Source organism: Microcebus murinus, chromosome 18 (assembly GCF_040939455.1).
Source record: "Microcebus murinus isolate Inina chromosome 18, M.murinus_Inina_mat1.0, whole genome shotgun sequence".
Lineage (NCBI taxonomy): Eukaryota > Metazoa > Chordata > Mammalia > Primates > Cheirogaleidae > Microcebus > Microcebus murinus.
The window spans coordinates 52,301,463-52,373,551 of NC_134121.1; the positions used below are offsets into that span (position 1 = coordinate 52,301,463).

General features: G+C 43.8%; 1 protein-coding gene across 2 annotated transcripts; it reads right to left on the minus strand.

The window, feature by feature from the left end:
• Window positions 1-30,300: 30,300 nt before the first annotated feature.
• On the minus strand, window positions 30,301-53,562 carry LOC105861735 (uncharacterized). Of its 2 annotated transcripts, XR_012912980.1 has the most exons (6): window positions 53,380-53,562; window positions 45,994-46,187; window positions 35,297-35,427; window positions 32,828-33,001; window positions 31,408-31,523; window positions 30,460-30,547 (listed from the first exon to the last, which is right to left on the minus strand). XR_012912980.1 is itself a non-coding variant. In XM_012747506.3 (5 exons), the coding sequence occupies exons 1-5, from the start codon at window positions 53,445-53,447 to the stop codon at window positions 30,317-30,319; spliced, it is 798 nt and encodes a 265-aa protein (XP_012602960.1). In that variant the 5' UTR covers window positions 53,448-53,562; the 3' UTR covers window positions 30,301-30,316. The 2 variants fall into 2 exon arrangements, 1 of the variants encoding a protein (XP_012602960.1); XM_012747506.3 differs by lacking the exon at window positions 31,408-31,523 and having other exon boundaries at window positions 30,301-30,547.
• Window positions 53,563-72,089: the final 18,527 nt, after the last annotated feature.

The window sequence follows — 72,089 nt, forward strand, 5'->3', positions numbered from 1 at the left end:
TGGGTACTAAAGGTCAGATTTTTGTATTCCATTGACTCTTATCCTAACTGAGAGGAGAGGATTTATTGGCAGTGGTTAGACTAAAACCATACCTGTTGTATATTTCTGAGTTTTCTCTCTCTCTCCCCTTCCTATTCTCCCCTTCCCCTGGTCAATCTCTTTGTAATCATGCACATAAACAAAGGGCTACACAAATTCACAAAAGATTAGTACTGGTCATAAACAATTTCCCCCCCACTGCTGTGAATGTCATGAGCCAACAAAACAAGCTTGTGGCTGCACAAAACAGCCTGCAGAAGAGACAGACGAATCACTTTCTAACCTAAGCCAACTGCTCAGTTGGATGCAACGAAGGACATGATGTGGCTTTTTCCTGAGCTTTTGAAGTAGAGGTGGCTTTTCGTAGCTGCTGACGCAGGCAGCAGAAGCTGCGTCATTTGTGCCACTTTATTCAACGTGAGCAACAATTTTGCAGAAGCCCTGTGTCACCCATGTGGGAGGACCCCACACAAGTATTTTAAAATAATGACTTTCACAGCCAAATTTATGCGCATGTCCTCCATACTGCTACTGGCCCCGAAGTAGAGGAGAAGCCAGTCTGGGGGTGGGAAGGTGGGATTCTCCCAAGAAAGATAGGGAAACTGGAAAGGGAGAAGAAAAAAAGAGAGAAGGAGAAATCATTCTTCCTGGTCTCCGGAAGGCTTTCCTCTTCCTGGTTCCTGTTGCTCTTAAGTTACGTGAGACACTCCAGCAGCCTTTTAATAAATCACCCTTTGTTTGGGGAAAGTTGGCTTGAAGTTCTGATACTTCTAACAAAAGAAGTCTAAATAATACTGAGAGATACTACTCTCCTTTTCAATGAGGAAACTGCGAGTCAATGAGGTTAAGTGACTTACCCAAGGTCAAATGGCTTTCCTCTCCAGGTTTATTTAACTCCCAAGCCCAAGATTTTTCTGCTTGAGCTGATGAAGACAGGTAGTGTCTACGCTGATGGCAGCCTGAATTATGAGGGTATACTGCCTTCTCTCTGTAAGAAGTCATCTAATAAGAATCTCTTTCATCATTTAATTGTTTTTCTATGCTCTCTTATGATTCATGTGTCTTCCCATTTTTCTGTTCGGGACTAGAACCCTGCCCCCAGCTGGAGCCCTGAAATCTCTGGCTCAGGTAGGTTGCCAAGAGAGGGATTTGGAAACAAGAGATTTTGGTACATCTTTCAGATCTGAGGCCAGACAGGGCACCTGCTGTTTACCTCCTGTGTTATTTGATTGTGTACTTAGAGATTAAAAAGCAAGTGGCTAATTTAAGTGCTGCCAGTCTGCTAAACATCAGTGCACTCTGTCTTCCCTCCCACTTTGTCTCGCACGCAGAGATTTCTGAGATGGAGAAAGTGGACCTGCCATCGAGCAGAATTTATGCATTTGAATTTTCTTTAGTTTTGTGAAAAATAGAAGAAAGAAAGTATATATCACTCATAGTCATATGACCTTAGCACTGTCAGTGTTAGGAATTTGGTATGTTTTCTCCATCCTTTGTCTTATGCATCTGTTTCATACAAAGTTGTTATCAAATGTTTATCTGATTTCGTAACATGCTTTTAAAAAACACTTAACGTGACAATACGAGCATTTTGCACATTGCTGCATGTTCTTTCCAACCATAAATCTAAGGACAGGCCAATTTTAAGACGGTAGCGTAATTGGGGTGGACGCTTGCAGGGGGCTCTTCACTACTCTGCATCCGGCCTTCCTCTCTCCGAAGGCCAACATGCTTCTTATTAGGAGCCGAGTCAAATACTCCCTCTGCCCACTCTGTGGGAGCGGGCACGTGGGAACAGGATGTGACTTCGGCCACACAAGGCTGCAAGCCTTATGAGAAAAATGCAAAGAAGCAGGAGGATGAGAAGCTATTCGCTGCTGCAGACGTGGCACTGAGGGTCCGGCAGTGGCCACTTGGGTGTGAAATGGTGGTGGCTTCAGAGTAGCGTCCTAACAGGCTATTCCCGGGACACGATCCTGCCTCTCTTTCCCTACTCAGTCTCCCTTGGTTCCTACCATTTCCAATCTGGCCTTTCCCTTCTCCCCATAGATTCACAGCTGTCTGATTCTTTATAATAATTCCCTTTCTGCCTACACAAGCCAGAGACAACGTCCATCCTTCACAACTGGGAGCTCTATCCTGGCACTAGCCCTTCTGCGTTTGGACACTCGAGCTCATTCGTGCTATTCAGTCAACGGCTATTTACTAAGCCTCTATCACGTGTCCTGCGCTGCTCTAGGGACTAGAAACACAGTAGTAAGAGTCAGGTTTTTTTTTTAAAAAAACCACCACTCACGTGGAGCTTACTTTCTAGTGGAATTCTAGCATATGTTCTAATGGCAGATAAGGTTGTGTGTGAGTTACACTTCTCAAGTTTGCACAAAATGTAGAATGATGTAAATGGTTGAGGAGAGGTGCTTGTAAGCTCCCAGATGGTTGAACCATACACAAACTCTGGTTCAGAATGGAGAGCCTGCATTGCCTCATATGTTTCAAGCTGTATAGACACGTGTCACTTAATGAATGGCACATGCTCCGCGTGAAATGTGCTGTTAGATGATTTCATCGTTGTGAGAGCATTGTAGAGTGTACTTACACATAGCTAGGTGATATAACTGACTACACACCTAGACTCTATGGTACAGCCTATTGCTCCAAGGCTACAAATCTATACAGCATGTTGCTGTACTGCATACTGTAGGCAATTGTATCACAGTGGTAAGTATTCGTGTATCAAAACATATCTAAACAAAGAAAAGGTATAGCAAAAATATGATATTATAATCTTATGGGACCACCATCATATATTTGGTCTGTCATTGACTGAAACATTGTTACGCAGTGCATGACTCTATCTATATACTTGTAATAATGTCAGCAGTGTGTAAGAATGCCCTTTATCCTGGATGTTATTGATATTTGTTAAATATTTTTTATAATAATTTTTGTCTCTTTAGAGCTTAAAAGAGGTTGAGCATAGTTTCATGCTTGTTCACGATTTGCATTTTTTTTTTCTATAGTCCAGTTGTATCCTTTCCTGATTTTGTTTGTTTGTTTTCTGTTGAGATATTCACACATTTCTCATTGATTTGCAGTAACTATATAGTCTGGGTATTATTTCTTTATCTATTATATTTTCTACAAATATTTTCTCTCAGGCTGTTATTGGTTTGTTTGTTTTGATCTTTGTTTATGGTATCTTTTGTAATATAGGGTTTTTTTAATTTTTAAATTTCAGAATATTATGGGGGTACCAACATTTTGGTTACATAAATTGCCTTTGCACCACCCAAGCCAGAGCTACAAGCGTGCCCATCCTCCAGACCATGTGCTCTGCACCCATTAGTTGTGGTGTACGTTTTTTATTTTTGTGTAGTGAAATCTGTCACATATTTTCATTTACATCTTCTCAGTTTTATTGTAAGAATATTTTCTAATGCTTCTGTAGTTTTGTGCATTATCTTTAGGTATTCAATCTGCCTGGAATTCATTTTTGTATAGGTAGGAGGGAGGGATCTAGCTCCTTTTTGGAAATGGAAAGCCCCAATACAATTTATTAAATACTGATACTCTATGTCCTCATAGTCATGCTTCTGTTTCTGGGCCGATAATAATTAACTCTAACATATAACTCATACCAAATCAATGTTTCTTGTGCAGATGTGCAGTTTCCCAATATCAAAACCAAACTGATTTTCTTGCAAGAAGCAGTTTCCGCCCAACTCTGATTATTCTTTTACTTTCATACCTTCATCCTTAGTGGGTGATTTTCTTTCTCACCTTGCATGTTACCCTGTGTTACGCCGGACACGCTTTACCATGTAAGTAGACTTGATTTTCCCAGTATATAGGGGCAGGACTGGTAGATTTTTCTCTTTGCACATTCCACACCTTATTGGTTTTTTTTTTTTTTTTAATCCATTGAAGCTGTATTCATAATAGCCCCAAACTGGAAACAACTCAAGCATCCATCCACAGTAGGATGGATAAATAATTGTAGTATCCTTATATAATGGAATATTAACAATAAAAAAGAATGAAGTATTGATATATGCAACAACATGAGTGAATCTCAAAAGCTTTAATTGTATGAAAGAAGCCAGACACAAGATACATACTAAATGATTCCATTTATATAAAGTTCAAGAATAGGCAAACCTAAACTATAGTAATGACCAAAATACCAACGAGTGGGGCATATTGGGTTTTATACAGAGCTCTGAGCTAGCCAATTTCATCAGACTTTGGATTATTCTTTATGCCTTGCTCTTGTTTGCTGCCAGGGGAAATCATAATCTCATGGACTCTTACCAGTGACAGGGAGACATAGCTTATTAGAATCCTATATAGGTTCCTAAGTCCCACTGCTAAAGTTTCTGATTTATTGGTGTGAGATTTAGCCCTAGAACTTGCACTTCTTAAAACCTAGGCCTTCGCTCTTCCTGCAGGCTAGTTTCCTATTTGTATAGAAGATGACAATTGGAGCCGGGCGCGGTGGCTCATGCCTGTAATCCTAGCTCTCTGGGAGGCTGAAGCGGGTGGATTGCTCAAGGTCAGGAGTTCGAAACCAGCCTGAGCAAGAGGGAGACCCCATCTCTACTAAAAATAGAAAGAAATTATTTGGCCAACTAAGATATATATAGAAAAAATTAGCCGGGCATGGTGGCGCATGCCTGTAGTCCCAGCTACTTGGGAGGCTGAGGCAGTAGGATTGCTTGAGCCCAGGAGTTTGAGGTTGCTGTGAGCTAGACTGACGTCATGGCACTCACTCTAGCCTGGGCAACAGAGTGAGACTCTGTCTCAAAAAAAAAAAAAAAAAAAAGAAGATGACAATTGGGCAACCAGAGTTGGGAGAACAAAACATCTGGTGTAGCGAATGTTTTCTAGCTTCATAACAAGGAATGCTACAAATAAACTCGTGAATCCTATCGTTTCCCGAGGCCACTTTGATATTTACTTCAATGGACCAAGCTGGGGGTATCTTCCTAACTAAACTAATCAGCAAAGCCAAAAATGGAAAGAAAGAAAAACCCAAAAGCACCAGTTGGGAAACATCACCATTGAGAGTCTCGCACCCTTCCAGAATGAATGGGGGTGACGCCATCACACCCACACACTTCTCTCTCTCTTTGCGAAAGACACACCAGTGGAAAGATTCTGATGCTAACATCAATCAGTGTCTGTGGCAGCTGACCCAGAACGAACCATTCCTTCTTTTTCCATCATCTTTCCTGCAAATTATTAAGACAGAGATGCCAGAGCCAAAATTTGAGAAAATGCCAGGAGTTTGTTTACTCTGATCTGGCTCCTTAGAGAAGCAAATGCACGAAAGGAATTCTGAACAGGATGAACGGAATCATAATATTTTAACCTGTCCTCTCTTCAGCGAGGCCTCCCTGCATCTTGCTGAACAAGGTAAGTGGGTGCTCTGCTTGTCAAGAGAAGAGGAGAAGGACTTCTAGAACTTTTATTGCTGATAACTCCAGGTCCAGCAAATTAGTTCCTTTGTAAAGGATTCCATTTCTTTTCTCGGTGCCAAGGTATACGCACATGAGCACCTCTGTCTCTGTACAAATGTACAGACAAATGCATGCACGTGAGTTAGGTGGCTTTTGTCTTCGTGGTTGCTAGATGGCTGCTGTACCTAAAATTGCATTCCTGTTTTAGGCAGCAAGGAAGTAGACGGCCAAAAGGGTAAAAAGTCAAGCCAGTTGAGTCTGTTGTTAAAAAGAGCTTTTCTAGAAGTCTGTCTGGCGACTTCCCTTTTGCATCTCTGCGGTTGCCACTAGCAGCAAGGAGAACTAGGGATAAGGAGAGTTGCAGGAGGCAGTATTCTACCTCCAACAAAACTGGGATGCTGCCAGTGAGTAAAAGGGGGAGAACGAACACCAATAGTTAAGGAGCAGTGTCTCCTTGATTTACCCCAGATATTTCTCAATTATCTCAATGTCTCCTATTCAGCTTTCTCCTTCACGCTGGTGAAACCCCTGTGAAACCGCAACCCATTTGCCCCTGGACATCTCCTCACTCACCTCCCTGCACGGCAAAAGTGTGTTTATCTTTTTAAACTTGTGTCTATTTATGTTACTCTGCTAGCATGGCTTCTTATCCTAGTTAGGATAGAATTTGCACGTTTCTCTGTGGCCCAAGATGCCCGTGTGACTTGGTATCCCCTATTTGATTTTGCCCTTCTCTCCTCCTAGCGTGTAATAGTCCGGGCACATCAGCCTCCCTTGCAGGGCTCGAAGCAAACCATGCTCTTTCCAGCATTAGGGCCTATGCACGCGTTTTTCCTTCTGCTTGCCTTCCCTGCTTCTTCAAGTTTTTGTGCAAATGGCATTTTTTTTTTTTGGACATCTCATGTTAGAACATTGCGGTGGCCTTGTTGATGTGTCCATTTGGCTACCATCTTTAGTTCTTAAACAAAATAAACAAAACACACCCCCCGAAACTCCCCCACAAATCAAACACTGATCTAGGCTTTACTGTGAAACTACTTTGTAGATGTGATTAAATCCATAATAAGTTGATTTGAAGAAAGGAAGATTATCCTAGATAATTTTGGTGGGCCTGGTTTAATCAGTTGAAAGGCCTTAAAAGCAGGACTGAGGCTTTTAAGCCTCAATATCAATATCCTCAAGCACTTTTCTTTGCAGTCTTGTCAAATAGCTTTTGTGGGTATGACCCAGAGGTATAATTATGTGTAATCTGGGAGCAAGTGGGTGGGGCAAATTTTATTACTAGATTCTCATTCATTCCTTCTTTCAACAAATATTTGCTGAGCATGAACTATGGGCCACATATTATTCTAAAGAGATGCAGTGGTAAACATCTCTGCATGTTTTCAGGGAGGGGGAGAAATTCCACTGTGAACAGCAGCTTCCATCCATACCCAAAGTGCTGTCTGCTCTACGGATTTTGGCCTTGCCTGGTCACATCCCACAGTTGTATAAATCAATTCTTTGCAATAAATCTCTTAATAATATACCTACTGCTGCTTCTGCTTTTCTGTTTGGACCCTGATTGATAGAATCTCCCTTCCTCCCACCTACTAGTTTCTCTTTAACACTCTGCCCCATTTATATCCCCGGAAGCACTATTCCTCTCTAAAATTATCTTGCTTATTTATACATTCACTTGTCTGTTTTGTCTTCCCCTACTCCAATGTCTGCTCCATGAAGGAGGATCAGTGCCTGCAGTGTCTACCACTGCATCTCTTTAGAACAACATGTGGCCCATAGTTCATGCTCAGCAAATACTTGTTGAAAGAAGGAATGAGCTGGGCATGGTGGCTCATGCCTGTAATCCTAGCTCTCTGGGAGGCCAAGGCGGGCGGATCCTTTGAGCTCAGGAGTTCGAAACCAACCTGAGCAAGAACGAGACCCCGTCTCTACTATAAATAGAAAGAAATTAATTTGGCCAACTAATATATATATAGAAAAAATTAGCCGGGCATGGTGGCGCATGCCTGTAGTCCCAGCTACTCAGGAGGCTGAGACAGAAAGATTGCTTGAGCACAGGAGTTTGAGGTTGCTGTGAGCTAGGCTGATGCCACGGCACTCACTCTAGCCTGGGCAACAAAGTGAGACTCTGTCTCAAAACAAAAAAAAAAGAAGGAATGAATGAGAATCCAGTAATAAAATTTGCCCCACCCACTTACTCCCAGATCACACATAATTATACCTCTGGGTCATACCCGCAAAAATTATTTGACAAGACTGCAAAGAAAAGTGTTTGAGGATATTGATTATATTGGGAACTAATCTAAACATCCACTGATAGGGCATCTGTTAACTAAGTTGTGGTATATTCAGGCACTGAAATGCTACACAACTGCTGCAAGTGTAAAGGTAGCTCTCGTGCGTGTGGATAAGAAAATAATTCCAAGAAATGCTGCTATTCAAAGAAAAGAGGCTGTTGAAACTACACATGTCGTAATCTTCACAGGTGTTAAAATGATAACATTGGAGACACACATTTTCAAATGGATGCTTTATAAAATAAATCTGTGACTTAAAAAATCCCTAAAATCGTTTAAAGTATAGAAGATGGTGAAATCTGCTGGTTAAATCACGGAAAAAAATTATAAAATGTAGGGTTTAAAAAAGAAAATCCAGACAGATGGATTAACTGTTTCTTCCGCTTTTGCCTGGGTCTCTGCATTCGTTATCCAATGGCTTGGTGTGGTATATTGTGTAGACATCATACTTTCCTTCCAAAATATCCCAGGAATGTAATAATTATGAAAATGACGACTTCTCTGGATACACTGTCTTTCCTATTTGGACCGCTTTCATCTGGATCAATAACTTCCAGCACATTTCTTGTTTGCTTATTCATGCATTTATTCAACCAACGTGCTGAACTGAGTGCCCTAGGTAAGCACCAAGTATAGGAAAGAACAGGTTTATGAGATGGTTTTTCTCTTCAACAAGTGCTTTCATTTCCTCCTGAGCATCACTCACGTTGTGAGACCTGCATACGACTCCCAACAACTGTTAGAAGATGATAGGGCAGGTTTTATTCTACCCAGAAAATCCTGAGAGGCTCAGTGACTTGTCTTGGGGAACCCAGAACAGTCCTTTGACTGGTATCCAGGGCTCATGGAAAACCAACTCACAAGACCATTTCTTTGTCCCAGAAAATGATTCCAGGATTGTCCTTTGGTTCTTTTACAGAAGGGTGCCTGTTCCTGAGTTGAATTGTGTCTCCCCCCAAAATTCATCTGTGGAAATCCTAACCCTCATCACCTCAGAATGTGACCTTATTTGGAAACAGGGTCATGGGAGAGGTAATTAGTTAAGATGAGGTCATACTGGAGTAGGGTGGGTCTCTCATCCAATGTGGCTGGTATGCTAATGAAAAGGGGAAATTGGGCCACTGACACACACAGAGAACACTGTGGGAAGATAAAGGCAGATAGAGGGGTGGTGCAGCAGAAGCCAACGACACCAAAGATTGGCAGCAAACCACCAGAAGCAAAGGCAGAGACGTGAAACGGATTCTCCCTCACGGCCTCACAAGGCACTAACTCTGCTGACACTCCCATCTCAGACTTCTGGCTTCCAGAACTGTGAGACAATAGACTTCCGTTGTTCTGAGTCACCTGGCGTTTGGTACTTTTGTTATAGCAGCCCTAGGAAACTAATGCTGTGCCAAATCTTACTTCCTAGAAAACATTTGATTTTTTATTAATACTTATGGCTGACTGAACCAAAAGAATTAGTTCTGAGGCCAGCTCATTTGGAGTGATTAACATTGATTTAAAATTTGATTCAATAAAAAGCAAACTTTTTTTTTAGTTTTTGTTTTTTAAAAATTTATGATTGACATAATAATTGTACGTATTTGTGGGAACAATGTGATGTTTTGACATGTGTATACAAGGTGGAATGATCCAATCAGGGTAATTAAGATATCTGTCACCGTAAACATTTATCATTTCTTTGTGATGAGAACATTCGAAAACCTCTCTTCTAGCTATTTTGTAATATATAATACAGTGTTGTTAACTCTACTCATCCTACTGTGCAATAGACCACTAGAACTTACTCCTTCTGTCTAATGCTAGCTTTGTACCATTGACCAATCTCTCACCATCTCCTCTCCTCTCCCCTTTCCCCACTCCCTGATAACCAATATTCTACTTTCTACTTCTATGAGGACAACTTTTTAGACTCCACATTATGAGTGAGATCATGCAGTATTTGTCTTTCTGTGCCTGGTTTATTTTACTTAACATAATGTCTTCCAGGTTTATCTATGTTGCTGCAAATGACAGGATTTCATTCTTTTTTGTGGCTGAATATAGGATTCCATTGTGTATATATACTCCATTTCTTTATCCATTCATCTGTTGATGGAAATTTAAGTTGATTTCATATCTTGGCTACTGTGAACAGTGCTGCAATAAATATAGGGTGCAGATATCTCTCTTTGACATACTGATTCCATTTCCTTTGTATTTTTTGGATAAAACTCAAAGCTCGGGCAACAAAAGCAAATATAGACAAATGGGATTACATCAAACTAGAAAAGCTTCTGCACAGCAAGGAAAGCAATCAACAGAGCAAAAAAACAATCTACAGAATGGGAGAATGTATTTGCAAACTATATATCTGATAAAGGGTTAATATCCAAAATATATATGAAACTCAAATAACTCAGTCACAAAAAACAAATAGCCTGATTAAAAATGGGCAAAAGATCTGAATAAACATTTCTCAAAAGAAGATACGCAAATGGCCAACAGATATATGAAAAAATTATCAGCATGACTAATTATCAAGGATATGCAAATCAAAAGTATAATGAGGTATCACCTCATTCCAATCAGAATAGCTGCTATTAAAGAAACCAAAAGATAACAAGTGTTGTCAAGGATGTGGAGAAAAAAAGAACCTTTACACACTGTTGATGGGAATGTAAATTAGGGCAGCCATTATGGAAAACAGTATGGTGGTTCTTCAAATAATTAAAGCCAGAATTATCATGTGATGAAGCAATCCCATTACTGGGTATATATATATTAATAAAAGCAAACTTATTCAACACCTCCTTTGTCAAGTGCTGGGTGAGCAAGCGTGATAATGGTTAAGACATGGTCCCTGTCTGTAAGGAACATTTAGTCTAAGGAGAAATAGTAAAAGATAAGAAAAGCAGACAAATCCACATAAAATTATACTGTAATATAAGTCCAGATGTTACTGGATTTAAGCAACAAGCAAATTGAATTATGTTGGGAAGATCAGGATTTTTTTTTTAAGGATAAGTAGGATTTAATCTAGGCTTTAAACATTGGTAATATTCTGACAGGTTGAAATTGTAGGGAGAAGGAGGGAGAAAATTAGTAGGAGAAAATTTCAAAGTTGTTTCATTTTGTGTGAACCTGAATTATAGACATCTGGAAATATTATGGAATTATAGAAATTTGGAAATATGATGTATAGATATATTAATGAAGTCTCATTTACTATACAAAATTTGGAATTACTTTTGAGGGGAAAATTAAAACCACAATTCACTGTATAATTTCTAAGCTGAAGGCTGAGTGGATAATGAACTATGTTCAAATTATTGCTGAATGTTGACGGCTCTTTTTCTAATAAAGCAAAATACTCACTATTCCATATCGTTATTATTTAGTCCAAAAATCAATCTGTTTTTTATGGGTGTTGGAAATTCTATTTTTGTGGCAATTATTATTATGTTAATATTTTAACACATTTATTGTAATTTAAAATCCTTTATATGTTTTGTAATAATATTATCTAAGCTTTTATTATGTGCTAGTGCTAAGCCTGATACAGAAAGATGTATCAATAACTTTGGAATGAAGATAGATGTGGTAAAATACTATGAAGGAGACCAAGCAGTGGTTATGATACACAGTAATGGTAATTTAGAAGAACGCATTCTGCAAGGTATTAGAGCCAGTGTTGAGACAAAAATAAAACAGAGTGCAGCAGGTATACCTTAGAGTCACAAAAATTCTGTATTTGGACAAAATAATAGTGAAAATGGGGAGACTGATGGCTACAGATCTGTGAGAACAATTTTGCTTGTGGCTTTATGAGTTCTGCAAACATATATTCCGAACATTATATACGTTCCTACAGGATAATTGGCCCTAAGATATGTGAATCTAAGAAACAAATTCCTGGCATAAAATGTGATCATCTCTACCTGGGAAGTCGACCTAAAGTGGGAAGGGTACAGAGGAGAGGAAGTGAAGAATAAAAAAGGATGCTAGGAGCACTCGTGGAGGGTCTCCAATTCCCAGGTGAGGCACCGACATTTAGCTTGGTTTAGTAGGCAATGTGGGAAGTCCTGAAAGCTTTTTTTTTTTTGAAACAGAGTCTCATTCTGTTGCCCCGGCTAGAGAGGCATCAGCCTAGCTCACAGCAACCTCAAACTCCTGGGCTCAAGCAATCCTCCTGCCTCAGCCTCCCGAGTAGCTGGGACTACAGACATGCACCACCATGCCCGGCTAATTGTTTCTACATATTTTTAGTTGGCCAATTAATTTCTTTCTATTTTTAGTAGAGATGGGGGGGGGTCTCGCTCTTGCTCAGGCTGGTTTCGAACTCCTGACCTTGAGCGATCCACCCACCTCGGCGTCCCAGAGTGCTAGGATTACAGGCGTGAGCCACCGCGCCTGACCACCTGAAAGCTTTTGAGCAGGCCGGTGATACTATGCCTGAGATAGCATTAATAGATACTCGACAAAACTGAGTGTTCAGTGAATGACTGCTCAGAACCACCCCGCAGAAAGTGGTCAGGGCAGATAACATGCGAAATGTACCGAGGTGCTGAGATCCAATAGAGGCGTGCTTGCGAAATCCCTCTTCTGCCAAAACGAAGTGTCCCCCCCAGGCCTCCACTCCTTCCAGAGAAACAGCAGTGACTGGCATTTGTTCTGGATTCGCAGAATCTCAGAATTCTGGGAAAATCAGGCAAAGCTGCTCTGAAATAAATCTGGTCCTTATAAATAACAACTCTTTTTTTTCCCCTAATAAGGGTTTGTTGCTGGCAGAATCACACAGCTGTTTCCTAAATCAAAGATCAGTTTGTCAGATTATTTTTACTAGTGGAACAGGGGTAATTGTTTCTGGAAAACATCTGTTCTATAATTAGAAAACAAAGATTTCTTTGCCCCAACTGAATGTAATTACTTTTGAGTACCAGAGGGAACGTTTAAGGATCATCATTGAAATTCAATAAGGATCGTCTGTAACAGAATTTGTCTTTTTTTTTTTTTTTTTTGAATTTGTCTTTTTTTTAAAATTTCTTCTAAAGTAGCTTGAAGACTATAAGAGAATTTGTGTTTGTTAGCATGGTATAGGCTGTGACGGAATAAAGCAAAACTCCCAAGCCTGTATGGCATTGTTGATACAGATAACTCCGGTGAATTCAATCCAGTCGACTCACAGGGATTCCATTTTGAAAATAAGTGAGTGGACGTCACCGTGTGGGAGGCCCCTGATGGCAAGTCCACAAACAGGTGTAGTTCTGGGGAATGCTCAGCCTTCACTGGCAGTGACGATGACAGATGCCACAGGCTTGCTCTGGTTGGCTCTATGCAATGGCGTGCTGCGACGTGAGCTTGCTGTGACCCCCCACGTCCTGAGAGAGTGCTGCTGTGAGGTTTGGTTGTCAGCCCTGTCTCTGGCTTCCCACCCCCACACTGCCGCCCTTCACCACCCTAGCCCGGACTCCAGCCTCCAGTCTCTGCAGTTCTCCCACGTTACATCCGGGCCCTGATCTTACTCTCCCCATTCAGTCTCTCGAGCTGCCCTGTCTCCACCCCACCCTGACAACAGAGATGACCCTCAGAATAATTATGTTGAGTGAAAGAAGCAAGATGAATAAGAGTAGATACCATTTCATTGCATATATGCAAAACTCTACAACATGCAAGCTAATCTGTAATGACAAGAAAGATCAGTGGTTGCTTGCAGATGGGGGGTAGAGGAGGCCAAAAGGGAGGAATTACAAAACAGCCTGTGGGGAGACTTTTGACGGTGATGGATGTGTTCACCATCTTCATTGTGGTGATGGTTTCACGAGTGTCTGAATATGTCAAAGCTTATCACATTGTACACTTCAAGTCTGTCTTTTCTGCTACTTTGTAGACTTTAAATATGTCCAATTGATCGTATGGTGATTATGCCTCAATAAAGCTATTTTTGCTTTTTTTTTTTTCTTTTAAAATACTCTGCTGAAATTCTCACAAAAGTGGCAGAACCACAAACTTAAGCCCAGGACTATCTGATTCTAAAACCCATGCTGTTGACCACCCCGTAATTATTGCTTCCTCTGCAATGCAAATAGCCAGTCTTAATTGTAGGGTTGATATGGTTGCACTTCCCAATACTGGATGATTTGGGAACAGGGAACAGCCTTCTCTCATAGACTTCTGATGGGAGGGAAAATTGATCCAAAGTTTCTGCACGGCAATTTGGCAATGTCTTAAAAGCTCTATTATATATATATATTATATATGTGCAAAACATTTGCACATATGCTTTGGTTTATCAATTCCATCTCTAGGAATCCATCTTAAGGAAGTCATAATAGATTTTTGCAGGGGCTTATTTATAGGCATAATAAGCACAATTTTTTTTTTATAAAAATGAAAAATTGGAAAATTAATCTGTGCCATACAGCCACTTACACCATTTTATTAGATGGTATTTCCTGACACGGAAAAACATTCAGGCTATAGTATTATGTGACTAGAGCCACTTTAATAAAATATGTCATCTGTATGAATAAAACAGTCTGGAAGTAGGTTTTTTTGAGACAGAGTCTTGCTCTGTTGCCTGGGCTAGATCACAGCTCACAGCAACCTCAAACTCCTAGGCTTCAAGCGATCCTCCTAACTCAGCCTTCCGAGTAGCTGGGACTACAGATGCACACCACCATACCCAGCCAATTTTTAAAATTTTTGGTAGAGACTGGGGTCTCACTATTGCCTAGCCTGGTCTCAAACTCTAGGCTTCAAGCAATCCTCCAGCCTCAGCCTCCCAAAGTGCTGAGATTACAGGCGTGAGCCACTGCACCTGGCCTGGAAGCAGATTTTAAAATAACAATGTGGTGGTTATTTCTGGTAGAGAAGTACAGATATTTTAATTCTATTCTTTGTGCTTTTGTTTTTGTACTTTCCAACATTTTCACAAATGACTATGCAGTAATTTTGTATTAGATAAAGCAGTAAGTAGGTGACATTAAAAAAGAAGATGCGCCTATGTGTAAGTTTGCTTTCTCAGGTGCTCTTAAACTTTCTTGGATGTAGCCAGCCATTGGGACAGAGGGGGTAACATCCCAGGTGTGGGTGCATATTGACGGTGACACTGAGCGTACAGGTATAGTGCAGGATTAGAAAACCTAATCGTTCAAGGAAGCGGTGTTCCTAGTCGGGGCAGGTGGGAGCAAGCGCTGCAGTTGGGAGCAGCGGAGGCCAGCAGGGTAGTTGTGGCAGAGAGCTCGTTAGGCTAGAAAAGGGGAGAGCACGTTGAATCCTAACAGGGCTCCTGTGTCCAGATTAAGGACAGGGCCTGTGTATATGGGACTTTGGGATGAACTGTGCACCTATAGACTAGACCACCATTGAGTGTCCAGTAGCATGAAGTTGCCTTAACTCCTCACTCTGTTTGAGACCTTAAGACCAGGTGGTCACATTTGCACCTCATTTTACTGTCAGCCTTAGTCCCTGCTGTGTGGCTGCAGATGCCCTGCTGTTCCTTCCTCCTCATGCTGCTTTGTGTTTCCTCTCACTTGGCACTTCCTCTCTTTCTGTCCCACCCCAACCTCACCCTGCGCCCTCTGGAATCTCCATGCAGGACCCCCAAGTTCCCCTACATCCTCGATCTCTTTCTAGAATGCTTCTCTTTGGCATTTAAGCCCATATGTTACCCAATCATTAACTATTTCTCCCTCCACATGGCCACCTGTCCACGGGGCCCTAACCGTTTCTATATTCCATAGGGAACTTCAACACAACACATAGGAAATAAAACTCTTCATCTTTCCTCTCAAATATGTCCTTTCCCCCATATTATTTTACTTTTTTGACATATGAAGTATAATTTACATACATATTTTTCATCCAGCTAGTTAACCTAATCAGCCCCCATATCTCAGCATTACACTCTAGTATCAAGGAGATCACTTGAGTAGGATGAAAAGAGTGTGCAGAGAATAACACCAATGTTTCAGCCTCAAATCTTGAGCCTAGTGGCTTTTCCAAACCTCCATGTTTTCTTCTTTCTCGAATAATGTGTTCTCGTGCCTTTGCCTCGAGAACCTTACAAACTCACTGTGTATTTTTTCTTCATTCATCCTTACATACTCAATATAGGAAACATCCAACATTGCCCGTGAGATAAGAGTAAACCAGAATATTCAGGGGGACTTAAGGTTGACTTGATTAGGGTTGTGACTTAGAAGCTGAGTCATAGAAAGTTGTTACAATGTTTCCCCTTTAAATTATGCTTTAATTTTAGACTCAGTCGGTTCCCCCCAAATGAGAATTCACACTGTCAGGGTTGCAGGTGGGGGGAGGGAGTATGGACATCTATTAAGAGTAGCTATATCAGAGGTGCCACGCTACTGCCACTGCTACTATCAGTGCTTCTGTTGTCCAGATTTTGATCAACATCTGAGGCTTTGCTAGATAATATAGTGGTGTTAAAAATATATTTTTTTGGTGAAAATGATAGCTTGTTAATTAGACTGATGATTATTAGAAATCAGCTTTCATTGGAGAAATGACAGTATTCAGGTTTTGTGTGTTGGCTAAAATATTTTAGAGATGAACAGGGTATGAAAATCTTACAATGTTGTAGTACGGACCCTTAGAAAATGAGCATCTGAGGTTGGGTCACTGCATGGCCTTGGGTCCAGCCTGTGACTTTGGAGCATTTCTGACTGCCTGAGGCTCACTGAAAGTTGCTGAATCCTACTTCAGGAATGTTGCTCTGTGCCTTGACTGAACCTTTCCTATAAATGTGACGTTCATAGCTTCCAAAAGACAGAGAGCTGGGACTTCATTTGAGTCTGCAGAAATGATCGCATGAACTATTTTGTGCCTGCTTGCCAAAAATTTTCGTTGAATAAATGTCCACGTGACAGGACAAATTGAGTCTGAGACCTGGTTTTCTTAGAACCTGCAAGGAAGATTGTGAGAGAACAGATAAATTCTTCAACAGCTACCATTACCTACAACTAGAGCATCTGAGTTACCCATAACCCTTAGGCCAGTTTACAATATAAGTGTGTATAAAAATAATAGACTACTCTTTATTCCTCAATATATGAATGTAAAAATTAGACTTCAAATGGGCAAGTACAACGCCCTTTATCTGGACAATTTAGAGTTGTTGCTCCAAAGGAAAATTTCTTCTAAGGCCCAGGAACTATCTAGTGGAATGTGAAGAAAAGGATTTCAAAGATCAGCCAGTGGCCACATTAAAGGCCAAGAGGGCAGGGCCTGGACACCACTCTGGGAAGACAACCGTGGCAGAGAATGTGGAGATGGAGTCCTCTTGAATCCAGCGGCAATGAAGAAAAGACTTTGGCTAGGAAAAACACGTCCCATTGCAATTATCTTTGCCCATAAGAATTTGTGACTTATTTCCTTCTCTTAAATCGATACCAGACCAGACCCAAATGCCAACAAACACATAACAGCAGTAACCTACCAAGCGGTGGGACAGTGCAATTAAGGACAGACCGGTCCAGCCTGAAGAAACAGCAGTGAAGGTTCCGGTCTTGTCATTGTCTTCCCATTTTGCATTTCCTTTGGTTTGACACTTGAGGTCAGTATCTAGGGGACCAAAAGGCAAGTGGCAAACAACACACAAGAGGATATTTTGTTCTTGGGTGAACATCTTCTTGACTAACCAAATATTTAACTGTATATTTTAATTTCCAAGCAGGCTCGTGGTAAGAATGGGAGGTGGTTAAATAAAAGAAGGATCTGTCCTCTGCTCATTCTCTCCTACTTTCAATTTTAAATGTTACTGAAATGATCCCACCTTGATTTCCCTTCATTCCAAGCTAAACTGCTTTATTTCTTATCCGGTCATCCTAACATACTGGTTGTTTTAGATCACTCAGCGTATTATGACAAAGTGCCGTGGACTGGACAGCTTATGAAAGACAGAAATTTATCTCTCATGGTTCTGGAGGCTGGAAGTTCGAGATCAGGGTCCCGGCATGGATGGGTTCTGGTGAGGGCTCTCTTCCTGCCAGACTGCCAGCTGCTCATTGTATCTTCACATGGTGGCAAAAGGGTTAGAGAGCTCTCTAGGGTCCTTTTTATAAGGGTACTAATCCCATCCATGAGGGCTCCACCCTCATGACCAAATTACCTCCTAAAGTTCTCACCTCCAATTATCATTACATTGGGATTAGGGTTTCAACATATGGATTTAGGACACAAATATGCAGTTCATTGCATCAGTCTGTACCTCCCAGAGCCCACAGTTGTAGGCTCATCTTGCCATGAGTAAAGACGTCAACCTCCTGCAGAAGCTGCAGGCATAAATCCATGAGGATTTAAGTGACAGAGCCACATGCTATGCCAAAAATTGACTTTTTTTCCCCAGTGATTGAGTCCTTTTTAGTTGATCAATCTTATTTGCCAAACTGGCCTTTAGTGACACCTGCGTATGTGTGATGTCGCAGGGAAGCGCAGTTCAAGTTCAAGTCAAGATCCCTGCTACGTTGAAAACAATGGCAGCTTGCTTTTCTGAAACTTCTAGAAGAATTTTCAGGCTCTTTTGTATGTGGGAAAAGGCCAGCATGAAGATCCAGAATCTTCAACATGTGTAAAAACTTAGGGCAACCACATTCCGAAGCAACTTTATTCCCAACCGGATGACTTTACAATGATTTTTTTTTTTTGCCCGTGTGAATATGAGTAAGAATATTTCTCCAGTCTTCCGATCAGTGTCTGACTATGATGCTATCGTCATACGAAGAGCAGGCAGGTGGCTCTGAGCAGCAAGACACGGTCAGGTGCCTATGCCATGAGAAAAGGGACGAGAACCCAGAAGAGAACATCCTAGGGCTGCAAGGGAAGTTCAGGGCAAGCGGGGACAAAGCCCAGCTGGGCTGGTGAACACTTCACGGCAGACTGGTCAAATTATAGCTCTTGGAGTAAGACCTTCATTAGAAGCCCGCACCTCAGAGACATGTGAGCCTACCAAGCTGCATCATTACGGAAGACTGGGCATGATAATAGTAATTTAAATGAAGTTAAAAGAGCAGTCTCAATTAGAGCAGGTATTCACGTTTCAACTTCTCTCAAGAAGAGCCTCTGTGGGATACAGAAAACTCACCGAGCAAAAGAAGCGTTTGAAGGTAAAGTTCACCAGTCCTGATGTGCAAGATTTGGAAACATGCAGCACTTCCCATGGCTAGAGGGGTTCTATTGTTTTCTTCCACATCATTTCATTACAGAGCAATTTTCTGCAGCAACTCGATCTACCTTGTGACTCAGAAATGCTATGTCAGGATTTTTCATCAAATAGTTACCTTGTTCATACTAGCCTAGCCATTGCTATACAGCTACCTGTTTCCCTGTTAGAGAGAGTCTCAAAATGACTCTCTTGAGTAATCCTAGATGGAAGATGGAGCATTGTTCTTGTCTCAAGCTGTGTTGCATGGCAGTCTTCACACACACCATTGCCAGCAGGGGACTGGGAGAGAGGGAGGGGGAGGGGTCACTTCTTACTGTACTTTATAACCCCCAACAGAGGAAATGCACAGCCTAGGTGTGGGAGTTTGTCTGACTTACAGTAAAAAATAAACATGGTTTCCTGTTTGTCTCTTATTTCCCTTCCTTTCTTCATTCATTTCATTCTTATTTTCATTCAAGTGGTGAGAAGTGGCTGGTACTTCCCGCCAGGACTAACATTATATGCAGGCAAAGGTGGTATTATTTTGGGACCAAAAAAAATGGCAGTGCCTGCAACCTTCCAAAAATTCTCACCTCTCACTCATCAGTATCATTCTTTAAAATAATATTGAGTACTTTAATTTAGGCCAAATTGCCATGTTACTTGAAGCAATTCCAAGTCCAGAGAAAGTTCTCTTGCCCATCCATCTATTGACCCATCCATCCATCCCAACATCCCTCCCTCCATCCATCCATCTATCCACCTATTCATCTATCCATCCATCCATCCATCCATCCATCCATCCATCCATCCATCCATCCATGCATCCATCCATCCATCCATCCATCCATCCATCCATCCATCCATCCATCCAAAGAAGGAGGTGAGTGTTCTGTGTTGAGGGGACAGAAGGTGCACAGGTGATAACGAATGACAAGCTTGGTGTTTCTAAAGAAAAACAGGTAGGTCACTGAGCTGAAGCACAGTGGAGAGTAGGGAGAGGGGACAGAAAGAAGGAGAGAGGGGAATGTGGGCACCAGGTCATAGAGAGCCCTGCCGACCACTGGTGAAGACTTCTGATGCCTTTATTCTCAGTGCAAGAAGAACTCAATGAGGGGCTTTAATCGAAGGGGCGACATGATGTGATGTACATTTCAGAAGCATCACTCTGGCTGCTGTGTGGATAATGCACTTGAGGATGGCAAGAATAGAAGCAAGAGGTCTGAGAGGGGTGGCAGTGCTGATGGAGAGAAAGGGACAGATTCAGGACATGGGGCTGATAGGATTTGCTGGTGGACTAGACATAGAATGAGAGGGATAGAGAGTGACCAACAATGGCTTCTAGGTGTAGGGCTTGAGCAACTGGTTGGACATTGACATTGCAGGTGGGGGCAGCAAACACCGAGGGGTGGTCAGATTTGGCTAAGTAGGGGACAGTTCTGTCTTATATACCCCAGTTTGCAGTGCCTATGAATCCTCTGAGATAAGATGTCCAGGAAGCAGGAGCATGTATGAGACTGGAGCTCAGGAGAGAGGCCAGGCAGGACATAGACATTTAGAAGTCATCAGTAGACGATATCTAACGCTGTGTGACTAGAAGACATCACCTAGAAGAGAGAGTGTTGGTGGGGAGGGGACACTGAGGCCCTCCAGCATGTAGACATTGGTAAGAAGAGGAGGAGCCAGCAAAGTGGAGGTGTAGTCAGCTCACTTTGGGGCTCACGTGCATGCAGGATGGGAGATCACCATTTGTTCAACAGAGAGTTTTTCCTGACACTTGCAAAAGTCTGATTTCTCATACCAGAAATCAACGTCTTGCATGTATGTTTGCCATCTAGGCTGTTCTGCTGGGCGACTTACCCTGCATAATACACATATTGCATGAAGTAGCTTACAAATTTTGGGAAGTAGGAAAGGGATGAGATTTCTATGGTCCTCAGAAATGTTGCTTAGTGACCCAGGATCCTGGGAACATCCCATATCATGGAAGTCAAGATGCTCCGTGTCTACCCTCAGTTTGTCTAGTTAGGTCAGCACAGTGGTAGAAAAGGTTCTGAGCCTAGTTCCTGTCTCTTCCTCATCATCTACGAGCTGGGTGACTTTGAGCAAATTGCTTAACCCCTCCACGCTTCACTTCTTTAATGTGCCATATTGAATTGTTACTAGTACTCACATGATAATATGTGTGTGTGTGTGTGTGTGTGTGTGTATGTGTGAGGAATGATGGAGGTAGCCCATGAAAAGTGTCTAACACAGGTTTAGGGCTCTGTAAATTGTTATTCTTAGGGTGGTTCCCAACACATTTTTCTCTCCAAACTCTACTTTCTGCTCCACACCATGCTCATTTTTACTTTTCTCAAGGTTTCCCTCCAACTCACAAGGTCTTTTCTCCTACTTTCTGCCTTTACACTTCCTACCTGTCTCCTGTTTTGTCTTTTATTCAACATGTTACAAGCATTTTTAAACTTTGCTTGTGTGTTGGGCTCCGTGCCAGGCACTGGACACCATGAACTAACTCTTCCTTAACTAATTTACTTCACTATTCCTCTTCCATCCATCCATCCATCCATCCATCCATCCATCCATCCATCCATCCATCCACCCATCCATCTATCTACCCATCCATCCATCTGTCCATCCATACTCTAGGGGTCTCTTTATTTCCAAATGAGTTTATACAACCTAACGTTGATCTTATATGGTCTTGTAGCCTCTGATAATTCCAGGTGTATACATTAGCTTTCCCAGTGAGACTGTAAGTTCCTGTGTGGAAGGGAAAACATCTAACACTTAAAAACAAAATGAACCAGAGCATAGAGCAAAAGTCCAGATACCTAACAGGCACGTTAAAATAAAATGAGACCTGGGCAATGATTTGCCCGGCCTGGCTGGGAAAGTCCTCCAAACATAGCCGTCCTCTGGTGTCCCTGCCAGACTGCTGCAATGTGGCCGTTTCCAGACTGCGATTTACACGACGGGCAGAGCTGCCTCAATTACACAAATCACATGGTGCTGCCGAAGGAATATGCCTCCCCATTGCAGGGAGTCTGCGGGTGTTCACTTTTGCTTGCTGGAACTTTCAAACGTCCCTTTGCCTTCTGTCATAGGCACGTTCACCTCCGAGTCCCCTTGCGCTCTCTCTCGTGTCTTCTCTGATTCCCGGTTACAGCTGCTGCGTTTAGTACAACACCGCACCCAATTTTCCAAAGCCTGGGTGCCATATTTCTTTCTTTTTTTTTTTTCTTCATTCATCCACTTCTTTGCCAGACACTTAATGAGTAGCCATCAAGCACCAGGCTTTGGACTGGGCATGGGGAATACAGTGGTGAATAACACATAATTACCACTCTCTAGGAAATCAGAGTCCTGAAGGCAGACAACAGACAGCCACACTCATTGTGGTACACATTATAAAAGTGGTGCAAAATGGGCAGGCACTAATTCTGCCTGTGAGTTGGAAGGAAGCTACACAGAGGAGGTGAAGGAGACGTTCCCCGGGAGATAAGAAAAGAGGGACAGTCGAGGCAGGGTAAACACTGTGTGCAAAGGCACAAGGAGTGTAGGAGTGCAGGGTGTTTGGCGGGGTGGAGGGGCGTGGATGGGAGGGGTGGGATTCAAAGGAGGGGGGTGGGAAGGGCAGGAGATGAGGCTGGAACAGCTGAAGAAGGGCCCCGTGACACATGCTCAGGACTTTGGCTCTCATTGTTTACAGGCAACGGGGGAGCTGTTTAAAGAGTGGGGAGACATAAACCCACTTGTGTTTCAGAAACATCTCTTGGACAGGGAGAGTGGCGACCAGGGCTCTTGTCAGTGCTGAGAAGAGAGATGAGAATTTAAAACTAAGATACTCTGCCAGCAGGCCAGACCTCACGGCCGCGGGGCCTCCCCTGGCTGTGATGTGAGCCGGGAGGTTCCCTGCGCAGGATCGCAGCCTGGGCTGGGCTCACGGCCCCCCTTTGGGAGGAGGGTTGCCCTCTAGGACGCTGATCTGCCCCTGAAGGCACACACACCTCAGTAGGCTGTTCTCGGATATCCCTTCTGTGCCCCCCGCAATGTGAGACCTCGGTGCACGGATCTGGTCAGCAGGTCTGACCTCTGGGCCCTGGTTATAGCACCTGTTGTATTTTCCTGGATAGAGCTGGAACCCATTCTACTAAGTGAAATATCTCAAGAATGGAAAAGCAAGCACCACATGTACTCACCAGCAAATTGTTACTAACTGATCAACACCTAAGTGGACATATAGGAATAACATTTATCGGGTGGGAGGGGGGAGGAGGGGACGGGTAGATACAAACATAATGAGTGAGATGTGCAACGTTTGGGGGATGGTCACGCTTGAAGCTCTGACTCGAGGGGGGCATGGGCAATATACATAACCTTAACATCTGTACCCCCATAATATGCTGAAATAAAAAAAATGGAAAATAAATAAATAAAACTAAGATACTGGAAGACAGATGAAGATGGGGAACCTAATTAACTGACCTAATTAATTTGAAAGATGCTTAGAAGGTGGAGACACAAGACAGTGAGGGACATTAATGTCGACTCTAAGATTTCTAGTTCCAACGGTTTGGTCAGTGGTGGCAGCTTTATTAAATGAGATGGGGAAGATGGGAGGACAACAAGGCTTTGGAAGAAATATGATGTTTTACATTTGGGACGTGTTGAACCCAGAGACGCCCGGGCAAATCTAGAACTCCAGGGGAAAGAGATGAAGCTACAGATGATGTCGTTTTGGGACTTTGATGTCTCTGCCCTTTACTTTGCTCACAGATCAAGAAGTTTAGGTTAAAAAATTAGAATGCTTATCTTCTTGAGTTTCAGCATTAAGACAGGTTTAGGTTTATGTTTTGTCACTCTAGTTTACTAGTAGCCTGATTTTATACAGATTAACCCAACCGTTACCAGCCGGCTTTCACAACTGAAATCCACTGGTATCAGTCTATAAGGTTCTTGCCATAGTTCAAAGAGACATGGGAGACACTGTAAATAGCAATTAACACAGTGGAGAATTCTAGAAAGTCCATTCTAAGCACTCAAGGAGGCTCTGTGCAAATATAGCTATTCCCAAGTTTCTCAAAAAACAAAAAACAAAAAAACAAAACAACGAAAGATTATTTTAAGAAATGCATCCAGACCTGGAAATGCGCTTGGCTTACCACAGCTCTGTTTCCTCACCTCCAAAGGACAGTGGGCCTGAAGACTCAACTCACGTGTTCCTTTTCCTGGCATTCCAGAAAAAAATCTTTTGAAAAAAACCCAAAAACCTACCGTCCACACAGCAGCCCTCAGCGATTACTGCAATTGCTCAATTACATGGTTATTCACGAAGTGCAGATTATAGGGTTACTTAGCTGGAAGCTCTATGACTCGACCAGATAAAACTAAATTAAAAAAAAAACCCAAACATGCAAACGTTGGACATTTTCTGAGCATATGGCAGCACTTAGTTCTAGTCAGCAAGAAATAGGAACAAAACAAAACAAAGAAAAGCTGTGAGCAAGAGTTTTTCTTTCTTTCTTTTTTTTTTTCTGTTTTGTTTTGCTTCTTAAGGATGTAGATATCTGAGACGCAGGCTTGCTTATACAGAACAAGCCTTGCTTGAAAATACCTGGTATTAATAAAATGATAAAAGTATAGGCTATTTGCAATTTTTTTTTTTTTTTTTTGAGACAGAGTCTCACTTTGTTGCCTAGGCTAGAGTGAGTGCCGTGGCGTCAGCCTAGCTCACAGCAACCTCAAACTCCTGGGCTAAAGCAATCCTGCTGCCTCAGCCTCCCAAGTAGCTGGGACTACAGGCATGAGCCACCATGCCCGGCTAATTTTTTATATATATATATTAGTTGGCCAATTAATTTCTTTCTATTTATAGTAGAGACGGGGTCTCGCTCTTGTTCAGGCTGGTTTCGAACTCCTGACCTCGAGCAATCCGCCCGCCTCGGCCTCCCAGAGAGCTAGGATTACAGGCGTGAGCCACCACGCCCGGCTATTTGCAATTTTTATACGGGCTTTATTTGAAAAATTTATTGCTATATCTGTGTTTTGAAACTTGGAATTCAGTTTTGCATTGGAGAAAGTGGATATAGACGTCTAGGTCAGCTTCAGCAAATAATCCTGTCTCAGCCAACACCACGACCTGCCACCATGCTGCTCAAGCTAGAAACCTTGAAGGTATTTTGAAAACCCTCTGCTCTCACCTGTGCTGCCGCCCTCTCAAACATCAAGTTTGACCAGTCTAGCCCCAAACTGTGTCTCTGACCTATCTATCACCTTCTCTCTGTCTCTCCCGCCTGTACCTTGCTCCAAGCCATCAGTCAAATCTCCTGCCTGGACCATGGTGTCAGGGTCCCAACTGCATCTCTCATTCTGATGCGCTGACGCTCTCTGCATGGTGGGTAGGGTCATCTCTTTAATAAGCTTGCCCAGGCTTGAAACCCAGTGAGCCCATTGCAGGTCTCAGTGCAAAGCAGCTGGGCAAGCCTAATTAACATACAGTAAAAAGGTTACAATTTCTGGCATCTCAAGTGAAAGGCACCACGCAAGTTCCATAGAACTGGCGCTGACTCCATTTCTTTGGGCTTCCTCTTTGCAAACGACAGGGCTGTCCTCCACCCTTGCAGTGGCCCCTGTCTAGACACAGGGGGTCTCTGCCCATCCCCAGTGACCCGGGAAAGAGCAGCAGCGCTTCCCTGGCCTGGGCTGCGGAGAAGGGGGAGGAAAGGGAAGCATCAGAGAGAGGGCGGAGTTCCCAGGCTGGCGTGGGGAGCGGTCCCAGAATAAGGAGCTGCTGCACTGGAGTCACAGTCTCAGTCACGTGTCCCACCTCTCTCCCCGAATTCATCACACACCTACACATACACACTCATGTGCACGCACATACATAGGAACATACATGCACACACGTGTGCACAGAAGTCTGGATTTGACGCTCAGATTCAAGCCTGGGAAAAACATAAGGAAGAAAACAATGGCTGTTCACATCAGGGACTTGCTAGGTGCCAGACCCTTTCTGTGCCTTGCCTTGGTGTGGGAGAGAGGTTCCCCGCGATCTCCGCTTTTCACATGGCAAACGCTGAGGGTCGCGGCTGTCAGGAGCTCGGCTGGCTGGGGAGAGAGCTGAGCAGGCAGGCGTTGGAGTAGTTAGGAGTGGAAAAGGACTGGGTGCTGAGTCACAGCAGGGAAATGTGCCTTCAAGGTTTCCCTCGCTGTCCTGTTGCATAAAAAGGCCCCAGCAGAGGCTCCTGAGAGGTCTAGGCATGAAGGTGCCTGGGCTAGGAAGGGGAGCGCAGTATTAACATAAAGCACGTGACCAGCCAGAGGGGCCTGAGTGCTGGACTGCAGCCCTACTTGGAGACTGCAACAAGCACTGGTGTGCACCGAGTCTGGGCTGGGGAGGGCAGCTTCCCCTCTAATTGCCTAAGATCAGGCCTGAAAAAAAAAAAAATCACACATAGGCTTTTGACCAGGAGCCAGACTTCTCAACATCACCTAGGCGTCCTGCCCTGGGTCCCAGGGTCATAAGTGGCAGAGCTTCAGCTTGAACCCATCTTCCAGCATCTGACTGTTCCAGGCAAACTTCAACTCGCCCCCCTCCTTCCCTTCTAATCTCTCCCCCCTTTTGGAGCTCGCACAGCTTCCGAAGCTCTAGGTCTTTCTTGCAGGGCCCTTGCCATAGAACCTGCCTGCCCCGTTCAGCTGCCAGGAGGCTAATTTTCTCACTCTAGCCACTTAGCTCTGGAAGGCAGCAGTCAAAATTGGAAGAAAAATGAAATAGAAAAAAAAAAAATCAGCTTTTGTTCATGTATCAGCATGTATTAATTATTCCATAAATGCATGGAATTTGATTATGGGAAAAGGAAGAAACAGTGGCAGATGAATCATTAGCATTTGTTATATATGCATGGGCTATTTTATCAAGAGAGCTGAGAAAAGAGTGTAGATCAGACAAAGCGCAGGGCAGGATGGAAAATGCGTGCGGTGATTGTGCACAGGTGTGCGAGAAAAATTCCTGCTCACTGGGCGGAGAGAGGGAAGCAGGTATGTGCTATTAAAATCTCTTGAAACTTCATCCTTAATAATTATGGATTGTTACAGTGGAACAATAGTGTGGATTAAAAGAGGTGAATCCCCAAAAGCTTTTAACACAGTGCCTGGAACAAGGTAATTGCCCAGGATGTGTTGGCTGATGCAACCATTATTACTTCTCATTGAGTTCTGCCTTACAGAAGTCCTATGAGTAGAAGATAAGCTTTTCTTTCTTTCTTTTTTTCTAAAATGTAGATCTTGCTTTGTGTAATTAATGAATGACTTCCTGTGAAACTGTATATAACTCAGATGTATTGTTCATTGTGAACTGAATTGGCATTTCTTCTTTTTAATGCTAGGGCATGTGATCTGAGAGTTGAAAAATCTATGTATCTCCAGTTCTTGCTGTTTTCCATTATATTTGCCCAGAGCTTTAGCTCTGCTTGGGTTCTGGGTGGAAAGCTACACCTTGGTTTCAAAGAGAGCATGCAGGTTGGGGAGCACTGTATGTTAAGCCCTCATGGGTGTGGAGTCTGCCTACCTGCGTGGAACCTCCCGAACCCATAGAAGCAGAAGGGAGGGAGTGAATCACGGCTAGAATAATAGGAGAGACGGAAGCTCATGCACAAGCTGCCAGCTCATGCGAAAGGTATGCAGGATGGTTTCTTAATACGGATAGCACTTAGCCTGCAGGCAGGCAGAGTGGTGGTGGGAACCACACTAGGTAGATGTACGCTGTAGACCATTCTAGGAAGGTGTCTTAGTCCATTTCTGTTGCTTATCCCTGAAACTGGGTAATTTACAAAGAAAAGAAATTTATTTCTGGCAGTTATGGGAGGCTGAGAAGCCCAAGGTCGAGGGGCCATACCTAGTGAGGGCCTTCTTGCTGGTGGGGACCCTGCAGAGTCCTGGTGTGGCTCAGGGCATCACATGGCCAAGGGGGCCAAGCATGCTAGCTCTTCCCCTTTTCTATAAAGTCACCAGTCCTACTCCCATGATAACTTATTAACCCATTAATTCATTAATTTACGAGTGGATGAATCCATCCATGAGGGGAGAAACCTCATGACCCAGTCACCTTTTAAAGGCCCCCACCTCTCAATACTGCCTCCTTGGGGATTAAGTTTCAACACGAGTTTGGAAAGAACAAACAAGCCATAGTAGAAGGGAACTGGATGTGTTCTTGACTACCTTTGCTGGCAATTTAATCTCCAAGAATGTAGAGGAAACCACACAGAGGCCTTCTATTTGGGACTAAAACAAGTAAAGAAGCACTGGTTGGGAACACAAAGGAAAGGGATGTTTTGGGGGAGAGCAACTCTACTGGCCAGTTGGGTAGTACCATGGTAAGTGCATAGGTGCTGAGATCATATCCCCTGGGTCCAAATCCTGGTTCTACTTATTCCCTAAGTTCCTTTACCTTGCTGTGCCTCTGTTTCCTGCCCTATAAAATGGGGATAATGGTAGTGCCTACTTCATAGCATGGTTGCAAAAACGAAATGAATCAATACATTCAGTATGCAGTAAGTATTCAGCAAATACTAGCTGTTAGTTATTATGGTTACTTGAATGCATATTTGTGATGGAAAGTTTAGCTGGTCATAGTCATGGATGCTAGACTTTAGGGAAATAAAGAATAATTTTAAAATTAACTTAAGTTAATTTTTTAATTAAACAATTCAAAGACAAGCGAAGTGGACATCACAGAGGGGAATTTGGCTTATGACAGTTCAGCAAGCTTTTTCTGTAAGGAGCCAGAGAGTAAATATTTTCAGGCCCTGCGGGCCACAGAGTCTCTGTGGCAACAAGCCAACTTTGCTGTTGTAACATAAAAGCAGCCAGTGCAATGTGTAAGCAAAGGGGCATGTCTGTGTTCCAATAAAACTTTATTTACAAAGACAGATTTGTATGGTTTGCAGACCCTTGGCTTGAGAAGAATGGGAGACACTATGATATCAAATTCTGCCCGTGTAATTGTAAATGATGTCAGTCAATTGAAAAGCAAGAAGACAATTAAACGAACCAACCTAGCTGCAGAGGGAGGCGTTTATTTCAGAGTGAAAGAGGACATTTGCCAAAATGGAGGGGAGCAGTGGCATCTTACGCATGATGTAGGTCATAAATAACCATTATAGTGTTAAAAAGGAAGAAGATTATGCCCTCCATGAATCTGTGAAAAAGGTTAGGTGTATGTACTCACCTGGGTGCAGTCTTGTAATGCAGACGATGCCGTGGCCTCTGTAACCATAGCCACGTGGGTGGGGACATAGAAGTGGGGACCGCAGGACCCAGAAGTGGACCAGGTGACCCTCTGAGAGATGCTGGGCAATGATGCCAAGACACTACCCCGTGAAAACCATGGAAGAGAGATCTCAGCCCAAAGACAATCTCAGCACTTCGATAAGGGCAAGAGATTGAAAAGTGATCTAAAAATTTCCAGATACAAACACAAGTTATATCTAAATGGCGAGATTCTGGGTGATTATTTCCTTGTTTATGTCCTTGAGTAATTTGTATTATAAGCCCATGTTACTCTGAAATGTCAAAGGAAAATGAAATCTATTTAGGATGGAGCCATCTTCTTAAAGGAACAGCCTTAGGACTGATGCTTAGAACTTATAAGGCAGATTTTCACTCTGCATAAATAAAAATGTCTCACTGTAATCAGCTGACCTGCAAATTACTGAGTGTCCCCCCTGTGGCAGACATTAACTGCTTCCCCGTTAGCCATTTTCCTACTTTCTTTTCCTGCTGGTATAACTTGTCTTCTAATATATGCCAAATTCGTGCTTTCTCGGCTTCCTTTGTAGTTAGGGCATAGCTAAGATACCTCATTCTGGCTAAGGAGAATTGCTAAGAAATCTGCTGAGTGGCTCCTGGGAGAGGTTCTCCTTCTGTGTGTGTGTGTGTGTGTGTGTGTGTGTAACATGACACCCTTCTAGGGTTTGATGTACTCTGCGAGGATGTGATGTTTGGTGCAATGGCAGCCATCTGGTGACCGTGAGGCACTAAACCTAAGGTTACCGTCCAGCACTCTGGGAACGGTAGAGCAGAAAGATGGAAAAAGTGGGGTCCTTGATTCACTGGACTGTAACTATCTCCTCACCCCATCTTCAGACTTTTGAGAAAAATGTTCTTCTTGAGAATTCAGTCTGGCTGCATACTGAAGTTTCTAATTGTTTCACCCTTTCCAAAATGCTCACACGGAGACACGATGTTGATATTCTTCAAGTTATCTAAACATTGTCAGGTGTTAAAATGTCTCAGCACTCTTGGGTCCCTAATTGTTCTTAACACAAAACGTTGCAGCAAGTGGTCAGAATGCAGTTTCGTAATTTTTATTTCATGTCGTTAGATTTTGTCGCTTTAACTATTGGGGGGAATAAAGGTGTTTTCATGTGGCTTGCTGGTCTCTCTTTCTCGTGGCTGTCTTCATCCTTTCCCAAGCCCAGCTCTGCGGAAGGCAGCAGAAAATCCTGGAGGCTTACATCAGTGGAGAACGAAGAACTCATTCTCTGCACAGAGGGTCTCATGGGCAGGTCTCGGGGAAACACCAGCTTTCTCATTTCCTACAGGGTAGAGAATAATGGCAATGAAATAGCGTTGGGGGCCTGCTCCAGAGCACCAGATTCAAATCCTGGTCCTGGGCAAGTCACTTAAAATGTCTCCGATATTGTTCCTCGTGTGTAAAATGAGTACGATATTAGCTCGGTGGAGGGCAGGAGGATTAAGTATTTGTAAAGTCTTCAACACTATACCTGGCATACAGAAAGAGCTCAATATATGGGTGCTATAGCTCCCGATGCATGGGAGATCTGCTCTTCTCCAGTGTCACGGTGAGTGGAGAAGGTATCTTTGTCTAGCTGGAGACTTTGTTCTTCAGCAAGAACTTGGGGGGTTGGATTTGGCAAAGAGCAGCTCAAATGGGGATGACCCTCATCTTCTGGGTCTGTCCACTCATGGAGCTGTCCTTCCCATTAACATTTCATCACAGTTGTGTTTGTAGCATGATTTTGGCATGTGGCTCAGTTTCCCTAGAAGACCGGAAGCTCCTTGAGAATAGGGTTGGGGTTTCCATTCTTGCATCCTCCAGAGAGCTTAGCTCTGGGCTGTGCACATGCATGTGCTTAAGGAACGTTGCCCAGTGATGAGTGGATGCATGGGCAGCAGCTACCTGTGATATGAGGAATTGGGGCTAGGTTCTAGAAAGTTCGGGAAGCAGTAGTTCTCAAACCTGGCTACACATTGGAATCACCTCTGGATTGGGTGACCCACAATCTGGTTTCCCTAGTTTCCAAGGACCTGCAACTTTCAATTTTAAAACCAGGACTGAAGGATTTCCTGGGACTCATGACTCTTAGTGCTAAAAGTTGGAAAGTCCCGGGAAAAGTGTAAAAGTGTAAAATCCTGGGACACCGGGATGAGTCACCTTATCAGTAGAGCTTTGAAACATGTCACCGTGATGTCTGGGACCCAGCCCCAGAGCTTCTGATGTAAGCTGGGGTCTGGGTTGAGGCCTGGACGTGGCTAATTACTCAGCTGATCCTGATGTTAGGGAAAGATAGGAAGCACTGATGAGCAAAAGCTCCTGCCTGGGTTCCAGCACACACTCTTGAGCTGTGAATGGCTTACAAGTGGCCTGACATACCAGTCCCCTTCACCTTTGGGGTGCTGTTTGTCTAGCCCCATTAGCAACCTCCTAAATTCATCCCAGTAAGCTTTCCAGAGTGAACCATGTTCTGTGCGGGCCACGGCATGAACGAGGTTAGGACACACTGACTGAGTAATAAGGCATAAAAGGGGTGAACAGAGAATTGTGAAAAATAGGAAATTCCAAGGCTCCGCCCAAGACCATCCAAATCGGAATCACTACAAGCCCGGAAATCGACATTTGAATCAATCAGCCTTCCCAAGTGATTCACGTGTACGCGCTCAAATTTTAGAACCACCAGAAGGATATCTTGAAAGTATTACGAAAACATAACAGTAATATTTAAAGAGATGAACTTTGGAGTAGCCTCACCTGAATTACCTGGGGTCCAGAAAGTAGCAGGTGAGTTAGAGAAGTGGGAACAAGACCGTCTCCCTTTATTTCTCAAGAAGCTCTCTCTGCTCCAGACCCCTTCCTTCTTTCGAAAGGACTTTGTCTCTGAACACCACAGCTGCAACCATCCGCCCTCAGATCTTCCCCTAACTTTTGGGTCACTGACCTTTAGGTAGGCTAGACTTAGTCTCTCGTGGCAGATTATTGTTCTCAAGCCTTGAGTCCCTCTTTCCCTGGGAGCTTGCAGAGAACAAACGTGGAAGGAGTATCCTTCTCTGCAGACTACGAGTGAGCAGCATAGATGCTTGTGATCGTGAGCCACTAAGGTTCGGGGTCATTTGTTACTCAGCATTATTGTGGCCAGAACTGACTAATACACTCCTCAAAGGGAGCAAGATTTAGGGTTTGTCACTGGTCACACCAAAACGCTTTAAAATTTATTACAAAGAAGCCAGGCACGGTGGCTCACGTCTGTAATCCTAGCACTCTGGGAGGCCGAGGCGGGTGGATGGCTCCAGGTCAGGAGTTCAAAACCAGCCTGAGCAAGAGTGAGACCCCGTCTCTACTATAAATAGAAAGAAATTAATTGGCCAAACTAATATATAGAGAAAAAATTAGCCGGGCATGGTGGCGCATGCCTGTAGTCCCAGCTACTCGGGAGGCTGAGGCAGGAGGATCGCTTGAGCCCAGGAGTTTGAGGTTGCTGTGAGCTAGGCATGACGCCACGGCACTCTATCCTGGACAACAAAGTGAGACTCTGTCTCAAAAAAAGAAAAAAAAATCCATTACAAAGAGAAGAGCTCACCGTGGTGGCGAGGGCTTGGAAAGGGGAGAAGACCTGCCCGAACTGGTAGCACTTGTGCACGCTGACATTTCCAAAACGACTGCGGCGCTCCTTCCGGGCAGCCAGTCTCTTCTCCACCCTCGCGTCCGTGAAGTGCTGGAAAGAGACCGGCTGGGGCAGATGGGCTCCCTGGGCCTGGGGAGGAGCCAGAAAGCACGCGGTCACCAAGTGTCACAGGCTCCCTCTGAGACGAGGTGTACTGTCCTAAGCACTCTGCTCTCGTCCATGCTGCTGGTTCATTAGCTGCACTTCTGTTTACCTTTCTTAATTTTCTGTAGCCTGGGGAGGCAGACACAAGGCCCGCCCTCTCTCTGTGTGCCGCTGGGGGTCTGTCGCAGTGGATTGAGACTCCGGGCACCGAGTTCTAGTGGGGATCGTGCTGCTAACTATGGGACCGGGACCCGCCTGTCTCCCACCTCCAGAGTGGGTTATTGATTAAGGTCTTTTTATAGCCTTGCGGTGGCATGCTTTATATAAAAATGACACGTCAAGGAGGCCATGGGTTGAGAGCCATCCTTCCCAAAGGCAGGAGGCAAGAGAGTCCTGCCCTGTGATTCTTATCTCGCCTCTATTTCAAACTGAGGAGCAAAGAGCCTCGTTTGCATTCTGCAAGGAGAGACACGCACTTGGGGTGCCCGGTGGATTCCCCAAACCAGGGCGTCCCCCACTCTGCACAGGCACGGGTCTATGAGTTTTTCACTGTCCGCAGCTCAGGCAGCACCAGGTCCTGCGTTTCAATGGCCTTGACCCCAGGTCTCCACCAGTTTTCCCAGTTTCTGACCATGTCACCCTCCCGGGGGTGCTGGGCCCCACCCTGGTGCGGAGGAGGCTCTTTTTATCTGTGCTCCACAGAGGCAGGGGATGGCTGGCTGCTACTGGTGGTGGATGGACAACAGCTGCTGGTGGCCGCGACACCTGGGAGGGCGGGGTGTGCCGAGCAGTGGGCAGCTGGACACACCGCAGGAGCCTCATCTCAATTAGGGAGTTAGGCCATTTCCTGCCTCCCACGCAGCAGGAAGCAAAGATGTGTGTTGTTTTATTTCTTCCAGCATTAACTAGGAACATGCCAGATGGGCACCGAGACAGAGGCTCCGGAGGCAGGAAGGGGACAGGGGAGCTGACAAAAATCAGAGGTTTTTAGGGATCAGACGTCCCCCTCCCCAGCTAGGGAAACTGAGGCCCCTGGAGGTGAAAGCGAGCACTTTCCCAAGGGCTCTCTGTCACGTTCTGCTGCGTCAAGTGTAAATTCGTATATGCAGCTTCAGGGTGGCGACTCTGTTCCCAGGAAGGCAGTTTCCAGAGTCCACCCGGAAGAGCAGTGGTGTGACGCCAAGAACCCCAGACGGGGCCCACCTACCCGGTCACTCTGGATTGGGCCAGAGCTGACCCAGCGCAGAGCTGCGTCCCTGGCCTCCTCGGGCTCTGCTCTGTCTACTGAAATTGTCATGTGGCCTTTCTGCAGGAGAGTCATGATCGTCACCATCATTGTCACCATCGCCACCATTACATTTTCACTATAGGAGCCCGAGTTTGCAGGCGTCTCTCTTTCTGCCTGGATCACGGCCTCGCTGCCATTGCTCCCCTGCCTTCCCCGGCCTCACTCCTATTCCTCTTTTCAGGGCCTCGATTGTGGCTTCCAATGAAGTGTCACCTCCACTGGAGGCCTTTCTGGCCCCTAATCAGGATAAGCTCCTCCTCCTCTGGGCTTCCACACCCTTGACCCCTGGGTCTATGTCCCCTACTTAACTTACCGCTGGCATCCCCCCGCTCGATCGCGCCCTATCAGTCCCCGAGGTCCCTGAGAACAGTGCCTATCTTCCACCCACCTGCGGGAGTTGCACGGCGTGTGTTTACAGCAACTGCCCGACAGAAGTCAGTCACAAGAGCAAGCAATTAAGTTTTGGGGGAGGACATTTCTGGATTTCAAGATGGTCAGGAGGAAGAGTTAGACTAACACCAAACTTTCCAGAGACATCTCTTTCACACAAAGCAAAATGAACGCAGTATGGACAAGGCAAGAGATCGGGGGACAAGACGAGTGACATCTCACATAGAGGACGCATAGCAGAGACCCAGGGCATGGAGGAGGAACAGGGGTTCCCCGGGGTGGAAAAGACCACCAGGAACATCAGAAAACTGTCAGATTCTGAGGATTTCTTCTTCCTCTTTTTTTTTTTAGGATCTTGGTGAGGTTTGCGATGCATTAGGACGGACTCTGAGGGTTTCATTCCTCTCCCTGCACTGCTCTTGTCTGGCGGCAGGGAGGTGACGGGGTGGGGGTGGGGACGGCGGTGAAGGGGGAACTGCTCACTCCTGCTCTTTAGGGCGACATTGGCCAGGGCACTTGTTTGCTCAGCCCGCCCCATGCACAGGGCGCTTTTCTCAGTCTGCAAAGGACAAGGGAGAAAAAGGGACCCTCGGAAGACTTACGTCGTGTCCACAGAAGCTCTCTGCCACTGGAGGAGACAATTCCCAGCTTTGTCCCACAGCTTTGGGGGTGCTCAGGCTGGAGGAGAGTAACGGTGAGTAAACAGGTCCCAGGGAGATCGGCAGCTTCCAGTCTGTTCCAAGGAAGCAGGAGAGAAATGCAACGCTGTAGGATCCCCAAGACAGCGCCTGCCTCCTCCCCAGCTAGACCAGGGGCGACTTCTTTTCATCTGACCTTACGGGGTAGCAAGGAAGAGGCTCGTGCAACTGGGAAGGAAGCAGGCCCTCAGCTCAGAGCCAAGAATGAAAGCTCTGGCCAGGAGATAAACCAAATGTACGTGATATTCTGACAGGCTTTTCTGGAAGCTCCAAGAACGTGATACGCACAGTGTGCAATTCTCTTTGCCAGTTTTGCATTATTGGCAAGTTGATCTGCTGATGCAACATACATGTTTAATTAGGTTAATTACAGAATAAGTCACATTACCCTTTTATTTTTCTGCATGCATAGAGTATTATTATTATTATTTTTTACCTTAGTGCAGAAGTCAACAAACTTTCTCTTAAAGGGCCAGATAGCAAATATTTTAGGCTTTGTGGGCTATGCCATCTTTTCTGCAACTATACAACACAGCTGCTGCAGCGTAAAAGTCGCCATGGACAACATGTAAATGAGTAAGCATGGCTGTTTCAATAAAACTTTATTTACGAACGATGAAATTGGACTTACATATAATTTTCATGTGGCACGAAATATCATTTATTTGATATGTGGGAATGGAAAACCATTCTTCATTCACAAGCCATATAAAAACAAGTGGCAGGGGCTGGATGCGGTGGCTTACGCCTGTCATCCTAGCACTTTGGGAGGCTGAGATGGGAGGATTGCTTGGGTCTAGGAGTTTGAGACCAGCCTGGGCAACAGAGCGGACCCTATCTCTTTTTAAAAAAGTCAATCAGGCATGCCTGTAATCCCAGCTACATAGGAGGCTGAGGTTGGATTATTGAGCCCAAGAGGCTGCAATGAGCTATGATTGCACCACTGCACTGCAGCCTGGGTGACAGAGTAACACTCTGTTTCTAAAAATAAACAAAAACAAACAAACCAAAAAACAACCAAAAAAAACAACTCAAAATAAGCAGCAGGACAAATTCAGCCCTTGGGCAATAGTTTGCTGATCCCTACCTTGGTGGATGCCTCAGTGTATTTACCCCTTTGTTGCAAAGCGAAAAGGCCTAGTTTCTAAAATAGAAATGAGCATTCTGAAGTTTTCTCAGCAATTTCAAAATCCATGTTCAGGCTAGATACCTGGCCCATGACAAGTCTGAAAAAAGAACCAAGCCCGGGCTTGCCTGTCTAACTCAATTACAAAATCCGGGGCTCCAGGGGACCTTGAAGTTTTCCAGCTCATATTCTAGACTTTATGCATGACCACATCTAAACCAACTGAGGGATACAAGCCTCCCTTGTATTAAGAAAAAAATAAATAAAAGGTCCTAACTCATGGAGCAAACAATTTCATCATGGCGTCCCTTAATCACTCTTTCGGCCAACTTTCGGGCGTGCAGCACAATCCTGCTCCGTGTAATCTAACTTCCCTAATGTTGTTGGAGAGAGTTATTTATCCTCCCACACGTCTGCACCGAGGGGGGCAATCATGGCACGTCTCCGTCTCTAGGTTTTCTTTGACCTTTTCCTCTACGGGGCCGGCCATGGCCATGACCTTGGGCGTGGCTCACTTCCTCTTCCCTAGGCGCTTCCTCCAGAGGCGCCGGTGTCATGGGGGCCCCCGGTGGCGTTTGCCGAGGTGGTTCCTGAATGCCTCCAGCAGCCTGGGGTGAAGCACGGCTCTTCTGACAGTATTTAAAAATAGAGAGTAGAGTAAGCCTTTTCCCCAGGGTACCAGAGTAGGCATTAAAAACATAACTCAGAAGGATTCTTTCTGGAGTCTGCCAAGGCACTTAATTTTGAGGCCATGGCGGGATTCTGATATTTTGAAAATTTTTCGTGGGTAGGAGTAAGGTGGCAGTGGGCTGGTAGAGTGCAGAGTCGTGTCTTGCGTGTCGTAGACGCTCAACGAAGGTTTACCGTACACACGAGTGGGTAGGGGAGGGTTTTGAAGAGCATTTTGTCCAAACAGGAATTCTGCTTTCCTTCCGGTCTGCCCCTTGGGTTGCATCTCAGGTCTTCGTAGAAACACGTGATATTCTGGGCGCAGGGACGAGGGGGACAGGGGGAGGTCCCCTTCAGATCCCAGGCAAATCAAGTCCAGTCTTAATGTTACGACACCCAAGTATATATACATCGCTCCCTGCCTCAAACAGCCGCCACTGGCTTAGCGTTATTTTAAAAGAGGAATCCAGGAATCCAATTTCCTCGGGCTTTGCTGCTTTCGGCTGCATTTGCAATGTGTCCTGCTGCCAGCAGGGAATGTTCGGCATGTGGTAGAGGTCCTAACTGCCCCTTTTTGCATGGGAGAAGAAACAAGGGTCAGAAGAGGTGGAGGGAGAGGAGGCCGGGGCTCTGGGTTACCCTGTTTCCTTGCAAGATACGCAGGAGATATGCAGGGCGTTTGGACAATTTTTAAGTTCCCATCCTTAGTAACCATTTTTTTCGGGGAGGAGGGTGGAGGTGGGATCTGGAGGCAGAAGGAAGGGCGGTTGGAAAGAGGCTACTTTCTGGAAGTGATTAAATCCTGGAGAGAGAGACACACACATATTCAAAGAAAATGGAGAGCATTTTTAAAAAAGATTGTTTATAACCTCAAAATTAGTTCCATGCCCTTGAGGCCAAAAGCAATTCTCCCCTGGTACAGAAAGGGCATTTTTTGCATCTTGACATTAGACTCGTGGCTCTTTAAGGTAAAGTTTGGGTTCTACTGATCTTTGAAGCCCTGGCACCCAGCCCGAAGCATGACATATAGTAGGTGCTTAATGCACGTAAGTAACAGAGTGAACCCTGAATGAACAACCACAACGAGTAAGATGTGCAACGTTTGGGGGATGGTCACGCTTGAAGCTCTTACTCAAGGGGGAAGGAGAGCATGGGTAATATATGTAACCTTAACACTTGTACCCCCATAATACGCTAAAAAAAAAGGATAAACTATAACAGCAAAAAAAAAAACAAAAAACAAAAAAACAAAAAAACCCAACCAAACAAACAAACAAACAAACAAAAAAAAACAAGCAGAAATCACACAGAGCAACAGCAGCTTCCTGGGTAGGTGGGGAACCTAATCCTTCCTTAATACTATCCCAGTCATCCCTACCCAGGGTCGGCCTGTCTCTGCCCAAAGTAGCATCAGTCCAGACCTGGGATAGTGGCTTGAAAAAGTGTGCAATGTGCAGAATCCTTTTTCTGAAACTAAATGGAAAAATGCATATTGCTATTAATGTCTCCTTGGCTTATCATGTTTTTAGTAGTTTCTCTAAAAAGAGAATTTAGTTTTCAGGCCATTGGGAAACTATCGGGCTTTGGCTACAGCAGCAATTCTCCACCCTTGTGGTGTGTTGGCGGCTCTGGAGGGGCTTTTAAAAAATCCCAGCCCACGAGTGCACCCCACACCGATGGCGTCTGACTTTTGGCTGGGGGGGGGGGACTCTGGATAAACCCTCCAGGTCACTCACACTTGGGCAGCCAAGGCTAAGACACCCCTGAGCTTGCGTTTATCCGCGCTGGAACACTAGTACCAAACAGCTGCCTCTCTGCTTGTAATTTCGCAGTCAAACCAGGGGGTTTGGAGAGTGGAAATCGTAGTCCTACAGACTCCGGGATTCGATTGGAGTCAGCACTTTTTATTTTTGACAGTGGCTCCAGAAAGCCAAGAAAACTCTGAGTCTTTATATCAAAAAGTCATTTAGTGGGACTAAAGCTTTATTGATTTTCGCCAACTTTTGAAATTGGGTGGAAACTATTAGCTCTAGAGAAACGTCACGATTTCTTTTACAGCAAGGTCTGTGTTATGATTTTCTGAATCCCTGGCTCCTAGCGTGGGGCCTGCCATGTGGCAGATGTTCAAAAAGGCTAAAATAATTACAGCAGCTGCTGCCTGCTGGGTCGGTACTGTTACATTGTCACATCTCACGCCATCTCCCAAACAACCATGCGGGGCAGGTCCTGTCAGTCTCTCCGTTTTATAGGGTGCAGCAGGCAGAATTCTGACATGGCCCCACTGTGCACGCCCTCTCCCTGGATACGATCTGGACCTCTGAGTATGATGGGACATCGCTCCTGTGATTCTGCCACTTTATGGCGAAAGTAAAAGGAATTTTGCAAATGTGACTAAGTCTCCTAGTTAGTTGACTCTCAAGTAATCAAAAGGCACCTGCACCCAAATGTTTATCACAGCACAATTCACAATTGCAAAGATATGGAAGCAACATAAACGCCCATCCACTGATGAATGGATAAAGAAAATGAATGTGCTGTAACAATACACATACACATACCACAGAGTACTACTCAGTTATGAAAATAAATGAAATAATGTCTTTTTCAGCAACTTACATGTAACTGGAGACCATTATCCTAAGTGAAGTATCTCAGGAATGGAAAAGCAAATGCCACATGTCCTTACTCAGAAGTGGGAGCTAAACGATGGGTACATATGGTCATAAGGTGGTGTCATGGACATTGGAAGTTAAGAAGGGAGGGAGAGAGTGGGGTGAGGGATAAAAAAAAAAATCTGCCTACCCAGTACAATGTACACTATTCTGGTGACAGTTATGCTAACAGCCATGACTGTAGCATTGCACAACTTGTCCACATAACAAAAAAACACTGTATTCACTAAATCTATTGACATTATAAATGAACAAATAAATAATAAATAAATAAAGTAATAAAAAGCGAGCCTATCTTGGATGCGCCTGGCATAATGAGGTGAGTTCTTTCAATGAAGGTCCAGCAGAAAGAGATTGAAGAAACAAGCCATCGTGGGTTCTAACACTGCAAGAAGGTGAATTGTGCCAGCAACTCAGAGCCTCAGATAAGACTCTGCATGAGGACTTAACTAAGTCCTGCCAGACTCCTGACCCACCCAGACTATGGCATACTAAGCAGGTGTTGCTTTAAGCCATTACATTTGTGGTAACTTGTTATGCAGCAGAACTCTAATAGATGAGGGAAAAAATAGTGAGTGACACAGAGAGGTCGAAGGACTCGGCCAAGGACACATGTTAGGAAGTGGTGGAGCTGGGTGTCACCCCCTGACATTTCTGACCCCATGCTGTTTAACCACGGCATCTGTCATCCCTGTGTAAAACGAGGCTCCTTTGCACTAGCTCGCCGGTTTTCTGTGAGCTAACTGGGGCAAAGTCAAGTGGGGATTGCAAGTCCCGCTGCTTTGCGCGATGAAGTGGAATCAGAGGAAGAGTTGCCGGCGCGGCCCACACGTGGCTTCTACACGCAGGGTGGGGAGCGGGGACCGGAGGCAGGGCAAGGGTGCCTCTTACGGATTCCCGCTCCAAGCTGCCCCCCAGCTTGGTGCACATGTCAGCCGTGCACCAGAGAAGGACGAGGAAGACCGTTGCAATCAGGACTGGGAGCACAAAGGCCAATTTCCTGAACACCAAGGAAACCTCCTGAGATAGAGAGACACAGTGGTGGCCACGTGGTGACACTCATCTGCTTTGCTCCGGTCGAAAGGGTGCCAGCCTATTTTCTGATCAGATCCAGAACGCAGAGCATTATAAATATCATAGCTTCCCTTCCGTAAAGGAAAGCTAACCTTTACCTTCGGTAGTTCTGTACATTTAATCCAGCTTTTCCGTTTTGTTAAAGAGAGAGGGAGAGAGAAAGAGAGGGAGAATTTGGAGGATTTGGTTATTCTCAGACCAGAGACTCACGAGCTCTCTTTCCAGGACGTTGGCTGTGATGGGTGGCAAAGGCCAGCTTTCGTGAGTAGAGCCATGAGTCCTCGTGTTTGGCTTCTAGACGGGTTCTCAGAGATCTGGTCACCATCCCGCTACCATCATATGCAAAGGCCACTTGGTGTCCCCAACCAGGGCAGGTCATGGGTATTTGTAAGCTGGGAGGTGCCGCGTGAGCTCTGCAACCGGGCAGGTGACCCCTACTCCGCTGTTTGGCAGCTGTGTCACCCTGGGAAAGTCGTTTGGCTTATCTCAGCCTCAGTTTCCTCTTCTATACAACAGGGATAACAGTGCCTGGGCAGACCTGCTGCTCAATATCCATGCTTCCCTCTTCCTCAGCAGGGGGATCCAGACTGTGGGATGAAGTTCGTGTGTTCTTGCTAAAACCATTTCATTGTCTCAAAGCTGGGACGGCTGCTGACCAAGTTCTGGCCATTGAGACATGCAAGTCTATTGGTGGGGAAGGGGTGATCTGGAAAGTTAATGTTTTCTTGCACTCAGCTTGACTATGCCTCTGTCTTTTCCTTTTCACCGGCCCATCCCCTTCCTGCCAGGAATGTGGATGTGATGCACGGAGGTGAGCAGCCATCTTGTGAGCACAAGGATAAGGAGGAGTGGAAACCTATGAATGGCTTGAGTTTCTGAAGGCATCATGGAGCTGCCTACCAGCCCCGTACTGCCACCCTTGGGACATCTTGACATATGGGGGAAAGACACTTCTCTTTCTGCTGGCGATCATTTTTTTCTTTTTATCCCTTCAGGGCAAATGAAATTCTGATATAAAAACCTGCCTTATAAGGTACACTCTCCAGGCATTTGAAAATGCTTGGTAAACTGTCAAGTCTTAACATATATAAATAGTTCAATATCTTTATAATAATTTAAGGATCCCTTTCTTGAGCAGTACGACAGGGGGAAGGGACAAGGGCACTTGTCTTCTTCTGTCCCGACTCATGGGAAGTATATATTCTGGTGTGGGATGGGGAATACATGTGGCCAAAATAGAATTTAATCAGAATCGCAAATCGTTCATCGGTCCTCATGTGTCTAATTTTGTCTGAGGCAGAGAAGACCCAAGAAGGAATTTGCTCTCTGATTTTGAACACCCCTTGCCTGAAAATCTGTTTGAGATTTTAAAAAAATATATAGGGGTTTGGGGTGAAATGAATGGGCAGTAATCAGTGTATACACCAGCAAGGCAAGGCCATGGTCTGCATCAGTAGACACAGGATTTGGAATAAGAAGGGCACAAGCCCGTTTTTGTCTTCCCAGGAGGCACCTGGGCAAACTAGGCTCAGTGAGAGGAGAGCAAGGAGGATGGTGCAGAGAACCAAACCCCGTTTGTTATTTGGGGTCATGACTATAAAGGGTGGGAATAACAGCCGGAAGTGGGGGACATGACAGCTATTTTCAAATATCTGAAGGGCTTCCACGAAGAACAAGGATCAAGCTCATTTGGTTCCATCTCAGTGGGTGGGATTGGAACCAATGGTGGAAGCTTTTGGGAGGCAGATTTGGATTTAGACTTGTACGTGCTAACAGCTATGGCTGCAACAACAGAGTGGCCCATCTCAGTGGTAGTCCCAACGCGGGTGGTGTTTAAGCACATATTGAACCACCACTTGCTGGATCCCACTATGCATTCCCGTGTTGGTTTCTTCACTCAGTGCATTAACTGACGAATGCAACAGTTGTTTAGTGACTGCTATGTGTCAGGCTCTTAGTGGTTAGGCTACTACAACCTTTAAGATCTTTCCCAACTTTGCAATTCTTTGATGCTCTGAGTATGATGAACTCCATTTTGCACAGGGGTAAACCAAGGCGCCAAGATCTGGAGTGAGTTAATGCCACAAAGCACATAAATGGCAGATCCATCATTTTCTCTGAGCTTTCGCTTTATCTACTCTCCTTTCTTTTGCAATCATCTGTTCCTTTCAAAAAAAAAAAAAGAAAGAAAAAGAAAAAAGCCCAAAGTCATGCTCTACTAAACCCTCTAGCCTTGGTGAGCATATCTGGACAGGATGTATAGTTACCCAATATTGGTCTGAAAGATGTGTTTTCCTGACTCCAGACAAATAGGAGTAAACTCTCCCCTTTGATCTGCAATCTTCCAGATTTCCCCAGATATCCCTGAGCAGAGGCGGATAATATGCAAGGGCTGTGGTTCAGATTTCACATAACAAATGGCTTTCTGACCGGAGACTGGTTGGGGATTTTTCCGATGCAGTCACCTCTGTTATTCTCTGCACTGAGATTCCAAATATTGCTGTAGAAACCACACATCTTCAAGCAAGCCCATTTCTTTTTAAACATTTCTGAATCTCTCTCTCACACACACACATGAACATACTACATCTTCCATCTGTGGCTATGTCCTGCCAGGAGCTCTTGCCTGGCAGAACCCCCATGGGTTGGGAGTGCCCCATTGGGCCATGAAGGCGAACCTCGCTTTTGCAGCTGGGCATCCCACCAGCCAGCAGGGCTGCTGAGCTCAGTCTCTCTTCCTTCGGGGTGGATCAGGCTTGCAAGACGCAGTGAGAGCAAATTGGCAGCTGGGGAAGACTGTCTGACGCTGCTAAAAGCATCTGTTGGAAAACTTGCTTTGTAATTTCCTAAGCTTTTAGGGTCAGAAGTGGGTAGAAACCCCCAAGTGGAAGGAAAGCCTAATCCACTTTCAAGTGGGAGGAAAATAAAAAACAGACAGGCTCGCATGGGTGCAGTCTGGGGATTCTGAACTGCACCCTCCCGGGATAAATGTTTCCAAAGCACCACTTTCCTATGGGAGCAAGAACTGACTTACTCCTGGCATGGTTTATTTGGCCCAGCCTGGACCACATGTGGGTGGGAGTGGTTCAGGCTCACCCTCCCCTAACATTGCTCTGTAGGGCTGCAGGGAGTTGGAGAACGGAATGGGACCTCCTAGCACATTCTCCGTGTTAGTGTCTTTGATCATCTTCCTAGGTTTTAGTCACCAGTGTACTTTCAGCACCTGGAACAGTGCCTGACACATAGTGGGTGCTCAACAGATATTTGTGGAATGAAAGGATGCATGCACTTTTGCACCCTAAACCTCTCCAAAGTTCCTTTTCCTTGACTATGTGTCTGGTTGTTGCCTGAAACAGGTTGAAAAGCAAAGGGGGCTTTGATCTCTAGACGGAACTGGAGAGAAATAGAAACTGGGGAGGCTGGAAGGGTAGGGGAGAGTCGGCATGGCTGTGTGAGGGGGGGTCTGGCAAAGCTATGGGCGTAGGGCAGACCCCCAGAGAGTGTCGGAGCTGGGAGCCGGGCAGAGCCAGGGGTTTCTCCCAGGTGCCTTTGAAGTTTCACCACACTCTGAGCTCTGTCTGCAGTGCTCAGAGAGCTTTGCTTCAAGGCCAAGGCCTTTATCCTAAGATCAAGGGTCTTCCCTCTCTCTCCTTTCACTTTTGCTACATCTCTATTCCTCTCTTTCTTCACCCTACAGTTCACCTTAATTGCTACTTTCAGTTCTGGGGAGTGAGGCGGGGCTTTGCAAAAGACCCATCTAAGCTTTCTCTTATCAGGTTCGCCTCTTTATAGCTTTCCTTGGCCTGAATGTGACCAAAGAAGTCAAGACTTTTAGAAAATCAAAATTGCGATCTTCAAGAAGCACACAGCATCTGCATAACAAAAGACCCTTTCTGACTGTATGTGGCTGGGGCTCTGGGGGCAACCTGGATCATTTATACCTCCCCCCTTGGCAGCTGCAAGTTGTCACTCTCTGGCACTTGGAGTAAGTACTGGCTCTACGTTAAAGATCGGGAAGGGTCGCATCTTCCAGTCCATACATGAGGCTGAAAGACAACTTTTTACCTTCAGAATATCTTTTTTCCTTCCCCCTTTATCAGTGCGCTTTGCAGAAACGTCATGTAGAGCTATCTGGAAAATGTTTGATTTCTTGAGCTAGAGAAAGAACTGGAAATGCAGAAGTCACTTGCCTGTATGCCTTCCCAAGCTCTCTTGGCATATCCAGTACAGGCTCTTCCATGTGTTTAACCCAAATCAGAGCTTTGAGAGCCAGAGGAAAGGATAAGTAAGTCCTAGGGTAGGTAATAGATAGGTTAGGCAAGGGAGAAGGGACAAAGGGAGGGAGGGAAAGTAGAAAGAATTTACAAGAGAAGAGAAAAGGAGAGGTGGGGACATGCGTGCAGCCAGCTCGCTGCCCTTCCGTGTGTCAGCTCCATGGCAGCTGCTGCTGTTGGCCTTGGACTTGAAGAGACACCTTGTTGGCTAGTGGCTGTTCCTGCCTTAGTGGGGCATGCCTGGGGCTCAGGTAAGTGCTTTGCTAAACTTGGAGACTGAGCCCAACATGGAAGAGCCCAACTCTGTAGAAGCAAAGGCAATAAATGGGGCAAAGAGTTGTGGGCCCTTGGCCAGACCAAGCTATCCCCCGGAGATGATGTCCTCTACTTTTCCTTCAAAGAATCACATTCTTTCATGGAGAAAATGAGGCTGAGTCTCTGGGGCCAAGGACAATGTGTAGCTATTGAGCTCATAGGCATGCATGACCTTCGGTTCCATTAGAAGCAGTCTTCTTTGGCTGCTTAATACCTATTATAATTATGCAATAACTGCATAATATCTAAATATGAAAATTCAAGTTTTTGAGTCAGAAGTTCAGCCATGGGTAGTAGTAGCTCTGCTGAATTGCTGTTTACAACATTACTATTATTTTTATATCAGTCTTATCCTATGGCATCTGCTCTGCCCTTGCCCTGAAAGGCTTTAGTTCCAGGGCCCCATTTCATAAACCCAAAGAATGCTTGCAGGTGGCCTTGGCTGGGTTTGCAGCCCTGGGCTGGCCTTACCTTTTGCATCATTTCGTGGGTCTGCTTTGCTGACAGAAGGGTCTTCCTCAGTGGCCTTGTCTTCTCCTTTCTCTGTTTTGTCCTCAGGCCTCTGGGCACCTTCCCCCTTCTGCAGTGTCTGGCTGTGAGGTGAGCACTGGACTTCAGGCAGGCCCTCATGCTTCTTGTTCTCCTTCCTCCTCTCACGGGGAACTCTAAACAACAACGACAACAATTCACCATCAGGTATGATGTTCTGAGTGACTCAACAACCCCCACACAAGTGGCCCAGCTTGAGGTCACGAGAGGAGGGGGTGGAACAGAAACCTCTCCCTCCCACCCCTGACTTCATGGGCAATGATTTAATCTAGAAGGAAAAGAAATGGATACCGTCAGCTTATTCTTGAATAAAATAGTAGTGAGAGAAGGGTAGGAATATTATTCTAAGTAATAAGACAACTGGCAAACAAGTGTTCTACATTAACGCGTCCAGTGGTGACGACAAAGTTTTTCACTTTCACGTGATAGGGTCGACATGCTATAGCTTAGACTGTGTTTTCTGGCCTTTTACATTATGTCAATTATTTGTTTATATTTTTTTAGGAGTGTCAAACATAGTTCTTCAGTGACTCTCAAACACCCAAGTCATCTCACTTGGCAAGACCACAGGTCCTTTCTCATCCAAACCTCCTCCCTTCCTCTCTTCCATTCCTTCTGATCGTGCTGAGCCTTCCCAGCTCCCTGGAAATGCCGTGGGCTCTCAGGCTTCCGGGACTTGGCTCCTGTTTCTCCCTCTGCCTGGAATGCAACAATCTCTCTCCCTCCCTCCCCTGCTCTCCCGTCCTCCCAGGATTGTGTACTTGTCACTTCCTCTGTAGTGCTGTCCATGACACCTCCCATTCCCACCCCCAGACACAGACCCATCCTTCCCTGGTCCCCCCCGCACCTTCTCAGTGTCTTCATTTTAATAAGGACCAGTTGTGCTACGCGTAGTGGCCAGTTTTTATACCTATCTCCGGTATTAGGTTATGTGTTCCATGAGGTCATGGATTCAGCCTACTTTTCCTGCCAATGTATCCCTAGTGTGTAGCACTGTGTCTAGCAAGAGGTAGATTGTCAATCCGTATCTGTTGGATGGATGGATGGATGGATGGATGGATGGATGGATGGATGAGTAGATAGATGGATGACAAGTATTGGGGTGAAAGTCGAAAGGAACAAGACAGTAAGATTCAAAATATTAACTATGGGGAAGGGAGAGTTAGCAGTGCTGTACTTTTAATCCACCCCAAGTCCAAGGTGATGAGCAGAGTTGGTCAGGAGCAGGAAGTCAGGGGGGTGCTTTTCTTCCCATGGAGGTTGTCTGGGCTTGGTCATATAGCGTGTTCTGCCATAGTAAGGGCTCAGTAAGCACTACTTCACTTTGTTTTGACATTTTGTGGTTAGCCCATTTGCAGAACCACTAAGTAGTAACATCTTCGGTGGGTTTAATTTTTTTCCCTGAAAGCCAAAGAAATTGAATCTGAAAACCAGCGTCTTAGAGGTGATAATTAGAAGAGAATGGTTAAAAATTTAGAAATAACAGAGTCCCTACTATAGCCTCATAGTAACATCAATCATTGAACTATTCTTACCAATACTGGACAGAAACCTGAAATTTTCTTCATGCCACTCAGATTTAAAAAACAACAAAAAAAGATTGATCATTTTTCTTTTGTGAGTTTCAACTTGGTTTCTGAAGCTCCTATTCACTCCTGGTGGTTCTCTTGCTTCTCTTGAAAGATCCAGCTTAAGCAGTTTATGTGCTGCACAGTTGTGCGCAGCTGGACGGTTTTTTTTTTAGGAAAACAAAATTCTTAAGCTTAGAAAAACATCTGCTCTGTGTCTGCCCCCTGGATTCCTTCAACTGCTCCAGCAAGTTGTGACATCTGAACTGACAAACCCTAAGGCCCTTTTCGGCACATTAAGGAAATCTGCACTCAGTAAATATGTTGTTACACATTTCTCTGGAGCCCTACTCAAGAATCAGAAAGTGACTCTCTTGCGTTGGGATGCTTGTTTATGAAGTTGCAGCTAAGCATTCTCGACTCCCACATCATGCAGGCTTGCAGAATACGTGAGCCCGCCGGACTCAATTAAGCCTGCCTTGTCGAGATGGATGGGGCCATCCAGTGCTTGCTGGGGAGCTGGGACACTCTCCACAAGGACAGATTCTGGCACTTAAAAATGATAGTCGTAAAATGGTGAAGAGAAGAGAATAATTTTTAAAGGGCCCCAAGTCAAGCAACCAGTGGGGAACTGACCAGGTTTCCATCTGTTTCAAATTAAATGTGTTTATTATCTTTGCATCTTGCTCCCCGGCTCAGTATAATCAGTTAGCAAATATCCTCTGTGATCTTAGCTGTGAGCATATTTTTACAAGTTTATCTGGCTGGTCCCTTCCACACACAAGCCAGCGGTATTTCTTCCTTCATTTTGAGTCTGATTTTGGGCTTTCCTGGAGATGTAGCATGGAGTCTGTGGGCTCTATTCATTCCACATTTATTTTTTGTTCTCTGCTATGCCTGAGAATGTATGCAAGGTGTTGGGAATACAGTGGGAACAAGATAGTGAGTAAGTAAACATATAAGTAAAGTAGTTGTAGCTTGTGAAAGGTGTCTAAGGAGAAGTAAACACGGGGAATAGAGATAGAGAGTAAATAACTGTCAAGGGCAGTCTTTAGATTGGGTGGTCAGAAAAGGCTCTTTGGATAAAAGAATTTGGAGCTAAGACCTGAAGAATAAGAACAAGCCACTCAACTAGAAACTGGGGGATGTGTATAGTAGACAGAGAAAACAGCAATTGCAAAGGCTTTGAGACGGTCAAGGGCTTGGAATACTGGAGCAAGAGAAAACAGGACAGCGTGGTCAGAGTGCCTGGAGGGGTGGGAGGAATGGCTTGAATGGATGCCAGGAGATGAGGCTCAAGAGAAACATGAACACAGCCAGGCAGGTCTTATGGGAAATGATCATGATTTTAGATTTTATTCCAAAAGCAATGAAAAGCCAAGGGAAAATGCTATGTGTAAATTTGCATTTCATGAAAATTAGGCTGGCTTATCTATGAAGAACAGATTGTAGACAGGGAAGGGGCAAGCAGGGAGGCCAGGTGGGAGGCAGTCACCTTGGTCCAGTTGAGAGGTGACATGGTGGCTGGCACTGGGAGAGCGTCATGGGAGACGGAGAAAGGCAGATGGGACCAAGAAGGTTTGGGAGGCAGAGGTGACAAGACTTGCTAATGCACTGGATAGAAGAGACAAGCAAGAGGAAGACTCAGGCAGATGGTGGCATTTTGACCTGCAGCGGGGTATGGGGTGGACAATGGGGCTTATTGACTGAGAGCGGGAGGTCCCAGGGATGGCACGGCTGCTCCGTGGGAAGGTGGGGATTGGAAATTCATCTTGAGCATATTAATCGGTGAGATTAATATGTTCATAGACCTGTTATTAAGCTGTTACTAAGCTCTATGTAGAAATGAAGAAGTCTTTTGGCAATACGTCTCTTGCAAAGGCAAACCTTACAAATGCATTGTTACAACTCTCGAAAGAGTGACAGAAAGACACATTTGGAAGAACGTGCAGTGGAGCTTCAGAAAACTAAAGTTTGGGAAGTTAGAGATGATTCAAGGGCTGGCAATAAATCTAGTGAAGGACGCACCATGTGGCCGTACGTAGCCACGGACTTTCTCTTTTGTAGCGTCTCATCTGAGTGGACTTTTTCCCTGTATTGGAAACAAGCATGCTGGTTGAGGTGTGGGCGCAGGCAGTCCGAAGCCTGCATGTGCTGAGCCGGGTGGCCGAAACATCCCGAAAGGATGAGCATCATGATCCGGAGGGAAGAGGAAGTACGTGGGGCTTGGAAGACAACACTTAGGAGAAGATATGATCCGCTTATGTCACCTACTGTCCTTTGAGTTCCAGGAAGTGGAGCAACCCCTCCTTTTTTTTTTTTAATTGAGCTACTCTTTAAAATGACATTTTCTCTATAAATTAGATATGGGGGAAAAAAATAGCTAAGGCCCCTCCCAGCATTTCTTCAGCTGAGTCTCTGCCTTCCCATTCATTTTCAGCAGATTCTGTTTGTTTTTCCATCTGCCCACCCGTTTCCGAGGACAAGCTGCCCCACCCGTTGCTTTGCTCATCTCTCTTTCTGTTTGGTGTTCTAGAGGGGTCCACGGTGCTTTTAGGCGGCATCATATTGGATGGCCGGTGAGCAGTCTGCAAAGCAAAATGTATCACTGTGAGGCTGTCGGGTTGTCACCGGTCCTAGATCTGGAAAAGCAGATCGTCCCAGTGGGTTTCTGCTTTGTGCATCGAGAATCTCGAATCTGTGCAGGGGGACGGTCCTCTGCCGTTGGTATAGAAAATGCTTAAGTTTGGGAGTCAGAGAGGCCTGAGTTCTGTCCTTAGCTCTGCTGTTTTCTGTGACAAAGTAGAAATAAGACGTTGGGCTTGTGACGTAGGAAAGTCTTCAAACTCAGTGTTTTCAGCTGTAGAGTGTGGATAATTACATGTATGTAAATTGCAGGGTTGCGGTGAAGATGAAATGATAGAACACATGCCAAATTCTCAGCATGATTCCGCATGCATGCTGGTCACCACCAATAGTCTATCGTATTACGATTATCGAGCGTGCAAACATTACGGTTGTTGGTATGGCAGGAAACACACCTTCTTGGTTTGCAACCATGCAAGGACTGCTGACAAGCGCTGCAGTCATGGAGCCAGGGGCGCTGGAGCCCTGGGGCGGGGCTTCCCTGTTACTGTCTAGCAGAGGTTGCAAACCGGAAGCTCCTGGCGTGTTCGCTCTAATGCACTCAGTTTTCAAATGACATTAAACATTTAAATTGAACAATTCAATTAAACATGGGGACTTTTCTATGCAATGTGGACTAGAAGCTCTTCTTGAAAAATTAGATCTGGTAACGCGGGGCCCCCTCCGCTCCAGATGGTGAGCAGTGACCGGCAGCTGCGACTCAAAAGGACACGCACGCTCTTCCCAGTTCTCCCCACCGTCCCATCCCGGCTCCCCGTCTGGCGTAGGGAGAACCTGGTCACATTGACGACTGCCCACTCGTGCAACCTTGGACAAACTCTTTAACTCTTGCAGTCTCCGTCACTTCATCTATAAAAATGGAGATGACCGTGGCAACGTTTGCCCCAGGAGGCTCTTCTGCGGATGAAACAACATCAACAAAAATGTTCTCTCCAGTGCCTCCCATAGAGAGAGAACCCAGGGCTAGCTGTCATCATCATCACTGGGCAGCTTTGCAGATTAAAGGGTGTCCCATCGAAATGCATACTTCGGTAGAGGCTGACACAGGTTAAACTGTGGGTCACACAGATGGATGTCACAGAGATACAAGATTTTTTGAAAAATACCACGAGGTTTCCTTTTCTCGTACTTCCTTGTACTTGCTGTGCTCTCTACTTCCCTTTCTGGGAAGAGCACTTTGATGGGATATATTCGTCACATCTACTCCTCGCTCTTTCCCACCCGGGGCTGACTTGTTTGGAGCTTCTCAGGGGCCCCTTTGCCTCTGGACTGCAGTTGGGTTTGGCCACAAGGAAGCTCCAGTAGATCAAAAGAAGGGAGGGTGATGGTGTCAGTCTTTATTCCCCTGCCTGCCTCCTTCCTCGAGGGGTTGTTGGGCCTGCTGAGACCCCAGCTGAAGGTTGCCACCTCCCTCCGTGCCTTCTGTCCTTCTGAGTGGGGTGACCATTCCAAACCCAGATCATGAGACGTTGGACCTCGGGGTGGTAATGACCGCATTTTTACTAGCCCTAGGGCACTGTGTACTGTTTCCTGCAGTTCCCCCACTCTTCTTCCACAACTTGTAGATAGTAGTTAGTCCCTTTTCTCAAAACCATTTCAGCTATCCTACTTGGAGTAAGTCATTGGCAGATGTAGCTTCCACTGTCTTGAAGAAAATTTAAAATTATTAACGTAGAGAGCAAAGAAAAGGAGTCGATGTTAATGGTTCTAATCCCAAAATGGTATTTTGAATCGATATAGCAGGGTAATAGTGCTAGAAATCAGGCTTCGTGGTGAGAAAAATAGGGTTTTCTACACAGAAAGAGTCAAACCAGGTCTTGCAGGATCAGTGCCGGCGTGTAGAGCAGGCGGAGGAATTGACTTATGGGAAATTTGCTCCAGACAGGAAGAGGAAATAGAGAGGCTGCCGTGGGAGGCGGGGATGTGATTCTGAGAGGGTGCAGTGGCGCCACAGCTTGGTCCCTGAGAAGTGACTGCCTTCTCCCCCACCCCACCACGCTCAAGCAGGATTGGGGCAGGGAGTGACGGGGCTTGGAAACCGTCACAGAAAGCCCAGATGGCTCGAGGGAGGGTCAACGCATTGTGGCTTGTCTCCCGTGCCCTGCTGTGTTCACCGTGGTCTGGAGGTGGTGGAGTGGCCGAGGTAGGGGCGTCCTCATGGCCCGGAGCTCTTGTCTGCCCTGGGGAGAGGACGCCACAGTGCTGAGAGCAAGGGTGTCCCGGCATGGGCTGTGGCCAGGGCAAGGAAGCAAGAGAACACAAACCATGGGGGGCTGGGGATCTGGGAGACCCAGGGACCTTAGACCATTGCACCCACAAAGGACAGGGAGATCGGCCACATCTAAGTAAACACCAGCCAAGGACGTTTAGAGACAAAATCAGTCCCTGTAGCTGAAGATCAAGGACTCCAAGGAGCCCTGCCACAGGATGTGTTGGTTTTCCCTGCGCCCAGATACCATCTGGAGAAGGAGGAGTGGGCAAAGTGACGCCTTGGGAGAGGGGAGAAAGTGCCTTGGCACTTACTGGGTATTTACCCCAATGAAGCTGAGTCAGTCGTCTCAAAGTGACATGGTTCCAACAGGAACAGAGTAAGTTGCCTTTAATTGCCAATTTTAAATTTTCTCTGCCATTAAGAGGAATGGTAGTTTCAGCGGAGGGGACATTAACGACAAGCGATAATGAACTTCATTTTTTTTTTTCATGCCTCTGAGTGTTTCGTGTACGTCTTGTTTTGTAAATTTTGTGTGCACTCTCTCACGAGATTGACCCTTTACACTGGGCCTTTGCCTTTGAGCCCTCGAGTCCTGTATTAAAGGTGGCAAATGAACTTTATCTAACAGAACCGTTGCTTTTATTTATTAAGTCGTTTTAAATATAACGACACGAAAGGAAATAAACACAGCAAGAAAGATATCCGTATCTCCTACACTCTAAAGCAAAGACATCTATTTTTAAAAATGTTTTCTTGGCCCATGTTGTTAAAATACTCGCTGACAGATTGGCCAAACCCTCTTCCTGGGAGGGGCTGTGCTGCCAACAACCGGAGCCTGTCCCTGGTGACATGAAGGAAGAGAGAGAAATGAGCTGAGATTACCTGACATTGTCAAATGGCGTCAAGCTTCTGCTCACTTGGGTGCCCCTCCAATTAATGAAGTAGGACATTTTTAGGATGGTGTCCAGACGACTCTTTATTTCCTGCTTCTTAACCTTCGCCTTTATACAAAACCCCAAGGGTCATGGGGATTCCTCTCCATCCTTTCTCCATCATCCTAGACTTTGATTCTGCAGCTCTGCACTCCTTTGGAATATTGACATTATGATGCTCCTGGGAGAACGTTGAAGATGGAATCCCTGGGCTTTTATTAACTGGAATCCTAAAGAACAGATTTTTAGCTTTGCTTACCTCTGCATGTTTTTCTCCCCTGTGTTCGAATAGCACATGACATGTTAAGGAAGTATTTTTTTACTTTGATGCTTGGGGAATGAGCGGTGAGGCAGAATAAGTTCCCCGGCTCTTATTTGCACGGCTCTGATTTGGAGGTATATACTGTTCTGAACAACTGCTTGTTCATGTGCTTTCCTTGACTTGGAATCCTAAAGAGACATGATTGGATCTGCCCACATTCACGAGTAGGGGAGATGCCTATTTCAACAAGAGTGCTTGCTGGGGTTAATATGGACTGAGCAAAGCCTATTTGTGATAAGGCAAAGTAGCTAGTATTTTGAGATGAAATTTATATATATAAATTATATATATAATATATAATATTTATATATAATACAAATAATATATATAATATATAGCATATATAATATATATTATATATGATATAAATTATATAATTATATATAATATTGTAATATACAATATATAATTATATAATCATATATATTTATAATGTATAATATAATTATATATAATATATTATATATTACATAATTATATAATCTATAATCATATATAATATTTATATATAATAATATGTAATATAATATATGATATATATTTTATATACATAAAATATATATAATTTATATATATAAATATATCCATATATCCATGTGGTATTTTCTCAGTAGTCCACTGTTTGCAGGTTCTTTTGAGGAGCCTGGAACATAGCAAGCTTGGGGCCGCATAAGCAGTACTCAACACTGGTGATAATGCTCCTGCAGGATTTTCAACTGTGAGGAAGGGGTCCTTCTTAGGGAAACCCTGGGGAATTAAATGGAGAAAAAAACTAAATGAAATCTAGACACAAAATCTGTGAACAAATGAGTGAAATAAGTAAGCAATCGGATTAAGACTTTACAGTTTTTTCTGGCATTTTTCTGTTGTTGTTCCTGTGCCCCACTACATTCATTAGCTTTAGCACTTTTGCCAGATGTCCAGTCACCACTGACCAAATGAAATGGAAAAAAAATCAGATCATGATAAACTAGCCTGGCATTATTTATAACTTCTGTCATGATTTCTTTTTTTTTTTTTTGATCCATGAATAACTTAGAACCATTTTGTTTAGTTTGCAAACATACAAAAGTATTTTTGACTATTTTTTTTTATACTGAGTTCTCATTTTATTGTGTTGTGTCCCAGAATTTTAATCCATTTCTTGATATTTATTGAAATGTCCTTTGTGGCTTGATATGTGTTCAATTTTTGAAAATATTCTCTGAAAATTTGAAAAGAATGCAGATTATCTAAGAGTTGACATAAAGTTCTAAAATATGAATTTGATCAAGTGTCTTAATCATGCTGTTTAACTCTCCAATGTCATTATTAATTATTTGATCACTTGATCAATCAGTTTATAACAATTAAATTTTTTTTTTTTTTTTTTGAGACGCTGTCTCACTGTGTTGCCTGGGCTAAAATGCAGTGGTGTCTTTATACCTCACAGCAACCTCAAATTCCTGGGCTCAAGCAATCCTCCTATCTCAGCCTTCTGAGTAGCTGGGACCATAGGCATGCACCATCATACCTAATTTTTCCATTTTTTTGTAGAGACGGGATCTCACTATGGTGCTCGGATTGGTCATGAACTCCCGGTCTGAAGTGATCCTCTTGTCTTAGCCTCCTGAAGTGCTTAAATTACACTGGGCCTGGCCATAATTAAATGTTAAAATCACACTTTAAGAAATCTAATTTACGATTTAACTTACTTTATACAAATTGCTACCTTTGTAGGTCAACAATTTGGTTAACCATTGGCAATTTCATATGGTTCAACTTAATATTTTAGAGCTATGTTGCTAATGTTTGTTGGTTCAGGTTTTTTATATTTTTCTGATGTATTATGTAATGACTTTACTTTAAAGTGTATTTCATCTGACGTTTATACGGTTGGAGTATTTTTATTTTGACCGGAATTTTAAAAAATATAATCCATATATCTTTATTGTGATTAAGTTTTATTTGGATTCTTGTACGTAGTAAGTGATTGCTTAAGTTTAATAGAGTCTATCAAAATATCAATTTGATTTTTAAAGTTTGCAGTGTCTTTATTCTGTAGACATCAATATACAGTGGGAAAAATAGTGGGCTGTGGAATTCAATAGACTTTTCTATGTCTTGCTTCCTTGCATCAGCCTTTTCTCTAATGTCCCCCATGCATTTCCATCTCTCTTTCTTACTCTCACCTCCCTGACTCTTTTCTTGCCTCTCGTTCCCTGCCTCCAAAACCGTAGGAGGCACAGAGAATAAACCTGAGTATTGAGACACTACGCTACGGTGGCTAAGAGAGTGGTTCTGTTGCTGGCATGGTGCTAACGCTTTCCCTCTGCGTGACTCTGGGCAACGTACTTAACCTTTCTGTGCCTCGGTTTCTTCACCTACAGAGTAGGGATCATGGTGGCTCCCACTTCCTGTGGCTGTTGTGAAAGTCAAATAAGCTCTTAAAGCTAAAGGACATAGAAAACCACAAGTTAGATGTTCAATAAACACTAGCTAACATTCCTGGAGGAAAATCTCCATTTCCTTAGTTTGAAAGGTTACATTGAAAGATGCCCATGTTATTGAATGAAGAAAAAAGTCACAAAAAATAAATGCAATGTAATTTTATTTTAAAAATATCACCTGTGTTTACATATACAAATGAGGATACATAGAATTTCCTAGATTATAGGTTATTTATATCTTCCCTTGCCTATTGCTGCTTTCTAATTTTTCTAAAATGAACATGGATTACTTGTGTGTAATAAAATGCACTTTGAAAACTCTCTGAAGTGGACCTGCTTATATGTTTACTATATGCAGAGTTTAAATTATTGTGAGTTATAACATGGAGACTATATATCCGTGAGAAGACTAAAATTGATTGTGGTCATCTACTGTAGAGTTCAAATTGTTGGTTGAGAGTTAAATCAGACAGGTAATCTCAGACTAACAGAAACTCCTTTCAAGAGCTATAAAGCTTTTTGGACTTCATAATTCTCAGTAATGCTTGGGGTGGGATTTCCTCAGAGAAATCCTTAGGAAACAGACCATTTTCCCAAGGCCCTTAGGGGACACGTGTACTTTGCACATCTTTTGAGGGAGACCAGATTGCTCCAGGGGCCCAGGGCACTGGGAACTCTACCTAGTGGCTTGGAGTGTTAAAAATGCTCTTGCTGCTTCTTCACATACTCTTCTTTTTTTCAAAAAGATTTTTTTCCCCTTTTTAGAGTGATCAAATTTTCCGATTTTCCTGAGATGTTGCTGCTCTATGCATTGTCCTGGCTGTAATTATTCATCACGCTTCTCTTTATTTATTTTTTTTTAAGCATTTCAGATTGGAGAATAAACTCCATGGAAGCTCCTTCTAAGTCCCACGTGACCCCCATTACTCATCATGGCTGGGTTGATACCTCGGGTGGATCCCTGACTTAAGCTGGGTCAAATTAGACACAGGGACCGGAGACATAAAAACAGAAGCAATTAGCCCTGGTATAGGGGAATGGAAGGAGCATAAAGATAGGGACAAGGACTTGAGAACGAACTGAATCGGGGGGCTGCTGTGCCCATGGGTCAGGGAGTCGAGAAGTTGACCAGCAGAACGAGGGTGGTGAGGCCGACACACAGCAGAGACAAGCAGAGACAAGAACCTGTGCGGGGCCCAGAGAGAGGGGTATAGAGAGAAGCTGCCTGAGTTCCCTGGTGGCATCCCAGCTCAGCATTCCAGTCCTTCCTGGTGTCGGTGTTATGTTTAGCAGGCTCCAAGCAATACCCAGGGAACCTTACAGCCCATTCCCCATTGTGTAAGCTAACGGGGAGTGAATGTCTGGTTCTTGCAAACAAATGCTCTGGGAGTTTTCACAAGCTGCTTGCTATGGGTCATCAGAACCCATTATTATCAGCCAGCTCACAAATTTGCCTGATTGTTTGTAGTGGAAGTTTCCTTTTATTTTACAATAACAGAGTGGGTGACAAGAGTCTCACAGAGTTAGCTGTGGGATTAGCTTTGCCTTATTGAAGTTATCAATAACAGCTGACCCTAAACCATCAAGAGAATTACAGAATCATGAAACACCAGAAGTGGAGGAAACCATCCACTGAACTGTCCCATCAAGAATCTCTCAGCCTTTCAGAAAGGACCAATGTCAAGCTACGAGGCCCCTGTGATGCAGGGCATTGAGGCTCCAAGCAGTGAAATCAGAAACAGGCTGGGCCTGTTTCATACAATTTTATTTCCGTTTTTTGCCTACAACAGGCTATGAAAACACAAGATTCCAACCCAAGAAATCTGAGCCTATTACATTATTAGCAAGTGGTGATTTCCTCTGAGTCAGACTGGATGATGATATTTGAAGTCATTTAAAACACTGAGTCTTGAAGCATTTTGTTTTTTTAATATAGAGGAGGAAGACCTCACAGCTAATGATAGAACTGGACCTAGACTTTTGGTCTCTTGATTCCAAATTCACCATTTCAGGTATGGAGGCCTCCCAAGACTCCCCTATGACCTAGAGCACCCTTGGGCCTTGAGGCCATCATGGTTATTGTGAACTATGTCTTACCATGCTCCTGTCTCTCCCTGAAGATGCTCCATCAGTGGAGAGACCCTGGCCAGAACTTAGTAGGACCGCAGCCTTCTTTAGGCAGGAAAGGATAGAATGATGCTAGAGGAACAAGAATTTTTCCAGTAGACTCCCTAAGCTAAATGGTACAAAAGGCAGCCTCCTAAGAAAAGGGTTAGCGACGTGCAATGCTCAACTAGAGGGATCATCTGTGAGTTCAATGCTCAACCAGAGGGACAGCTAGGGGATCATCTGTGAGTTCATGCCCTCATTCTACCCAGTGAGGCATCCTGCCCAGGGCCTGGGACTACAGGTAGAAATTTGCAACAATTTGTTCTTCGTATCTCAGTATGGATATGGATTCCAATTTAAACATAGAGTATTAAAGTTAAAACACAACCCAACTTCACTTCATTCACTAATTCAGAAGTTATAATTATTTAGATGGAGAAATCCTGACATTATCTTCATATTTTTTATTTCAAAAAAGAAAATGAGAGATTCCAACTGAAACAGTAAAAATGTGTCCACTTAAAAAAGATCTATTTGTATAAGATGATCGCTATGTTCATTAAGCATTATCACTATCTAGTCATTAAAACAGGTTTCCGAAATATTACTACTTGAAAAAATGATTAGCTCTAGTTGAAATTACTTCACATACATAAAGGAAAAGAATCATAAAACAGGTATCTTAAAAGTGTCATAATTCATATTTCACTAAGGTGCTTAGGTAATCTTGTTCATTCATCTAGTCACTCTGCAAAAATATATTCAGTGCCAACTCTGCACCAGGCATCGTGCCATCTAGTTGAACGCAGGGAAGTTTCATTTTGTAATGGAACATGTGAAAGAACTGCTGTTCCTGAGTTTCTTCTTAATGTCACTTAGGATTTCTACTGATTTAGGAGAGTTTAAATGCAAACAGATGAGGGCAGAAACAAGGATCAGATGACATATCCAGTCACAAAAGACAAATTGTTCCTTTACCGTTAAAGTCCAGTAGACTTGAACCACAAACGTAGTCATCCATGATATTCTTACTGTTGATAAATATGGAAGGAAGATATGAAGCCACACCTGGGTCTGTTTTACTCAGACAGGGCTTACTTCTGGGCTGGGGAGATGAAAACATATCGTATAACCTCCAACTTGGCCTCCAAGAGGGAACAGAGTTCAAATAAAATAATGGAAGTTTTGCTAATTTTTTCCAAAGAGATGAAGAATGTAATCGCTAAAACTGGGACATTTTCAGTTTCATGGGGCAACCAAAGAAGTAAACAAGTTTTGGAAAGAATAAAATCATCCAGGAGCCTCTGATGAATATTCTAATGCTGAAAAGGTTTGGGGAGATTTGGAAGTGTAGTAGGTACTACCAAGCAATCAGTAGACTGATTGATCCTATCTGGGAGTAGAAAAAGGGAACTTAGATTTAATTGGCATCTGCTTTGGAATAGTCATGGTATAAGATTATATACACATACTTACATACACTTATGTATGGATTTTATGCATAATACATATTAGATTATACACATCATATATATTTATAATAAAATATTTAATATAATATAATAATTTATCATATAATATTTCTAATAACTTAGAATACAAGTAGTATAATATTAGCCCATTTTAGTGATAAAATCTGTAAGGCTTAGAGAGCTACCTATATAACACTATACCTAAGAGTAAGAATGAGGATTTGCGCTGAAGTCTACTAAATTCCAGAGCCCACAATTTTTTCCACTATATATTGATGTCCAAAGAATAAATCGACTGGAAACGTTAAAAATCGAGTTGATATATTGATAGACTCCATCACTTACTAGGAGTGTGAACATGGGCAAGCTCCTTAAGCTACCTGAGGCTTCATTTGACCATTTGCATTATAAAATGGGGTCTCAGTGATGTCACTGCCTGTCTTAGAAAGTTGCTGAAAAATTCAACGAAATAATAAAGTACTTAGCGAGCTATTCAAAGTAATACACAAAATAATATGGCAAAAGTACCGTGCAAAAATAAGGGCTCACCATCATCGTTTTTATGATTGTGTAAGGGAACCAAAGGAACTTATCTTAATTTAGCCAATGACATAAGCAAGATCAAAAAGAATGACAAGAATATTTTCATTGCAGTTAAAGGAGAATGCATGCCACCCCATGAACGCTCTGGAAAGAGCCAAACAGCAGGAGATGAATCTGGGTTCCCAGTGAGGGCGGGAGGACAGCCCCACACTCCAAACAGAGCTTTTTAGAGTTCAGAGCAGGACTCTGCCAACCCCTTCCCTTCCCACCAGCAGAGAACGTGCAATGCGAGGCCCCTGCCAGGCTGCTGTCTGGGTTTTTTTTTTTTTTCTCTCAGGGTACTAATGAGTAGGTGAGCCGGGGACAGAACAATCAGCCTCTCCTCTCTCCAGGGATCTGCGGTCCACTTCTCCCACCTCACCCACTCATTCTTCCCCCTCAACATGCCCTGGAATGACTGTGTTTTTCTCTTTGTGTTTGTGCTGATTATGTACTTGTTGGTCTTGTCTCCCATGCAGCCGGGGACGGGCTGGATCGCCACCACCCGTTATCTAGAGTGTCTCCTTGCAGGACTCCACAGTAACACTTGTTTACCAACCTGCTGGGATTCCTCAGGCTGCTCTCTGGTCTGGCTGAACCCTCATGCAGGTCTGGTCAAGGCAGTTCGGGTCTACGCCGGTTGGAGCACAGCACTGGCCCCTGAAACAAAGAAGACAGAGCCTGGCCCTTCTGGAGCCTTTCAAGCCAGAGGAGGCATTAGTCCAGCAGCTGTCAGCCTTGCTGGTAGGACATTCTGGTGGGTCCCCATGAGTCGTGGGATGTGTCATCAGCAATTTGTTACTATTAATAAAGTCCTCAATGGGATGACTTAAAAAAAAGGGTCTGAGTGGATATAGGGGTATTTTAAAAATCACCTTTCATAATTTTTCTAGCATTATTTATGAGTGTAAAATTCTGTAGTTTCGAACTTAAATTTTTTTCCCGGTGCACATGTGCCACACTGCCCCGTGGACCCATGTCAGGAGTGGTGGCTTCGTTTCAGCGGAGACGCACGTAAGAAGGAGGCTGGTGCACGTGTGCCAGCCGCTTGCCAGCTCTGGCTCCACGCCATTCTCACCGCTGCAAGGAAGCTTATCTGGACGCAGGTCATCAATGCTGACAAATGTTACAAACATCTTTTGCAAGGAGAGGGAGATGCAGTCTGATGAGGGAGGAAATAGAAGGGGTAAGGCTATTAGGGAGGAAGATCTAAGTGGGGCCTTGAAAAGTGGGTGCAGCTTGGACAGACAGCTCTGGGGTACGGAGGCAATAGGAAGGTCTGGGCAAAGATACACAAAGGGGAAAGAATGGGAAACGTTCAGGGTGCTACGAGTTGCCCAATGTGGAAAGGAAGATGGTGGGGAGGGTCCTAGACTAGGTTGGGAGAAAGGTCTTGAAGGGCTGCAAATGGAGGATGGGGGTGTTTAGACTTTACCCTATGAATCATGAGGGGCCACCCGAGTCACTCAAATTGGGCGCATTAGCGTATACAGTTCTGTGTGCCGGGCACATAGAATAGTCCTGAGCAGTTCTTGAGCGGGTTTAGAGATGTCTTTCCACCTTGTAGGCCTTTAAAAAAATCATTTCTTTTTTTTTTTTTTTTTTTTTTTTTTTTGAGACAGAGTCTCGCTTTCTTGCCTAGGCTAGAGTGAGTGCCGTGGCGTCAGCCTAGCTCACAGCAACCTCAAACTCCTGGGCTCAAGTGATCCTCCTGCCTCAGCCTCCCGAGTAGCTGGGACTACAGGCATGTGCCACCATGCCCGGCTGATTTATATATATATATATATATATATTAGTTGGCCAATTAATTTCTTTCTATTTTTTTTATGGTAGAGACAGGGTCTCGCTCAGGTTGGTTTTGAACTCCTGACCTTGAGCAATCCGCCCGCCTCGGCCTCCCAGAGTGCTAGGATAACAGGCGTGAGCCACCGCGCCCGGCCTAAAAAAATCATTTCTAAATACGGCATCGTGGTTAAGAGCCCTATGAACTAGACATGAAACTAGAAGAATTCACTATACTAGGTGGGTGCTCGTGGGTTGTTTGCTAAAAGTGTGGGTGAAACGTGGCCTATCTTAATGAACAGCTCAGGTCTGTTGAGTGGCCCTTGTGGTCACTCTGTTATGTTCTTTGAGTGACACAGAGAAGCCGGTCACGTACACAGCCCTCAAAGATGTTCCAGATGAGAACAGTAAGACATGGAGTGTGGAAAAACCAATCAACAGCAAAGCGCAGTCGTACCAGTGTATTGCACAGCACGACCCGGAGCCAAACGAAGTTTATGACAACACACTTCTCTAAGAGTCTGGAGAAGCAGGTGATGACAGGTGGGTTGGAGCGCTTTGGGAAATCTTTAAGAAGGAGGAGGATTTTGATCCGGGGATTTATCAATAAGTTTGGGTAGAAATTAGCTATCTGGAGAAGACGATGAAGAGCTTCTGATTTTGGGGAGTGTTTATTGAATCTGACAGTACTTGTCACTCTTTGCAGTCTTTCAGTTACGCATCTGTTGGTGGTTTAAGGTGTTTTCTAAACTTTCTTCATCTCTGTTGTGTGTGTCTATGCTTCTGGTGCCTTCTTTATGTTTAGGTTGCCTCCCCAGTCCCCAATATAGGGCTCTGTAAAATTGTATATTCAAGGAATGATCTTCCTTCTCCAGTTCTACAATTTGTCAATATGACCATCACATTTCTCTCCTAGGGACAGGTCACAGATTAATCTGCACATACAAATCTTTGCATGTTTTTTGGTTTTGAGAAAAATGTTTTTCTCTGCCCATGACCTTTCTTTTCTGTTAATTGGTCAGTGAGCCACTGCTGACTTAGAGCAAATCCTCATTCATTCCACATCTGTTTTTTAAAAAATGCCTGAAGAGCTTTGCAAAATAAACTCCACTGGCTTGGCCAAAAGAGGAAGAGGAGCAAGAGCAAAGGAAACAGGAGGGGAGGCCATTCACTCCATTTTCTCAATAACAAAGACCAGGAAGCCAAATGGAAGAGAAATGAAACTCAGGAATATTTGAAACAGGTGATTGTCAAGAAGATTTTAAATTCAATCTTTGCTATTTCCCGTTCGTGATTATTTTTGTTTATAATCGCTGTTAATTTCCTCTGAAGGGGATAAACACGTGGAGCGGGGACTAATGGGAGACATGTGGCCTCGAGTGTGACTGCACCTTTGCTGAGCGTCCGGGTCAGCAGAGCCAGGATGACAGGGGCACGGCGGAGGACAGACGGACTGTCAGGACAGCGGCGGGCAACAGTCCAGATGCAGGTGCAGAAGATTCAGGAGCCAGCATTTGGGGAGGTGATCCTCATTCAGCAGCACCAGAGACTTTCAGTGCCTCCAGGGCCCAGCGCAGAGATAAAGGTTAAGGCAGCTGGGAGAAACAGGAGTCCACGATTCAGGAATCTGGGAAATAAGGAAGAGGGAACTGTATTTATTGGATCTCTAGGGATTGTTAGCAGGAGTAATGGTTAATTTAATGTGTTAACCTGGCTGACCCAGATATTTGGTCAAACATTGTTCTGGATGTTTCTGGGGGAAGGTTTTTGGATGAGATTTACACTTAAATCCTTAGACTTTGAATAAAGCAGGTTGCCCTCCATCATATGGGTGGGCCACGTCCGATCAGTTGAAGGCCTGGCTAGAACAAAGACTGACTTCCCCTGAGCAAGAGAGGAAAATCTGCCCTGTGGGCCGATGGCCTTCAAACTTCCTCTGCAGCATTGGCCTGTCCTGGGTCGCCAGCAGCAACATGCCTGCACACCTGAACTGCAGCTTTTCCTGAGTCTTCACTCCGCTGGCCACCCCCATCACATTTAGACCTACCCACCCTCCACCACTGTATGAGCCAATTGCTTAAATCTCTTCCTCTGGACACACACATCCCAGTTGGTTCTGTTTCTCTGGAGAGCCTTGACTGACGCAGTGGCGTCGCGAGCGTGCTGTGCACATCTCACTCCGTTCGTAAGAGCATCGTTCAAGATCAAGCAGCCGCTCAGCACCAGGGAAGGCAATATTCAAATCCAAATCTGCCTAACTTCACATCCCACATTCTGCTCATCAAAACACCTGCCCTGGGGCCCAGGGAAGCGCTTTTTAGAAAACTGAAACTTGAATCACTGGCTTTCTTGTTGGTGCAGGGAACCTAGACACTGGGCTTGGTGCCTCCTGGTGCTGTGCTGTGCAGAAAAACACAGCCGCCCTTCGTGGCTCAGAAAACACAACCTCGGGTCCTTGCCAGCTCAGGTTGGCTGGGATCAGGGCGACCTTCACTTTCGGTGGAAGGAGAGGTGATGTTTCTTTCCATCCCAGGTGCCTGGGAGTTCAGCTGGGGAGTCCATCATCCCATCAACTGCCTGCCAAAGAGATGATCTGCTTTTCTGATCCTTCTTAGTGTTTCCTGGCAGCAGCCCTCTCTTCCCTACCCTGCGATTCCATGGAACCCGAAAAGCACAGGCACCAGGGAGGAGGGAAGTCGATCCAGGCTCTGTGATATGGGAGAGGGGCCACTGGACAGAAGGCGACACAGCTCTCCCTGACTCACCTCCTCTGCTTACGAGCAAGAAGGAAGGTGGCCAGAGATGAAGAAGTCATTTTCTCCTGATTCCGTTCTGCCTTTCAGCCGGCAGCTTGAGTTTCAGGACTGCAGAACCAAAGCAGGTTTTTCCAATTGCTTTGGGCAGCAGAATGAGTCCCTAATGTCACTTGCCTGGGCTCTTCCACTTCTTGAAACGTGGGCCAGCTGCTTGACGGGCAGCAGCTAAGGACTGTGGAGATGCCAGCTGTGACATGGGGGACATTAAAAACCCACCACCCTAACTGGTCTGTGGCTCCTTTGCATGCTAAAAGCAGAAGGCAAGAGAACCAGAACCAGAAGAATAACTGTCTTATTCTGCGATGGTTTTCTTCAGTTCCTTTCTTGGAAACGAATCTATGATTTAACTGTCAATAAATGAGAATGATCTTTTAAACAGCTGATATGAAATCTGTACCCCCATAATATGCCGAAATAAAAAAAACAAAAAACAACAACAAAAAAAAAAACAGCTGATATGCCCAGAGCTACACACCCAAGGGAGCATTAAGCACATCAAACACTATCGATGTCGCCATCTTGACTGCGTGCTTTTCCCAGTCTTTGCCGGAATGTGCCTTTTTTCCATAATCCTTGCTGCTTTGCCTTTAGAAGCCACGCATAAAAAGCTCATGCATTCATCAGAGAAGGAACAAATTAAGATGAATCCTACTTCAGCATGTCAATTACTGCAAATGGGCTAAAAACCATAATTAAAAAATATGCCTGGATTACAAAACAAAACCCAACTATAAGCTGAGAAATGAGACATGTTTAAAACAAAGTGACTCATAGAAGTTGAACATACAAAGGATGGGAAAAGGCATGCCAGGCAAAGACAAGTTGAAAGAAAGTATGAATCCTCTTCTTTGTGTCAAGGGACAAATTTGCCTCTTCTTTAAAGCCTAAAATGCCTCTTCTTTAAAGCCAAGGCAATAAATAAATAAGTAAATGAAATGAAACAAGGAAGGATACTTCACAGTTTTCAAGAGTGCCACATTTAAAATGTGACATATATGTCTTATGATCCATGGGGCTATGAAGATTATTTTTCTTATTTTTATTTTTTTGTTCAGTACTTTGGTGAGAAAAAAATTAGAATTTATGGAAAGACCAGAAAAAAAAAATCAATTCAAATCTAAAAAAACCTCTGAATTTCTAGTTTCTCTTGTAAAAATCAGAAATTCTGGTAATGCTGGGCCTGAATTTTCATGTAGCATCAATTATCCAGGCAGTTTGGCTACTATGACCTATGGGTCAAATCCAGCCCACCACCCAGAGAAATCCATAGCAAAGAAATCTCTGCCAACACATCTAATAATCAAAACTGAGAAACTAAAGGAAAAAAAAACACCATTTAAAACAAGGAAAGAGAAATAACACTTTCACTATAATTTCTTACTGGAAGCCATGGGGGCCAGAAGGAAGTGGCATAATATTTTTAATCTGCTGTAAGAAAAGCACTTCAACCCACAATTCTTATCCAGTAAAAATATCCTTCAGGAATGAAAGGAAAAGCAAGACATTTTCACATCAAAGAAAATTAAGAGAATTTGTCACCAGCAGACCTACCATAAAGAGACTGGAAGAGTGATTTTAAAAAGACATGATCCAAAAATAGGTAAAAATGAATGAAATAAAAATCTGGTTCTTTGGAAAGATCAATGAAATTGACAAGCCTTTATCAAGATTTAGAGAGAAAGAAAGATAGATTTAAAAAACACCAATTACCAAAACCAGAAAGGAAACAGGAGATATCACTACAGACTTTGCAGGCATCAAAAGGATAATAAGGAGATACTACAAACAACTCTACACCCATAAAATTGACAATTTAGGTGAAATGAGCCGATTCCTCAAGAGGCAAACAGTACTATAAGATGTGAAGTAGATAATTTTAATAGCCTGTAACTATGAAAAAAAATTGAATTTGTAATTTAAAAACTCCATAAAATCTCCAAGGCCAGATGGTTTTGCTAGCGATTCCTACCAAATGTCTGAGGAGGAATTAACAGCAATTCTATACAATCTCTTCCAGAAAAATGGAAGAGGAAACACTTCCCAACTCATTTCATGAGGCCAGTATTACTCCAACACTCCAAACAGAGAAAGTCAGTACAAAGAAAGAAAGCAACAAGCCAATGTCCCTCATGAATATAGGCACCACCTGTTTTGTAATGAGAGTTTTGTTGGAACACAAGCATACCCACTTGTTTACTTACTGTCTGTGACTGCTTTCCCACTACAATGGTAGAGTTGAGTAGCTGTGATGGACTGTATGGCCCACAAAGCCTAATATGCTCATTATCGGGCCCTCTACGGAAAGAAAATTGGCTGATTTGATCTAGAGCTGAGAAGCAATTGGCCCCTTTACACAAGACATGAAGTCTCTAGTTAGCAGAGGTCCTTCATTTCTTATTATAATATCGAACACCTGGCCACTATTACTCATTTGTATTCTTTCTACTTAGCCCTTGCACGTATTTATAAAACTGTTTCATAGCCACATTTTTTTTTCCTTTTCTTTTTTAACCAAAAATACAATCCTAGTTGATTTCGTATTTTTTATGTTAATATGTTTGCTACCGCTGGTTGTTGCTAACATGCTCATTTTCAAATATTTGATCCACCTTTAAATATAATATATTTGATCCACCTTTAAATATATAATATAATAAATATAATATAATTTGATCCACCTTTAAATATAATATAAATAAAGATTCTGCTTCCAGCAACTGTGGAAGGACTTGTAGAAGATGAACAGGTCTGCTGAAGGCAACTAGGAAGGATGGATAAAATGCCATGAACATTTCTAGGGAGGTCTTGGAAGGGAGCCAACGCAGTTGATAAAGATTCTGGTAAGAAGAAAAATACCTCGAGGTGAGCTCTACAATTGTTCGCTTCCCCTTGGGGAAGTTTCCAGTTTTTACTATGGATCCTACAGGACAAAATGAGATCACTTATAATTTGTGGTGGTTACACCGGAACTGGGGGCGGGGGGTGTGGTGGTAAAACTGGAGTCTGAGATGACCAAGACAGCCAGGACTTGAGATGCCAGTGTCCCAGAGCAAAGTGACCTGCAGAAGAATTAACCTAACTTTAGTGCAATTTCCCCTTGAAGCAGTTACTGGCTCCTAAACATCACATCTTTAGTTCTAAAAAAACCAAGCAGAAAGAGTAGCTGAGAGGCTAAAAAGCCAACCAGAGATTTCAGCGGTCTCACTGCTAGAGAGGCAAAATTGAAATTCAGGGCTTGCCAATTGAAAATTACCAGATATACCAGGAAACAGGACCAATTGGCCCAATGCGAAGAGGAAAAACAGGTGGTAATGAGATACAGACTTTAAAATAGATATGCTAAAAATAGATAAACATATAAAGAATTTCACTAGAGTTTTAGGAAATATTTCATTATATATAAAATAGAATTAAATATAAATTTACACATTAGAGATACAATAAATTGAGAATTCAACAGATGGATTTAATAGCAGATTAGATACAGAGGAAACAATGATTATTAAATTGTCTTTTAAGGGTAGAAAATATCCAGATTGAAGCACAGATAATTAAACGTAGAATGAAAAATACAGAAAGAATGTAAGAAACATACGCAAATTTCTGACATTGGCTAACATGTATAATGGGAATGACAGAAAGAGTGGAGAAGTGATGTAGGCGAATAAACAATATTTGAAAAGATACTGATTGATAATTTCCCCAAATTGGCAAAAGACATCAATTCACAAAATCAATAATCTCTTACTCTAAGGGAAATAAATATAAAGGAAACCACACCAAAGCCCATCCGATTAGAACTGCAGAAAGTCTAAGAAAATGAGAAAATATTAGAAGCAGCTGGAGAAAAAAGACAGGTTATCTTCAAAGGAGAAACAATGAGGCCAAAAGCTGACTTTCAACATAAACTATAGAAGCCAGAAGATAATAAAACGATCTATTTAAAGTGATGAAGGAATAAAAAAGGTGCGTTTTTTTTGTTAGATATGTATTTCAAATTTCTTCTCCTAGGCAATGGTTTTTGTTCTTGCTCTCGTTAGCATCTTTTGAGAAACGGAAGTTTTTTATTTTAATGAAATCCAATTTATCAATTTTTTCTTTAGGGTTAGTGCTCATTGTGTCCTATTTAAGAAATTATTATCCACCCTAAGGTCCATGAAAATATTTTGCTCTTTCTTTCTCTAAATTTTTATTGTTTTGCCATTTACACTTTCTAGAATTGATTTTCATATTTGGTGTGAGTAAACAATCAAGATTATTTCCACATGAATATCCAATTGATTCAGCACTATTTGTTGAAAATGCCACACTTTTCTACTTACTTACATCTGGGACATATAAAGAATTTCTACAAATCAGTAAAAAAATGACAACTAAAAAAGGGGATTAAACAAGGGTACTTTCTCAAAGACACTATCAATCAGATATTCAGCAAAGAAAAGGTGTTCAACATTATTAGTCATCAGGGAAATGCAAATTAAAACCACTTGAAATGCTATTAGATACCCAAATGGCCCAAATTTAAAAAAACTGAAAATATCCAGTGGTGTTGAGGGCAGGGAGTAGATGACATGTTCACACACTGCTAGTCAGTGTAAATTTGTGTGACCACTTTGAACAACTGTTTGCTAACATCTTTTAAACCTATGCGTGTATGCATGCCCTACTATTCAGCGATTACATTCTTTGGTACATAACCACTTGAAATAAGGGCTTTTGTCCACCAAAAGACATGTGCAAGAAATGTTTACAGAAGCATTATTCATCATAGCCTAAAAGAGAAAAACCCAAATGTGCTTCAGAGTAGAATGGATAAATTGTGACGTATTCAAGCAACGGAATACCACATGGTAATGAAAACAAAACAAAACAAAAACACATAGAGATACTGTGGTTACATGTGACAATAAGAAACTAGACCCAAAATTTTATATATTTTATAGTTCAATTAATATAAAGTACTGTGAACTAAAAATAAAAGCCTCAGCCCTCTGTTAACTGAATGAGCCCCTTATTGGCCCAGAGGACTCCAGGACATCTTGAAACTGACTTCTCAGCCATGGTGGGATGGGAGAGATAAAGCATGATCGCATATGTATGATTTCCCTTCATGAATATTCATGACTCCTCCTATAGCTTATTGAATATGTATATTTGACCACCGCTCAGGCTCAGTATAAAATCCTGTTGCCTTTTGTCTCTTCCCTGAAGCACGCGTGTGTGTGTGTGTGTGTGTGTGTGTGTGTGTATCTGGCTTCTGGCGTGGGCTTGGTTTCCCAACCTGTTGGAATGGCCGCCTTTATGAGCAGTAAAGCTCTCCTTTCTCCAAAGCACAAACCTCATTAACATTTCTCCTTAGCTAACAGCACCAAGACAGGTAAACTAATTTACAGTGATAGAAGTCAGAATGGTGGTTTTCTTTGGGACGAAGACTAGGGCTGGAAAAGGAGGAAGATTCTGGGAGGCAATGACATGAATGTCTTACTTTTGCCAACGTTCAATGAGCTGGATATTTAGGGCTTGTTCATTTCACTAATTACGTATGTTTAGTTGAATGAAATTCATAGGAAAGATGAAAATTTCCCTGGGTTGAAGAAGAGAGTTAAAGGAATGTTGCCAGCGACCACGGAGTCAGTTCCCAAAGAGTAGTTCTAAAGCTGTTTTGAAATTTGGGAATCACAGGAAGAAAATTATTGTGTAAAGGATAATATTCACTTGGATGTTCCTCTCTGCTAGTTAAGAAACAAAACCTAATCTCTTACATGCAGACTTAGCCTGGGTTCTTGAGAGCATTCAGCCTTGTAGAAAATGCTTGGAATGACTATTTTCTCAATTCTTTCAAGGATAGTACAGAGTTAGGAACCTTCTAGATGCAAAGGAGAGTAACTTGGGCCATGAGGGCTTAATTCCCAGCAGGAGCCCAGGTTGAGAAAGGCTGTAACTTTAGAGAGAGTCTCCCCTGGAAAAGTGGTTGGGGGCCAAGGTGGAGAAAGTGGGATGAGTATCCTATCTGGTCCCCCAGGTTGTCCTTTGACCCTCTCAGCATGACAGTGATTTATTTTCTGATACTGGAGAGAGTGAGTTTCAACATTCATGGAGCAATTGTGCTATAAAGAAGTAATGGTGTAAGGTCTCAAGTAGGAACTTGAGAGCTGCCTTCTCCCTTCATTTTCAGAACACACTCTTTGAGACATCGGCTGTACTTGGATTTCCCTTTCTCAGTTCCACAGAACTCCTTTCTGCCACAGGATAGTGTTTTCTGTTTAAGAATAGCCATTGAAGAAGCATTTGAGTCAAGGATGCTTCCAGGGACTATGGTTTGAGAACTACAGAGGAAGGTTAAGCTAAGAAGATAACCACAAGTTATCACAAGTAGCTGAGTGTTTTGCAGAGCAGATGTCTACTCCTGATAGCCACTTCTGTGTGTTTTGGAACTCATGCAAGGATTGTATTCCCTTTTCTTTCACCACATACTTTCTTAGCTCCACCACTTAGGTCAGTAACGGCCAGCATTGTTGGGGAGCAGGCTAGAGACCAAATCTATTCTTGTCATACCCTCTGCACAGTCCATCAGCAGGGCTCTAGAACCCTAAGCAGTTTCAGCTATAGTGTCTAAGCTGGTGGTAACTGTGGTTGCACAAGACTCAAACATGGTGGGGTCTTGGTGCAGCTTGACTCTCTGATCAACTTGAGCAAATGGATTTAGCATAGGAGACAAGAAAGGCGACAGGTTGCAGGACAAGCATGGGGGAGACATTTCCTTGCTCCAGAGGGTCATTCAGGCAGATATGATTCCTTTAGCATCATGGTCTACTGGCATGTGTGTGAGAAGGTGTCCTAAACTTCGTCACCTAAGAAAGAAGAAAAGCCATCACTTCCATGGGGTTTGGGATTGTGTTCATGTTAAAGAATCCCGCGGATTGGAGGAACCATCTTGTCCCTTGTGCTTGTGGCTCCTGCACTTGAATTCTTTTATCTGAAGATCCTGACTCAGTTCTAAGAGGCTTATATACCTACAGCACCCTGAACATTAAATATACAGTAGTGTGTTGACTGTGATTCATTCCAACGACAATCCTTTTAATTTGATGGCCAAGATGTATGTATGGATAAGGAACAATGGTTTCAGAAACTGCCTGATGCTGATG

Excerpts from the sequence above, each read along its gene's own strand:
- LOC105861735 (XM_012747506.3), bottom strand. The coding sequence starts at position 53,447 with ATGTCCTACTTCATTAATTGGAGGGGCACCCAAGTGAGCAGAAGCTTG. Across the intron at positions 46,188-53,379 it reads ACGCCATTTGACAATGTCAG|AGTTCCCCGTGAGAGGAGGA; the intron begins GTAATCTCAGCT and ends GTTGTTGTTTAG. Across the intron at positions 33,002-35,296 it reads AGAGCTTCTGTGGACACGAC|GCCCAGGGAGCCCATCTGCC; the intron begins GTAAGTCTTCCG and ends GCTCCTCCCCAG.